Here is a 72,089-nt window from a genome sequence, read left to right on the forward strand (position 1 = left end):
TAAGGGCCTTTTTTATCCGTTTCGTCCTGGGCATTTGAATCCTCAGAACCGGCCCTGCATATGAGGAATCAATAAACCCTCTGCCAAAGCCATCCGAATGGGAGATCCCCGATGATATGATGATTGTTAAGCCACCAATAATGGATAAACGTCAACCAGGCAGGCCAAGAAACACAGACCGGATTCCATCCCAAGGCGAGGGTCCAATTATAAAAGAGTGTTCTACATGTGGTCAAATAGGACACACGATAAATAATTGTACTGGAAGGGTGTCCGGTAGTGGAGCACGTCACATAATTTCTACTGCAGAAATGGCATTTAATATTGGTGGTTCAGCGAGTTGCTCACAAACCTATAATTTTGATTTTGATATAAAACAACATTGAAATGAAGAGTAATGACGAGTTGTTAACTTATTATGTATTGTAATATTTTTATTAAATCTTACAACACATTGCTATGCTTTCATATTTTAGTTTAGTTTGTTGATTATAACAATTAATGAAGCCTTTATATTGTAAAATATAGTTTACAGATTTTTTTTTTAACAATTACAACTTGTTATTTAAAAAAAAACAACAAACGGTCCTTTTGCAACCTAATCTGTATTATGATAATATTACAACAATTTTGTAACTAATTTTGAAACTCAGGGAACTGAAATGGATACTTCTCTTTCTCCATTGTTATATAGTCATCCCTAATTCTCATTTTGTCTTCCAAACGATCCTTTTTTACCATAATGTGTATCAACCGCCCGAGCCTTTTAAGTTCACAATTGCTTTCATATTGATAAAACTAAAATCATCCTGCAAAAAAAAACACAAAAACAAATTAGAGAACTAAAAAATATTTTGTTTTTAAAATATATGATTATGAACTGCAATAAGTACATAAACAATAATAATTTTAGTAATGCAAATACAAATTCTTAATTAATAATTTATATATTTACGATAAAAAAACAATAACATACATATATATAAACTATTTTCCAAGTTATACAACAAATATATTTACAATAAAAAACAATATCATACATAATTATATAAAATTTTATTAAACAAATTTTCAACTTAAACGACAAATATATAAACAATTTTTATCTTTCTAATTATATAAACTAACATTTTATAACCATATAAACAAACAATTTTTCAAATAAAACGACAACCAAATTAACAATTTTGCAAGTTATACGACAAATATATACAAATTTTCAACTTATACAACAAATACAAACAATTTCTAACAATATATATACAACAAATTTTCAACTTATACAAATGTTATACTTATACGACAAATATATATACAAACGACTATTTTGCACATACTGTAATTTAATTATTTTTCACTTTATATAAACAATTATACGATAAGAATATACAAGTTTTCAAGTTATACACTAACTAAACAAACAACAAAAATAACAAATTGTAAACATTATTCTAACAATTTATTTAGCTAATAATTTAAAAAAAAAATAAGCATATTCTAAATTTAAACCACCAAATGCACAATCTACGCAGTCTCTATTTGTACATTCAAACAACCACTAACAAAATAGCATTTAAAGTTCAAGTATACTAAAGAAATATTAAAACTATCAAACACAACAAAATTACCCTTTCACAAACTTTATAATTTTTATTTTTTTACACTAAATAATACAATAAATGATAAAATAATAAAGAGTTAAAACATTAAAAGAGTTAAAATCTAACCATATTTGCGGGATTGTTGACATAATCCTCCATTTTCTTCAAAAACTAGCCAAAATCGCGAAAATAGCCCACAGATAGAGAGAGTTTTTGTGTAGAGAAGGGTGAAAAATTGAGGGAAAAAAACGTTTATATAGTGAAAAAAGGGGATTTCGCGCAGATGGGATAGGGATTTCGTAGATGGACCACTCCATCTGCGAATATACAAGCTGCTAAAGCACAGTTGTGCTTTAGCAGCTTGTACATTCGCAGATGGAATGGTCATTTCGCAGATGGGGCATGTCCATCTGCGAAATTGATAGCTATTTTTGCAATTTCGATTTTTTAGTTATTTTTGTAATGTAATTAGTATAATTGGCTATATTTTTCATTTTCTCTTATTATTATTATTATTATTATTATTATTATTATTATTATTATTATTTTAAGAATTATAATTTTTTGTGTGGGATCAAGAGCATACCCACATTATTTGAATTTTAAGTCCATAACCAACATTATTTTTATTTTTATTATTTTAAAATTTGTATATTGCACATTATAAAGTTTAGAGGTGAGCATGGTGCGGTTTTCAGATCAAACCAAACCACAAACCGCATGGTGCGGTTTTTGTATTCTTAAAAACGTTGGGTGCGGTTTTGCAATGGTTCGGTTTTTTGGTTTTTAAATGCGGTTTCAGTTTGTATCGGTGCGGTTTCGGTTTTAAACCGTGTTAAGAATTTGGTGCAGTTTTTTTTATGTTTTTTGGTGTGGTTTTTTAAAATTGTAAGAACTAAAAACCATGTGCATGTAAGCTTGTATTGTATTGTTTTTTTAAAACCATTCATTTTCAGTTCAAAAGAAAATTATATAATCAAAAATTGTAAGTCGCTTAAAATACAACTTGTCACTACTCTCACAAACTAATTAATAATTGAAGGTTTATTGATTTTGACTTAATTTGTTACAAGCTTATTACATGTAATCGATTAGTACGAGTTTGACTAACAATAGAACATTTCTTTTGCACCCCTTATAGTCTTACACAAACACAAAATAAACATATAATAAATATATTATCGTTTATAAGTATTTTAATAGCAGGTATATAATATACATTGATTGATTTATTACTATACACGCTTGCAGTGTGGTTCGGTTTTGGTGGACCGGTTTTTAGGATAGAAACTACACCGCACCGTTGACCTTCGGTTTTTACAAAAATTAAATCCACACCATTGGTTTTTGCATCGGTTTCGGTTTTTCGGTTGTTATTTATTGCGGTTTTGTCGATTTTACTTTAATCGGTTCGGTTTTTGCTCACCCCTAATAAAGTTACACATTAATTGTTGGGAAGAAGGAATCAATATCTTAATTTTTCAATACTATTTTTTTTTTAAATTACCGATCATTATTTTAAATTTAACAAACTTCATTTTAATCTTATATTGGATATCGAATGATTCATAAACAACAAACACCACCATTCTAGCAGAAGCCAAAAAAAAAAAAAAAAAAAAAAAAAAACTTATTTAGAATTCATCAATGCCGAATACGATTCTAAACAGTGAAGAAAAGAATAATTTCAACAAATACGTTATATAAACTTCAAGAGATATTAGATAAAGAAGCTTCGATCTCAACAAATAATCGATTTCTTCAGTAATTAAATTCTAGCACTAATCAATCGATCACTGGTAAGTTTTAAGAATGGCTCCACAGAAAGTACACATAATAGCTTTCCACGATTTCCAGTAGAACGGAACATAGCAGAACCTGGTGGCGGTCTTCATATCTGCGACGCTAGCTCCGCCGCCGCACCTTGAACAAAGCCCCGCCGCAGGCTTGCAGCGCCTCACTTGTCGAGTTTGGTCCACCAAAAAGCAGAAGCACACCATTTGCTAAATTGAATGGATCTCCGGTGAAATGTCGAGAGTGAGGCTTCCGACGCCGGTGACAGTGGAGAGATGGAAGGATTTTGGAAGTAGTTGGGAGTTTGAATATGTGGTGAAGAAGATTGCTTGTGATGTTGGGTATATATAGACAGGGATTAGAGGTCGACAAATATAAATATGTGGGCGCCTTCGTAATTCTGTTTGTGCAATAGTTTAAGCATGGCGTATAACTCATGGGTAGGTCACAAAAATCCAAAATATTGGTACTTCTTTACTTTTTTTTTTTTTTTTTTTTTTTTTTTTTTTAAAAATAAGAAAACGTTAGAAAAAATAAATATTGTTACTTCTTTAATCTAGGTTGAATTTGCTTGACTGATTTCGTTGGTATATGCCTCCTATCTTTAGCAATTTTTTGTAAGCTGTTAGAGCTTCTTGTTTTAGCGTGTTTTGTTTTGTTCAAATCATAACTTTTTGTTGTTCAAAAGAAATTATGTTTTATTTTACAACGTTAAATTTTGATTTAGATGTTCTTTGTTTTTCTAAAGCAAAAATTCATGAAGTTTGTAGACTATATCTGCAACCCTCTGCAGTAGAAAATGTAGACCAAACAGTTGCAGACTGTAATAAGAAGCGTATTTGTTTTTTTTAACATTTACATACTGCTGCAGATATTAAAAAATTAAAATAAATTGATTTTATAAACTGAAAATAATTTTTTAATACCAAAATTTTAATAATGTATGATATTTTGGCAATAATTTATGATATTTCAACAAAAAAAATAATGATAATTGAACAAAAAAAATAAATATATTTTAACAAAAATTAATGATATTTCATCAAGAAATTATCATTATTCAATATAAAAAACGAAAAAAAAAATTCAACATGAAAAAAAAATTGAAAGAGGTTGGAAGATGCAATACAAGTTCTGCGCCAAACAGAACACACAGATGTTTTTACTCTGAGAGCTTCTAAAAAACAAACAAATGCGAGATGAAAAGTATTGCGTGTGTGTTGCGTCGCGCAGAAATAAGATGACTGAAGAAGTTTTTTTTCCAAAAGATAAACAGCACCTTGGGGTTGCTTTAAACAAGTTTGAATAAAATTTATATATGTTTATTTTTTGAATTTTTATGCATTTTGAAAGCTTTATATATGATAAATATAATATAAAGTTATATTGTTGTAATAATAATCTAAATCTAGAAAAGCTTTGTATATAACTTAGGAGATTTATATGAATATAAATAGGTCATTGTACTTTTTTAACCGAAGATACTATAAAACCAAATAATACCATCTAAGCATAAGACCATATTCTTAACCATAGATTATATTTCATATGTAAGGATACGATGGTAACTAAACTTTGTTTCATATCATAACTGAACAATCACATCAATATTAAATCAAAATCCTGAAAAATAAGATGTGGTTTGTCGAAGGTGAACACATCGCTAGACTAAGATTTTCTATGAAATTGAATAAATCGATTATTCTCTCGAATTAAACATAAACGAACAAAGAAGCATAAGCATATTAACATTTGTTCATAAATGAGCATGAGCTTTAGAAAACCTGAAGAATGAACATAAACATGAGCAGATTAACAAATGTTCATAAATGAAATTGGATAAATGATCATATGTGCATTAATGAAGATGTGTTTCAAAATTAGATAAATAAACATATGTTTATACTAAAATGGAAAGGGATATTCTTTATGTAACACCTGGTTTAGGTGATGTTCTAATTTCGAGATGTCGAGTTGGAATTTGATAAAGTGATGGTTGTGGGCTTCAAAGGAATATGGTTTAGACCCTTTCGGATATTGGTAATGTTGGATTAAGTGGTTAAAGCCATCGATTTGTGCCTTGAAGCAAAGGGTGAACTTGGGAAGGTGATATCTCGGGCTTCTTGCATGAATTAAGGATTCTAGTTCAATATGTTTTTAGTCAAGAGTAACTAGATAAGAATGTGGGGCTGGTCGATACCTTTCCGTGCATATAAAGAACATTGAAAAAAAAGTTGAAAAGAAGAAGTTATGGTTGTTTAAAGTTGAATTGGAAGTTTGGGGTTTTTCTTGCTAAGTGTGGATCGAGTTTCTAATAGGCTACGCATGGCATAATCGCGGAAGATCAAAACCCTAATTTTTCGGTTTTGTGCCTTATTTAAGGGCTCTAACTATTGGGAAACCCTCCCATGATCAGCCTCCATCACCTAAGATTACTCCTTGAAAAACCCTAACCTCCTCTTACTTGTTTTGATCATTTGGCATCAATTATGAGCCTATTTCTCCATTAGAAGGTGGAACCTTGAAGAACAAGGTGGTGGCAAAGTGTATAGAAGAAGAGTTCAAGTATAGATCTAGCAAGGTTACTTCATTCCTAAACCATTATGAGTAAAAAGTTTCAAACTTGCTCTTTGGTTTTATAGATCTTGTTAATTCTCATAATTGTCACTTTTTTGTCCCTTAAGCACGTGTTTTAGGAGTTGAGGCAACTCCAACACCTTTTGAGCTATATGGAACACTCTTGGGACTTGTTGGACTTGGAAAGTTGTGCTTTGATGCTTGTTTATTAAGCCATTGGTGTGGTGTTAGCATTTTCGGTTATTTTAGTTCATAAAGTTTCGATCTTGCTTGATACGAGTGCCTTAATGGGTAAAGTTGGAAATTTTATCCATTAAGACACTGTAGAGGTCAATATTTGAAAGTTTGAAGGGTTGACTTTTTGTATTAAGAACTTAATGGAAATGTTTGACATCAAGCATTACACACGAAATAATCTAATTACACATGGTGCAGAGTTGTTACGCATGACGTAATCTGGTTGAATGTTGACTCTTGGCTTTTTGACCGTTAACTTTGACCAAGTTCGACTTTAGGTCAAATGCAGTAGTTTGAGTAGTATATTGAGGCGTTGGTCCATGTTTGTTGTATAGGTAACCTGTAGATCCAGTATTTTGGAGCAGTGATTATTTTAGCTATCTTCTAGACTTTGAGGTGAGTTTTCTCACTGTACTCATTGGTCGAAGGCACCAATATCGGCCCATTCGTTTTTGAGCTTTTCCGGCCTAGTTGTTGGAAAAATTTTAGAAAAATCATTTTAAGTCGAAATTGGATCCGTAAATTCTGGAAGTTTGGAAATTTTGTGTACTTTGTTCATAATTTTTCTAATAATTTTTAATGGCTTCTAACAAGTGTGAAATTGCTCACCTTCACAGGCTAGTCCGAAATTATTTCAAATCTGATAGGCAGTTTTGTAAAATTCGCCAAAATTGTAGAAAAATCGTATGAAAACGTGAGGGTAGTCATTTTAAAGGTATAAATCTGAAATTTATCAATGTACAATTTTTTTGAAAAATACTTCCATTAAGAGGGTCAAAACAGTTCGAGATTGGGCTAAAACTTTCTTGTCAAAAGCTGATTTTTTAGTATAAGTTATAGATCTTTGAGCACAACACTCATTTTTGTTATTTTAAGTGTATAATTCTCAGATCTACAAGTTTATATGTAATATATGTGATAAAACATACTTTTCTCAAGGTTCTTATGAAGATCCAAGTGATAAACTTCAAGTTCTTAACATATTTTTAGATTAATGAAGTAATCAACACATAATCACCAAATAATTCATGGAAAATACACATAGTCATGCATATAGACATAGATCTACACAGCAACTTGTATTCTCCCCCAAAATCATATGAAAACCGAAAACAAGGGGTATGAACTCACCTTTGTTTTGATGTTTCGGTTTTGAAGAAGAGATGAAGAGATTTTTGGTCCTAGCAACCTTTCTTGAGTAGATCTTGAACTTAGATGGTTCTAAGAACATGGTCCACAAACTATGGGTGTAAGAGGAGATTTTTTTGAAGAGATCAAAAAGTTATATCATAGATCTAAGTGAGAACTTACCAAAGATGATGATCTAGATGAAGATCCTCTTGAAACTACACACCAAAACTCGAAAATTTAGAGGAAGGAGGATAAGTTCTTGAGAGGTTTTTAGAGGTGTTTGAAAGGAAAAATGGAGGTGTGTGGTGGGGAATTTTGGCCTAGGGTATAAGAAGAGGGAAAAAGAGAAGAGATGGAGGTGATGTTTGCATGGATACCCACCATGCAAACATGAGGTGTCAAGGCTACACAATTCCTTCATTTCTCTTTTTTTTTTGTCTAATAATTTCTTTGGGAGAGAGAATTGGGCTATAAGGAATGAAAATGAATTGGTTTGGGCTCCTTTTTCTTGGCTTGCTCGAATTCATTAAGTGTAATAATATTTTTCGGCTCATTGGGCTCTTAAGTTGATTCACGGCCGAACATGGTAAAAAGGAATGAGTTTATGGCCCATTAAGATTAATTAAGTCGTTTATGGACCAACAAGACCCATTAGGGTTAGGATGAATCATTCTAGACCCAAATGGCCCAAAATGTTATAAATTTATGAATTAAGTCCAATAAGAGAGTCCTAGTCCATAAAGAACTTGAACCGGAATTTCTAGGATTTCCAATCCTTATTTGAACACATGAGATGTATTTGAATGAGCATAGAGCATGATATTCACTTAGATTACATGTCTTTCGATTTTTGAATGGTTACACGAGAATAGAATTTCCTAGCAAAAATGCTAGGTGTGACACAAAATGGTGCATAAAAATGCACCTAACAGTCCTTACCTTCCCTTATCAATATTATTGAGCTCTTATCTTGGGTGGATGTAGTTTATTTTCTATAATGAAAACAAAAGCCTTGGAGGTGATAGTATGGATGGTCATTCAAGGTTTCAGAATAACATCGTTTTCCAATCACATAACTTCCCGAAAGTTGCCATTTTTTAAAAAATTGTAATTGTCTGTCTTAATTGGTTTTTGAATAGGAATCATAAACTTGATATTAGTTGGACTTTATGGTTACAAACCTGCTCCTAAAAATTATTATGTAATTGGTTCTCTTCTCTAGCTCCTTGCTTGTTTGTTCATCGATGAAGTTTAGGTGTTCTGAATGGACATAAACATAACAAATGTTTATTGTAACATCCCGAGTCCAGGAGTGCAAGTTCGGGGTTCAAAGTGTAAATTTGAAGGGAAAATCGGCGAGTCCATGGGTGGACTCGCCGAGTAGGGTCGCGACTCAGGTCGCGTGTTAAGTGGCCAACTCAGCGATTCCAAAACTGGACTCGGAGAGTAGGCGCTGTGCGAAGAAAACCCTAATTTCAGGGAATGAGCCCTATATAAAGGACATTATACCCTCTCCCCAGCCTCCTTACCTTCCCTTGAAGTCCAGAAAACCGTAGAAACGTGATTGTGAAGGATTTGAGTGCATTTGAGCCTTGGAGAAGAAAGTTGGAGGAAGATCTTGGAGAGTTAGGAGGTTTGGAGCAAGGGGATTTGCTTAGATTCAGATTCCTTGCTGATTGGGGGCTTCTCTTTGAGGTATTATCTCATTTTGGGCTGCTATTCATGTAGATTCATCATTTTTGGGTTGTATGGAAAGTTTGGCTTGTGGTATTTAGAGTTTGAAGGTTAGATCTGAGGTTGCTACCTCAGATCTGGAATGGAGAAGGTCTAGAGTGCATTAAAGTCCCTGTTATTGAGTGTTTGGTGAAGCCATCTTGTCCCAAACCCTAACCCTAGAGTGTAAAATGCCTAAATCTCTTTGGATTCACGTAAAGTTTGGCACTTTACGTGATGGAAGGGTTGTAGAAGGGTAGATCTACGTTTTGGATCGATTGCATGGCCTGGAAGGCTTCTGTATGGGTTAAGAACAAGTGGTACTCGGCGAGTTGGTTGAAGATAGCCTTGGACTCTACGAGTCTGTTCTTGGACTCGGCGAGTCTAGTCTTGAGGTCTTAGCCATTCCTGGTTAAGCTAAGAATCGGTGAGTTAAGGGATGACTCAGTGAGTTGAAATGGGTCCTTTCAGTATTGGGCTGACTCAGCTAGTAGAGTCAGCCAGAAGGTTGATTTTGACTTTGACTTTGACCAAGAGTTGACCAGTTGACTTCCAGGGGTATTTTGGTAATTATTGGTATTTATTGAGTTCAGTCTTTTGGTATTATCAGTGGTGGAGTTCGTGTCGAAGGTTGGAGCAGCGTGATCAATCTTTTCAGTCAGCAGTTGCGAGGTGAGTTATCCTCACTATATCAACAGGGTCTAAGGCACCAAGGCCGGCCCTTTATCGGATTGTAATCCGGGTATTGTTGTTATGTTGTTGTTTTACTATGTTTGCATCCTGGTAGTTAGGATGGTATTCGTTAGAGACCTGGTTAAGGTCGGTATCCTGGTATATAGGGTGATGTTATGCTAGTGACCGGTTAGGTTGGTATCTTGCTTAGAGTATGTTGTGTTATGTGATCTGCTAGATCAGTTTGATTGAATGTAAATTGTTATATAATTGTATGTTTATGTGCACATGTTTGTTTGACTGGGGTTGGGTTGAGGCGGTACCTGCTTTGTGTTGTAGGCCAACATACCCAGGGCGGACCGGTTATTCCGAAGGCCCAACGAGCGGTTCGGATAGGCTGTAGGCCCCACGAGGGCGGACCAGGCGTGCTGACGCTCGGAGAGTGGACCAGGCCGACTGAAGGCCCGATGCGGGCGCACCAGTCGTACTGTAGACTCAGAGAGTAGACCAGGTGGGTTGAAGGCCCAGTGCGGGCACACCAACCATACTGCAGACTCGAGGGACACAACTAGACTCAGAGGGTGGACCAGGTGGACTGAAGGCCCGACACGGCGGACCAGTCACACAGTAGACCCGATATGCATGGTTGTTCTGTGATTCGATATGATATAGCATGTTATGTGTGTGGTATATGTGGTTGGTATTTTGGGGGTATCTCACTAAGCTTTCGGGCTTACAGTTGCGGTTTAATGTTTTTCAGGTTCTTCAGGAGACTGTGGCAAGGCAAAGGTGTGATCGTACCGCTCCTCGTGTTTATGTTTTATGATATGGACCTGGGAATACTCTGATAATAAATGTATTGAAAACCTTTTTGTAATAACTTAATGAATTGGGATGTTTTTGAAAAGTTTAAATTTTGTTGAAATTTTTGGTCGTTACAAGTTGGTATCAGAGCCTTGGTTTGAGTGAATTGTAGGAACATTCATGTGAATCCAGTCTCAAATCAGGGAGAGTTTTTAAAAGAGAATTTAAAATGGTTTTCAAATTAAGTAAAAGGAGGATGCGAAAGTACGATCAGCCGGAGCCAGTAAGTAACCCCAAAATACCATACATGATATTTGTTTTCGAGCTTTGATAGAACAGCATGCTAGTACTAGGCTAGGGATCTTCAGGATTTCATGATAATGTTGCCTGTTTTATGATGCTTGCTAGCTTAGGGTTTCCTTCTGTATGAGATTTTCAGTGTTCCTCTAGGAGTGAGGATTGAGCGCTTGCTATGCATATTTGTCACTAGGGTGTTGTGGTAGTACTTCATACAAATATGGGTAGGTGTGGAAGGTAGTATGGGCCCGTACTACTGAAAGCACAGGACCCATACGCGTATCAGGGAAACCATGACCTCTAGGGTTGGATTGGGAGTTGGTTCCCGGGTTAGTGGGAAGTATCTGAGATTTTGTGATGTTTTTCAGTATGGTGGTCACGAGGCATGCTGGGAGTGGATCCGGGTCGGGATCGGGAGCAGGAGAGGGAGGTCAGGGAGGCTCTGTACCGCCCGAGGTTATTGGTCAGATGAGCACAGGCGAGTTGGATGCTAGGATACGTGAGATCCTGCATGATGAGGTTACTGTGTTATTTTGGGCCGAACTGTCGGAACTATTTGGGTCGATCAAGACCGCCATGGTGGAGTATTTTGATGAGCATTATGCGGCTCTCGCAGAGACGGCTGCCGCGGCGGCTACAGCGGCTGTAGCAGCAGCAGGGGGAGGAGCTGGTAGAGGTTTCCAGTATCGGGACTTCGATAATACGAATCCCCTACCTTTGATAGAGTTCAGGACCCGATTGTTGCTATGAGATGGTTGTCAGACGTGGAGGGGTGTTTCTTCACATGTTCATGCCCTGCTGATCAGAGGGTGAGCTGTGCTCTGAACCTGTTGAGGCTTGGGGCGAAGGATTGGTGGAGATTGACCACGGGGTCATATTCGGATGCACAAAGGGCTGCAGTTTCATGGGACCAGTTCCGAGAGATGTTTAGCACTTGTTATGTTCCGCGGGTTGAGAGGGAGAGATTAGCTCAGGAGTTCCTTGAGCTGAAGCAGGATTTGGAGTCGGTGACGGAGATCACTAGAATGTTCACTGAGAGGGCAATGTTTTGCCCCGAGTTTCCTTCGAAGCAGGCTCAGATGTCCCGATATCTGAGTATGCTCATGAGGGATATCAGACAGTTCGTGTCTACGCAAAGTTGCGAGACCTTGTTAGAGTTACAGGAGGCCGCCAGGCAGTGTGAGTTGGAGCTTGAGTTGCAGTTGCGAGAGCAGAGGCAGGCTCCGGTGCAGTCGCAGCCGGCGCCGAAACGGTCTAAGAGCGTTGATTCTAGATTGGGAGATCAGAGCAGCCACACTTGTGGGAAGTGTGGGAGGGGTCACACCGGAGTTTGTCGATCCGATGGTGTATGCTGCAAGTGCGGAAGGGATGGGCACTATGCGAGGGATTGTCGGCAGGCAGTCCTAAGTCAGGATTTGAGGATCTGTTATCATTGTCATCAGGTTGGGCACTTGAGAGTCAACTATCCCCAGCTTGCTGCAGGACCGGTGTAGGCTCCATCACCGGCCACGTTGAGGATCACGGGTGGAGGTCAGGGTGGAGTGGAGCCCCCAAGGGCTCAGGGCCGTGTTTTTCAGCTTACAGCGGAGGAGGTCAGGGCAGTGCCGGATGCAGCTGCGGGTATGTTTCTTCTTGTTGTCTTATTATTTATGATTATTGTGGAGTATCGTTTATCTTCTAGTATCGTTGCATGGTTTTCGGTATTGTATTCTTTGATTTTGAGGGTTATGGCATGGTTATGGGCTTAGTGTTAGAAATTTCGTTGGTTATCATTCATGAGGGTTGTTCGTGGGAATCGGGTGTTGGTCTGGATATCGGGTAGCATCTGCAGTCGGAGGAGTGGTTAGCTGAAGATCGAGTTTCTTTCAAAGTCCGGGATGATCAGTGTTGATGTGTGATTTGTGAAGATTGCTCGTGTTAGTGGGAATCAGTTCGTGTGTAAGTGTTTGTGTCGGGAAGGTCTGTTGAGGAAGGTCGGCAATGGCGACCGGTGGTTGATAGTCAGTGCTCTAAGTGGGGGATAATTAGGGAATTCTGCGGAAAAAAAATCGATGAGTATGAAAGGTCGTTTAGCTGCATGGGATTCAGTAGTGTCTCGGTCAGCCAAAGGCGTAGGCTGGTATGAGTAAATGGCAGGCGTGCAGGGCGGGATACAGACCATTAGCGATTGATTATGGAAGGCCTAGGATTGGGCCGAGACTGAGTATATGGGATGAAGGTAGAGTTCGGAACCCTGGAGGGCTAGAACAGTATGCATGGGAGGAGTTTCCCGAAGGAGTAACTCGGAATGTTGATTGTTAGTTGAGCGGTCCGGATAGACTGAAGGCCAGTAGGCGTACTAGGCAGGCCGAAGGCTCGGAGGACGGTCCAGCCAGACTAAAGGCCCTGGAGGGCGGTCCAGGTCTGCTGAAGGTTATGAGAGTGGTCCAGTTTGGCTGAAGGCCTGGTAAGGCGGTCCAGTCATGCTGAAGACTCTGCACGTGTTGTTAGATCGGTGCGAGGAAATGGATTGAGTATGTCGCGATATGTTAGCGTTGTAAGGTCTGGCCCCGGATATTGATCACGATTAGTGGAGGTAGTACATGGACTTGAGAGCTTTCGCGAGTTGATTCAGAGTATGTATGGTGCATGGGATAGCGGTTATGCCATAAGGAAATGGTTTAGTGTTGGGTGAGCATCATGGCACTTGTGGTAGTGTCAAGGCAGCCAAGTGGATCTCCTTGCTAAGGAAAAAGGGAAGGAATGTAGCTCCGAAAGGGAGTGTAAGTTCACGGAAGTGAAATCAATAGTGAGAAGTTATGACTGAAGTGTTTCTATTATGGTTGTTGCGCAGTGTGTGCGACGGTGATATGGAGTCACATCCGGTTTGGATGTCTGCCGAGGTCACGGAAGGAAATTCCGAGGGTGTAAAGTCAAGAGGCTCGTAAGGGATGCAGAGATGGAGTCTTGGATTCCCAGCTCGATTTCGGTTAAGGAGTTGTGTATGTAGTGGTAATTCATCTTGGGGGATGTTTGGAGGAATTGTTAGGATATCGGGTTTTCCCAACCCGAGGATGCTAGAGCTAGTTCTGCATGGGTATGAGATTGCGGAGGGGAACTCATGAGAGTTGCTATGAGATTGAGGGATGCGTCATCCTATCAGCATGGAGTGGGTAAAGTGATTTCATACCGGGATTCTGGTGGTTCAGGGATTATTTTTAGCTCTCATGAGTCAAATGATTGTTGTGAATTGGAGTGAGCGAAGTATCAGGGAGTGGTACTCGGTGGTTAGATGTGGTTATCAAAGGATGAGGCCGGTGGCCGGCTTGAAGCAGTGGTCAGGACACCGCAAGAGGGAAAGTTGGGTTTTGGGTTCCGATGGCTGTGTTTTGAAGAATCTGGTCTGGTTAATGCCAGCAGGTGCATTGCAAGAGTAGTTCTGAAGTTGTGTTGCCATAGGCTTCTAGGACGAAGCCTAATTTAAGTGGGGGAGAATTGTAACATCCCGAGTCCAGGAGTGCAAGTTCGGGGTTCAGAGTGTAAATTTGAAGGGCAACTCGACGAGTCCATGGGTGGACTCGGCGAGTAGGGTCGCGACTCAGGTCGTGTGTTAAGTGGCCAACTCGGCGAGTCCAAAGCTGGACTCGGCGAGTAGGCGCTGTGCGAAGAAAACCCTAATTTCGGGTAATGAGCCCTATATATAGGACATTATACCCTCTCCCCAGCCTCCTTACCTTCCCTTGAAGTCCAGAAAACCCTAGAAACGTGATGGTGAAGAATTTGAGTGCATTTGAGCCTTGGAGAAGAAAGTTAGAGGAAGATCTTGGAGAGTTAGGAGGTTTGGAGCAAGGAGATTTGCTTAGATTCGGATTCCTTGCTGATTGGGGGCTTCTCTTTGAGGTATTATCTCGTTTTGGGCTACTATTCATGTAGATTCATCATTTTTTGGTTGTATGGAAAGTTTGGCTTGTGGTATTTAGAGTTTGAAGGTTAGATATGAGGTTGTTACCTCAGATCTGGAATGGAGAAGGTCTAGAGTGCATTAAAGTCCCTGTTATTGAGTGTTTGGTGAAGCCATCTTGTCCCAAACCCTAGCCCAAGAGTGTAAAATGCCTAGATCTCTTTGGATTCACGTAAAGTTTGCCATTTTACGTGATGGAAGGGTTGTAGAAGGGTAGATCCACGTTTTGGATCGATTGCATGGCCTGGAAGGCTTCTGTATGGGTTAAGAACAAGTGGTACTCGGCGAATCACAAGGGTGTACTCGGCGAGTTGCTTGCAGGCAGGCAAGAACTCGACGAGTTTGAAGAACAACTCAGTGAGTTGGTTGAAGATAGCCTTGGACTCTGCGAGTCTGTTCTTGGACTCGACGAGTCTAGTCTTAAGGTCTTAGCCTTTCCTGGTTAAGCTAAGAATCGGTGAGTCAAGGGATGACTCAGTGAGTTGAAATGGGTCCTTTCAGTATTAGGGGACTCGGCGAGTAGAGTCAGCCAGAAGGTTGATTTTGACTTTGACTTTGACCAAGAGTTGACCAGTTGACTTCCAGGGGTATTTTGGTAATTATTGGTATTTATTGAGTTCAGTCTTTTAGTATTATCAGTGGTGGAGTTCGTGTCGGAGGTTGGAGCTCGTGATCTATCTTTTCAGTCAGCAGTTGCGAGGTGAGTTATCCTCACTAAATCAATAGGATCTAAGGCACCAAGGTCGGCCCTTTATCGGATTGTAATCCGGGTATTGTTGTTATGTTGCTGTTTTACTATGTTTGCATCCTGGTAGTTAGGATGGTATTCGTTAGAGACCTGGTTAAGGTCGGTATCCTGGTATATAGGGTGATGTTATGCTAGTGACCGGTTAGGTTGGTATCCTGCTTAGAGTATGTTGTGTTACGTGATCTGCTAGATCGGTTTGATTGAATGTAAATTATTATATGATTGTATGTTTATGTGAACATGTTTGTTTGACTGGGGTTGGGTTGAGGCGGGACCTGCTTTGTGCTGTAAGCCAACATACCCAGGGCGGACCGGTTATTCCGAAGGCCCAGCGAGCGGTCCGGATAGGCTGTAGGCCCCACGAGGGCGGACCAGGCATGCTGACGCTCGGAGAGTGGACCAGGCCGACTGAAGGCCCGATGTGGGCGGACCAGTCGTACTGTAGACTCAGAGAGTGGACCAGGTGGGTTGAAGGCCTGGTGCGGGCGGACCAACCATACTGCAGACTCGAGGGACACAACTAGACTCGGAGGGTGGACCAGGTGGACTGAAGGCCCGACACGGTGGACCAGTCACACAGTAGACCCGATATGCATGGTTGTTCTGTGATTCGATATGATATAGCATGTTATGTGTGTGGTATATGTGGTTGGTATTTTGGGGGTATCTCACTAAGCTTTCGGGCTTACAGTTGTGGTTTAATGTTTTTCAGGTTCTTCAGGAGACTGTGGCAAGGCAAAGGCGTTATCGTACCGCTCCTCGTGTTTATGTTTTATGATATGGACTTAGGAATACTCTGATAATAAATGTATTGAAAACCTCTTTATAATAACTTAATGAATTGGGATGTTTTTGAAAAGTTTAAATTTTGTTGAAATTTTTGGTCGTTACATTTATAAATGAACATATGTTCATAAATGAATATGAGCTTCAAATTTAAATAAATGAATATATGTTCATAAATGAACATGTGAAAATCCTTTGCTTGATGCTAAAAAAACCCAAAATATTATTGGAGAAGGAAGGTAGAAATTGAGAAATGTTTGTTATGAACATGAACTTCAAAACCAAAATTAAAATCGAGAAATTTATTGTACATTTTGGAAACCATTTGAACAAATCTTTTGAAACCCTAATTACAATGCTCAGACTCACTATAAACGAATATTGATGCTTATTGTATACCCCGTATAGTCGATATTCAAATACCTTGAAGTTCATGGTGATCGATGCTCTTGCAAACCCGTTATCTTTCCTTAATTTGAGAAATGGCAACAATGTAGCAAGATGGGTAAAAACCACAACATACCCTCAATCATATGAGGTATTGTATTAAATTGGTTACATATTACCATAATGTTATCCTACTATTTCTAGCTATTAGTTTTTTGATCTAATGGTTGAAAAGATGATTATATAGGTCGGATGTTATTATTTGGTTTTGTATTGAACCTACATATCTAAGGAGATGTTTGGCCAAAAAAAATTATTGTTTATTACCTTATAAGTTAAAGTTAAAGTGAGGTAACTTGTAAAAAAATAGCTTATTATTGGCGATTTCCCACCACTATAAGCTATTTTTTTTATCCTAACATTTTTTAACTTATAGTGGTGTGGAACCGTTAATAAACTAATAAGCTCCTTAAGAGCATATGGTATGTACAACTTGAAGTGGTGTTATAACAAGAAGCAACAAGATGAGAGGGTGGTGTTCATGGTATTATAACACCACGTTAAGAGGAGAGAGATAGAGAGAGATAATTTGGCAGCCAATAGGTGATCACGTTTCTTCTTGTCATGAAGACAACAAGAAGCACCACAACAAGATGCAACAAGGAGAGGGGGCGGTGTTTTTGATGTTATAACAGCCTTATGGGCTGCCAACTCAGCCACAACAAGAAGCAACATGATCCACACCTTATGCTCTAAAAAAAACTTAGTCAAATGCCCCTTAAATTGATATTCATGGATGAATGAGTCAATTTTATCGCATCTAGATAAAATCAATATAAATATAAATTGTACCTTTTAATGTTTAATAAAAGTTAAAATACATAGATTTAGGGGGTGTTTGAGATTGCTTTTGAACATCAAAAGTTCTTTTGGTAGAAGGATTTTATGTATTTAAAATATGTTTGGATTTAATAAAATGACTTTTGTTTAGCTTTTATATGTAAAGTCACAAAATGTGGCTTTTTGAAACCTTTTTTTTTCTTCTTTAAAAAAATCATTTTAAAATATTTTTTTTATTATCCAAACAACTTTTGTTTTTTTGTTAACTTTTTAAAAAAATTAAAAATTAAAAAGTTATTCTAAAAACAATCCTAAACATCCTCTAGATTGAAATTAGCACTTATTTTTGGACAAAAAGTAGAAGTGGCACTTCAATTTATTTACCACTAAAAGACTCATTGATATTTTCTATCATATTATCTAAAAATGATACTATTATTTTAGTACTCTGTTTTGTAATCATATTTAAGATTTTAATAATTAACAAAATAAAAAATAAAATTTTTGAGTTTATTATTGCCAAATTATAGTATTTTTTTTCTATAATTTCATAAAAACAAACTCATTTTTCTAGTAAAATCAAACTTGATAAACTCAAACTTTGACTAAACTTCTTGAAGTTTGAGCACTAACTCTAAGAAGTTGACTTTGGAAGATATGGTTTGTCATAAATATGACCGATTTACAACTTAATTTCCATCTGTTTCGGATATGAAAAGTCAACCGATCATGAGCATACACGTGGCAGAAGCATGGGTGTATGATTTTAGCATTTACTTCTCCAATTTATGTTCCTCTGTAATAATGGAATGGCAGTATGGGCCAATTCGGCTGTTAATTCCACCTTCACCACTCCATTCTCTCAGCCTCATAACCCCTCCTCCAACAAAAAACCAACACCTGTTTCTAAAAATCTTTAGTGATAGATATAATTTAATATTAAATTACATAGTTTAATAAAATATTTTCATGTCTTAAGTATCAAAAGTTGACCTTTTGATTTAATAAAAATATAATTTCATATAATTCAGATATGTTCGGGTACAACTGATACTATTAAGTATTAACTATGGAAGAGATAATTCAACTAACTAATTTGCCTTAAATGAGGCAAATATGTGAAATAAATTGTAACCAAATTCATAACTAAAACTAAAACTTAGGGACAAATATGTTAAATTTTTTTGGCTAAATAAGAGTTAACTTGTAAACTTACTATAGCAGTTGTAACAACTTTTTCATTAAAATGCAAAAAATAGGGTTTTTTTTGGTACATTGAAAATAATTGATTGGTCATACGCAACTTTATCGCATTCTATAAAATTTAAAAAAAAAAAAAAAAAAAAAATCCTTTTAGCAATCCAACTGACAACAATACTTAAGTTGGTCCACACTGCTGAGTTCATCATGTAAGACGTAAATCAGACATACATTTTATTAAGTTTTTATAACTCACAAATTTAGGTTTCGTTTCCTATAAGGTTATATAGTTTTTTTAATGTATAAGTCGGAAAGAAACAATCATATATAACAAACCAAATTAAGTTAAAGTAAAAATATAAAAAATAAAAATAAAACATTGCATTACTCATTTTCCTATGAGTTCCATGACACTCGAACATACAATTATATAAGCATTTGTTATCCCAATTGTGCAAAAAATATATTTAATAAGAAAAAAACTAGCTGTTAGCTGTAAAAGCTTGTTAACAGTGTCAGAATGCTGACATCATAGTCGATTTTGCTGCCTCACGTTTCATCTCTGCGGCTTTCCCACTGCCCCGGAAATACATGTAAACTTGCTGCACATCCACAGATCAAACATCATGTGAAAACATAGAAATAAATGTAAAAAATTAAAAAATATATATATAATAATAATAATAATAAAAAGTTGGTTGGTATTTCTTTTTTTTTTTAACCCTAAAAGAAAACATTTATATTTTATAGGACCTGAATGACCCAAATGCTCATCACTGATTCAAGAGCAAAGAATGCAAATCCAATCAAGTAGAAGATCTGCAAGTAAAACAAGAAAACAGGTTATTAAAATAAATGTAAAATTATATAACTGATTCTAGTTTTTTTAATCATTTTTGAAAATGAATATAAAAAGTGTTGTTGAAAACTTACCCCAACAAAAGCATTAGAAGTTAACACATCAAGAGCTGGTAAAATCCCACTGTAATGTAAAAAAGTAAAAACATAATTAAGAGCTTAATGAAAAATTCATTAATAAGGAATTATTGAAAGGAAGAAACGAATGGAACTTACGTGAGAGATTTTCCCTTGAAAATAATAGGAGGGGCAACAGCAGCAAATACACAAAAGGCAATGTGAAACTGCATTTAAAAAAAAATAATTTAAATATATTAATTATGCTTGAATATTTAATATTTTCAAAAATGCAAAAATTATTTTGAGAAAGAAGGTTTACCATGTATGCCAAGAAAAACCATCCAAACTTTAGAGCACTATCAGTTCTGTATAAGAAAAAAGAAAATTAAATTATAATTATAATTATATATATATATATATATATCCCAAAAAGATAAATTCAACATTTGCCTTTTTGGTGAAGACTAAAACTGATGTAAATGAGATAAAAATTGCAACTTTTGTGCCAAAAATGGTGGAACAGGGCTTCATGTGTGAAAAAGACGTAAATGCCCTCATTGTAAACGAGGGCAAATATGTAAAAAAAGTTAAAACCTTATATTTTTCCTGGCTACCTCACAAATGTTGTTTAAAGTTTAAACCTCTTTTATTCAGGCAACACTTAATGGGAAAAAACAGGGTTTTGAAAAGCTCCTCAGTGATTTGAGGGTTAGTTTAGTAATTTCACAGTATTATTTATACCTTGTAGCACGGTATAAAGGACGATACCACATGACATAAGCCCCAGGCACTCCTGCTATTAAATAGATAATAGCAAGAAACCAAATTGTTGGACCTGTAAAAAAAAAAAAAAGGAAATGTTGTGTAATAATGAACAAAATGAGAAGATGTGAAATTACTAAACTAACCTTCCCCTTTAATCCAGGCCAAGGTCACTGCTACAAGATTCCATACTAGGCACAGCACAATACCTGTGCAAAGTATTTTTCATAATCATTATTAAATATTCAAAGTCTCATGTCATGCCTCCTTCAATTTAGTTCATCTAAATAATAATCTTAATGAAGACATGACTTTTACAAATTTCTCCCTTGTTTATTCTTTTTGTGGTTAATCTCATAAAACACCTTATATTTTGTTTTTTGTTTTTTGGATTAAACCTTAACTTTATTTTTTTTTCCTGAAAAAGACCTTGTATTTTTTCATTTTTTCGAAAAAAAACCCTCAACTTTGTCTTTTCTTTTCCGAAAAAACCCTTAACCTTTTAACTGTTGCTCAAAAAAACCTCAACTTTTTTAATTTTTTTCTGAAAAAACCCTCGCATTTTTCAAGTTTTTTTTTCTAAAAAGGGTTAATCTCATAAAAGACCTTATATTTTGTGTTTTTTTCCGGATTAAACCTCAATTTATTTTGTGCCTGAAAAAGACATTGTGTTTTTTAATTTTTTCCAAAAAATCCCTCAACTTTGTAGTTGTTTCCGAAAAAAACCCTCAACCTTCTAATGCTTCCAAATAAACCCTCAACTTTTTTAGTTTTTCTCAAAAAAAAACCTCACATTTTACAACTTTTTTGGAAAAAAAAAATGACTAAAAGAGCCAGATCGGAAAAAATAAAAAAATACAAAGTCTTTTTCTGAAAAAAAAATAAAGTCAAGGTTTAATCCAAAAATCAAAACACAAAATATAAGGTCTTTTACGAGATTAACCCTTTATTTTTTTTCCTTCCATATATCCAAACATCACTCAAGTAAAGATCATATTCTTTATTATGATTATTATTATTCATTAAGTCCTGAATGGATAAATGTGTCTGTATGTATGAACGAGAGCATCAGAAAATGACCATTTTACCCTTGCATCTAAACATATTGCTTAATAAAATAAAAAATACTTGAAGAAGAAACACATACCTAGAAAAGTTGAGAATGCAACATACTGTATTTTTTGTAGATGAACAGGAATTTCATTTGGAATGTCATGATGAATAATAGGCAAAAATGGAGGCCAGTTTTTTTCCTCAAGAACAATTCCAGCTGCAAAAAAATATGTTTTATTACATATGCTACAAAATTACAGAAATAAACAAAATAAAAAAATATATATATTTTTATAAATTAAAAACACTACTTCTTGCAATAGCATCCTCCTTCCTCTTTAACTCCTGCATGAAGACAAATAAATGTAAACACAACATAAAACTTTTAAAAGTACAATGACTCTGTATTTACCAAAAAAAAAAACTTTTAAACAGATATAATCTTTATTAGCTAATATATAAATTATAATAATAGATATGAATTCTCAAAAGGATTTAAAAAAAAAGCACCTGTTCTCTTCTTTTCAGTTCAGCCTCTTTAGCTTTCAGTTCCTTCTCCTTACTTCTGAAATCCTGCATCCACCAAAAGTAAAATAAAAAAAAAAAAAAATCAAAATACTCTTATTTAATATTTACAATCAATTAAAAAAAAATAAAAATTCAAAAATCTTACCTGATCAAGAGGGATATTAATGGTGGCACCTCGGTCATAGCCAGCTGGCTCTGGTGGAAGTGGTGATAGTCTTGAGGTTGCAGGTGGAACACTTCCAGCAGCCTAATAATTTCATTATTAATAAATAAATAAATAAAAGTTTTAATAAATGCATAATTGAAAAAAAGAAAAAAAAAAGTAAATACTGTTATGTTTAATGCAAATAAGTTATCAGGAAACTTTCCCATGGCTTCATATTCCATATGATAAAAGATCAAAATAATAACAATAAATAAGTGAATGTATAAAAAAAAACAAACAACAAGCATTTAAAAGTTTCCTATTGAGAAATATAATCAATGTGCTTTCATTTCTTTCTATTATAAGATTGGTTTCCTTTATTAAGAAATAGTAGTTCCAAATTTTTTCTTACTAGAACATTATACTTTATTGTGTTATCTTTAATAAATGATGTTTATTTTATTTTATTATTATCGAATTCCATATTTTTTTTTACTAAATCCAAATTAAAAATGAGTTAAGAATCTTACTGGCATATAAAATGCACCTCCAGCATAATTTGATTGAGCAGATGCACTCCCTTGAGGGCTTTGATTCTGGAAGAATTATATAAAAACAGAAAAATACATTAAATGTCATAATCAGAGGAAGGATTTACTACATTAATGAACACATCAATTGTATCAAATCCTTGAACTACATGTTTGATGTAGTAGTTCATAAATTACATAATTTAATGGATTGAAATGAATACAAACTATCAAATGAACCCAATGTACATACGCTTAAACGTGAAAAACAATGGATTGATTTGGTGTGTTAAGGGAGAAAGATGGAGGTATCATTTATTAGGAATCAAGAAGAAAAGTTCGCATTAGCATGATTGAAACAGGTATCCCTGTTATGAGTAATATAATTAACTTTCTAATGAACTATAGCTATAAATTAGGGGGGTTTTCAATGTGCATCTAGAATGCGATTATTTGACTATAGTGTTTGGGTGACCCTCTCCTCTTGATTATTTGATGATTTAGGGGTCAAATGATCAATTTGATCATAACTTTAACAAAATCGATCATCAAGGGTACTGCATTGTAACAGAAAGCAAATCCAACGAGACAATTGGCAATTTCGCATTGAAAAATCTAAGTAACGATTTCAGATGAAGAACACCGACAATCGAATACCCTCAATCTCAAGTCAAAACCGCGAAGACAGGATTAACATATTTAATGACACAGATCTGACAGCAATTGAACAAAGAATCCATAAACCCATCATGATACACTTCGAATTTTCACATCATCCAGAAGAAGCAGAAGAAGAAAAGCAAACAGAAAAACGCCCAATTGCTGATAAATCAAATAAAATAGATAGACAGATGTATGGACATTACCGCAAATGGGTTGAGTTCTTCTTCCTCGAACGGATTGGGATCGTAACGACTACCCATCAGACTGAAACAAGTAGAAAATACTAGAATTGAATGTGTGTAGATCTGGGAATTTTGAGGCTGAAGAAATAGTTGAAGAATATGGGGTGTTTGAATCTTATAGGGTATCGAATATCGATCTGGATTCTTCGTTTGCGTATAGAAGAATATGAGAACAGCAAAAGGTTTTGGCGGGGGAGGTTTACAGTGGGATGATACTATTACTTGGGATTTCACTGTTAGTGTTAGCCCAATTTCACCCCAAGCTGTTTGGTGATCGGATTTGTTGAAGTTATAAATATTAATTTATTAAAGGTATAAATGGCTTTTTTTGTAATCATAGATGTTGCATGAAGTTTATATGTAAAATGTTTTTCTCATATCTTATAAATTTTTTTAGAAAAGATTAAACAAGTTAAATATTTTTTTGTCACATTACAAATTTACAATGTTTATATAAGATTGTATAATTGTTTGATCTTTCTCATTCCCAATGTTAATAGGAAATTTGATACAAGAATGTTTATCCTCTAAGAGAGGACTTTGTTGTGAGATTTGGATTTGGGGTTTTGGGCATTTCGTTGAATTGCATACATCGAGTTTCTATATCGTTTTTTACTTATTGTTGTGTATATAATTTGGTTTATATTATGTATTTCCCCAAATTGAGTTTTGATGACTTATTTGTATTTGTTTTTTATGAGGTATGAGTTTGTATATTTATATTACATTTGTCCCAAGGGAAATGTTATACGTACTTCCAATTTTATAGTGTTATCTCTTCCATCATTGATTTATTGGTGGTATAATATTTATTTGTTACAGTTTTTTTATTTTTTAGCGAATGATTCAAAGTTGTTACTTTCAAGACATCGATACATGTGATGTTGTACTTCTCCTCTCCCCGCTATCTACTTATTTTCAATTATTATTTTAAATATTAGTTTTATATTTTGAAATTAGATTTCACATATCAAAGTAAATAAAATATTAATATTCAATACGACTTTTATTTTTGATAGTTAGAGCATCCACATCAGTGGTGCTTGCAAATCAATCGTAAATACCACATGTGTATAATGTTTGGTAGAAATGTTAATATGCTGATTAAAAAACTAATATATATCAAGTGGATGAAAAGTTAATATATTGATTAAAAATAGCTTGCATGTGTATTCCTCTCACATCATCCATATTGGTTGATTAAAAAATTAATAAACTATATTTGCAAGGCTTGCACAGGTTGAAAGATTAAGGGCCTATTTGATTTCAACTTACCGGATCCGGTCAGTGCTGACTGTTGACTCGGTCAGCAGTCAGTTGTTTGATAATTACAAAATATAGTTGATTCGGTCAGCCATTCCAATTACCCTCAGTCAGCCATTCCACTTACCCGGTAAGAAAAAAAAAAAAAAAAAAAAAAAAAAAAACTCCTGACTAAAAATAAGAAGCGTATGCGTTTTTTTGTCCTTGCTCGCCTCCAGCCTCCTTCGTCGTTACCCTAGACAAAAGCCGATCCCCAACACCTGCTGCTGCTGATCGCCTCCATCGCCAACAACTTCTACCATGAGTTCACCTCCTGCGCCATCTTCTCCGGCAATGATTACACAACGCCGGTGACTCCTCTACACCGGCGACGACCACACATCTCTACTGCAGGTAACGTTTTCTAGACAAAAGCCGATCCCCAACACTTGCTGCTGCTGATCGCCTCCATCGCCAACAACTTCTACCATGAGTTCACCTCCTGCGCCATCTTCTCCGGCAATGATTACACAACGCGGGTGACTCCTCTGCACCGGCGACGACCACACATCTCTACTGCAGGTAACGTTTTCTGCAAAAAAAAAATTATGAATTTACCCAAGTGCTCTTAATCTACTGGTTTTGAAGATATCGAAGCTTGATTTGATTCCATTATCTTGTTTCAAATGGTCTTGAATCTGCATCTGTTTGTAAATCTATTTTTGAAGCAATGGCACTCTAAAATCTGCTAGAAAAGGGAGGAGATAAGTTGTGCACACAACGTGTTTGACAAAATCCCAAGAAAAATTTAATACTAATAGGTTACACCCAAATCTTGGACTAAAAAGTTTTAATACTAAGGCAGGTTGACTCGACGAGTCTGTGTTGTGGACAGAAACCATAAATCCACGGGCTTGTGCCCTATTTAAGGGGTCTTATGGCCCTCATTTGCGGCCACCTTCACCCTTGAGAGCACCAGAGAAACCTGAGAGCATTGTGAGTGAGAAAAGAAGCCATTTTCATCATTTCTAGTGTGATTTTGCAAGAAAGAAGGAAGGAGAGCAAGCTAGGCAGATTGTGGAGCGCAGATCTTCCACCATTTGATCAGAAGCGGTTGTTAGAGGTATAAATCTATGCTCATTCTTGTGTATATGGTGATCTACTTGAATCTAGGGTTTTCTTATGCTTTCTTTAGCTTGGATTCGAAGCATATGAGGTCCCAAGGTGGAATTCTTCTTAGATCTAAACCTTAAGAGGTCCAGAGAGTCCTATATATCCTGCTTTATGATATTCCTTTGGATATATGAACCTAGGTTGCCATTTTAGAAGCTATTTCACCAAAAGAAGCCCTTTGAAGTGTTGCATGAGTGTAAAGGTTGGACCTTTACGTGATTATTGTGTACTGGGAGGTCAGATCTATAGGTTAGAAAAGCAGATCTGACCTCAGAAGGTCTTTGGAGCGTTGCCATGGAGGGAACTCGCCGAGTCCATAAGGGGACTCGACGAGTCGAGTCGGGTTGCCTCGTGATTCGTGACCAATGGTAACCCCGTCGAGTAAAAGGTTAACTCAACGAGTCGAGTGAGGATTTATGAGGATTAAGAGGACACACATGGACTAGCCGAGTCACAATAGTGCACTCGACAAGTTTGGTCAAAGTTTGACCATTGATTAGAGTTGACTTCAGTTGACCTTAGGGTTTTGGTCAAGCTGGTTCAAGAGAGGTCAGGGAAGGGTATAATGGTCTTCTACCCATTCTTTAGGAATGAGGACAATAGAAAGTATTGATTAGAGATGTTATTATGTTGATAGGAGGAGGCTATGTTGGGTTATCAAGCACAAGAGGTTATCCGACATCGTACGAGGTGAGTCTTCTCACTATACGTTACCTAGAGTGGTAATTATGTGTGACTAGAAGGTCTTATGTGCTATGATGAGTATGTGTTGCATGCTGTTATATGATATGTATGTGTTATGTTATGTTATGAGTATTATGACATGAACCGGAAGGTCAAGATGATATGGACCGGAAGGTCAGAGAAGTGGGATTGGAAGATCTACCAGGACTATGGGACAAAAGTCTCATGAGACACATTAACCGGAAGGTCTTGTGGAGTTGTAGCCTTAAGTGGCGTATGTGTTGTATGTGGTATTTTGGGGAACTCACTAAGCATTTATGCATATTGTTTATGTGATATGTGTTTCAGGTACCAGCGATGATCGTGGGAAGACGCCGGCATGATCTGTACACATTGATGGAGTTTTATGTATTTGAGATCTTAGGAATTGTTTTATTTGGATGACATGTGTTACAATGAGTTTTGATATGTTATATGAGTGAAATTATGTTTTTTTAAAATGAAAAATTGTTTTGGAAATTCATGTTGTTACAATATGGTAATTTGTGTTTTTATAATTTTTTTATCCAGCACAAGAGGCAACACAAGGGTAATATGGTCATTTTTTCATTCAGCACAACCAATTAAATAAATAATTAAACAGCATAAACTCAGTCAGATATGAACTCAGTCAGCATTTCTAACCTAGTCAGCAACTATCAAACGACCCCTAAATCCTATATGGCATGAAATATTGTTTGGTGGCATTGCAAAAGAATTTTGAAAGACTACGATGTGGATGCTCTTATGATGATTTGTGGTTAGTTCTTTGGTGATATATATTAATTTATATCACTTTATCAAATAAACAAAATTTTATTATATTTACCATATAATTAATATTTATATCTTATAACTACTATTTGTATTGCACTTAAAAAAAATACTATTTGTATTATTGTTTTATACGTTTGACACCAACAATAAATAAAAGTTTCTACCTAGTTTTTTTATGTATTTTTTATATTAAATTTTAAAAATATTTGGTTTTACATATTTATTATTTTTTTAGTTGTGTAGTATTCTTATTATTTGTTTATTGTATTTTGTAAAATACACACATAAATTACATAAAAAATTATAACATTCTTATATAATATAAATTTAATAAATTAAATATTAAAAATATAAGAAAATTAAGCTATATTTTTTAATTAAATAAAAATATTTATGTATTTTATAAAAGTAGTATTAATAAAGAATCTATAAATAAACTAAATATTATTTTAGTAAATATATTTATTGTTTAATAGATTACATAGATTTTAAAATAGAAACATATATTTTCTTTAACAAAAACATCAAATTTTATACATGTTTTTTTAATATTATTTGCACTTGTAAATAACAACCATTATATGTTGGTGTTTTTAATCTTGGATACATATGAACCATTAAATGTGGATATATCTAAACTTTTTTATTATTTTTTTACGTCCAAATATTAATTTATTATTGTTGTGTCATATTTTTTTAATTTAGTAAAAATATTTATTTATATTTTATAAAAATAGTATTAATAAATTATCTATAATAAACTAAATAATATTCTAAGAAGTAGATTTATTCTTGAATTAAAAAAATATTTATCATAACTTAATTATTAAACTACCAATGATTAGTAAAATTATGTAATTATTAAATTAATTAGTAAAAACAATGATTAGAACAATAATTAGAGGGTATGGATAAGTGAAGATGGTGTAGGAATAAAAGAAGCCTTATCATAATTCAAATATTTTTTTATTATACTTATCATCATCTAAAAATGATAGGAGAATAGATAAGAGAAAAAAAATAAGAGGATATTTAATTTGTCGTTTATATATAATAGTTATATGCTGTGATATCTCCAAATTCACGGTCATTTAAAAAAAATTATTTATGTTTTTTAAAAATTAGAGTATTCATTTAAAAGAATAATATTGCGGAATTTGTTCCCAGAAAAAAATGATAAAGATATTACCGAAGTGTTTCCGAAGAAATGTATTTTGTTTATATTAAAACTTTGGGATGTTATCGTCAATACAAAAACATATGCATAAACAAACCTTATATTCATTTACACTAAAATTTACATCTCCTTTAATCTCTCAGCAAAATGTATATTCGTATCGATATATGTGATACAAATAAACTTATATATATATATATATATATATATATATATATATATATATATATATATATATATATATATATTGGAATTCACAATATATACAATTTCACCTCATATAGCTAATTTTACCCCACCCCGTCGATTCTCACAACGACACGATCTATACTTTTGGATCTAAAATTAACCTCTTTACCTAATCATACTCCCGGATCAGGTATGTCTAATCCATACTCTCGGATCAATAACTATGTTCATTCCATACTCTCAGACTAAAGACAATTTACTGTGTCTAAACCATGCTCCCGGATTAATGACAAATAACTATGTCCTCTCTATACTCTCAGACTAAGGACCAATGACTATGTGTAATCCATGCTCTCGGATCAATGACAAGTTTTAAAGTTATACCCTACGTGTATATCTCACTCGTACTCATATGGAGATAATACCCAACATTCCTCTTAATTAATTTAGGTTTACTTTGTATCCTAAATCATCATATATTATCAAATATGCTTTTAACATGTATTTCAGACAATATCAAATATTTCACACACAAACATATATTTAATACTTTAATCAATACTTGTATTAAAATCATATTAATGAAAGGGACTATGCACTCACTTGTTAAAGTGATGACTCGAAATTTGGACAACGTTTCGCTTCTAACAATCGTCTTTTCCTTCGACAAAACCTAGTATTATTATCACTATATTTTAGTCTAATATTTATTGCGACTAATTATTAATCTAGATTTACGAGCGATATTGTTTTATAAGTGTTAAAAAATACTTTTCAACCACTATGTACAAACATGGGCCAAATAGCAATATGGGGGAAGTTCCCATCAGGCAGAAATGAAACACCAGAGGGCAGGACTATTTTGACATTTAAACTGTTCTGAAATCCAACAACCCTATGCGGCCCTTCAAACCAAATTCCCCGTACCGCAAGTAGTTAAAATATATTATAATAACAATGTCACACCCCGCAAACCGAAGGCGGAAACATTTCCGGGGTTGACTCCACGTAGAGTATCAAATCCAATGCATATAGTAAGTAAAGTAAATCAACCATTACATTACATATATGAAAGTTTTACATTTGTTTCAAAAGCATAAGTTATACAAGTGATACATAGTATATATGAACAATACAAAATGAGTCTTCTGAGAACTCCGTCTTCACACAAAAGGATCTTCGGGTACCTGTCTAACATGGACCTGAGAATACAAGCGGTTTGAAAATCAGCATAAAGCTGGTGAGTTCATAAGCGGTTAGTTTTTCTGAAAATGTACGAGTTCCTTTGTTTTCCTGAAAAGTGGTTATCCAAGAAAATCCCATATTTTCTTATGTAAAGTCAGTTTCCAAATTCGAAGGTAAAGTAAACGATGTTTAATTAAAACATGATTGTTCTTATGAAATGTAATTCAATTGTTTAACTTATTACACTTCTCTAATTTCGTACTACTATTACTCAGGAAGAACCCCATGTTCTCCTGACTGTGTGTGTGTGAACTGTTACTAGTTCTGATTATGTTCGATGTCCTTCCCAGGAAAACCCCATGTTTCCCTGACTGTGTGTGTGCATCTTTACTGGTTCTGGTTTTGTTCAGTGTTCTCCCCAGGAAAACCACATATTTCCCTGACTGTGTGTGTGTGTCTTTACTGGTTCTGGTTATGTTCAGTGTTCTCCCCATGAAAACCCCATGTTTCCCTGACTGTGTGTGTGTGTCTTTACTGGCTCTGGTTATGTTCAGTATTCTCCCCAGGAAAACCCCATGTTTCCCTGACTGTGTGTGTGTGTCTTTACTGGTTCTGGTTATGTTCAGTGTTCTCCCCAGGAAAACCCCATGTTTCCCTAACTGTGTGTGTGCATCTGTCATCCCTAGATGTACATTAGCTTTACTACGTACATAAAGCTAGTAAATGAGTCTAAAATGTTAATAATCTAGATTGTGAGTCCTTAACCATACTTAGACTGGATATGACTCGGACCATGGTCAGTATCCTATTTATGACTTTTGTCACCCTTGAACCATTTGGTTCGGCTGTAGCTAGCAGCCAGGTGTGGGATTATCAGTCCCGTATAAATCTATACACTCAAGCCACGCTCTCCTACGAACGGAGATTCTGGTTATAGGGTTAGTCCTCCACTGTCTCGTGCCATGGAAGTGTTACAAGGATGTGTCTCCAATCATTAAGATTACTCTTTACTTTTCGACTAGGAAAGTAGTATTTATGACTGACTATACTCTACGTACCTGTCCTTTACACTCGAGCCTAGGTGTTTTATTAAGGACATTACACTCGAGCCTAGGTGTCATTTAATGATAGTTGTCCTTTTACACTCGACCCTAGGTGTATTATTAAGGACATTACACTCGAACCTAGGTGTCGTTTAATGATTATAGACCTTTACACTCGTTCCTAGGTGTATTGTTAAGGACATATAGATGTTTTATGTTTTCTAATGGAGTCTGTCTTTTACACTCGAACCTTAGTGTTTTGTTACAGACATTACAGTGGTTTATGTATTCTATCAGTTTAAATGTGAACAATCAATTACAAAGTACACAATATAACAGTGTATAATAAGAATTGAAAATCGGGTTAAAAACAAACAACTCTGCAAGTTAAAACAGTTTGTTTAAAAGGTTTTCAATTCTTAAAGTGTACAATTATGAAACCATTTAATTGAAATCATGTGATTGAGTACAAGATATTCTTGTACTTTTGCTTGTATTCCCCCCTGAAAACATTGAAAAACTATTGAAAAAGGGTAGGGGTATGAACTCACCGGACGCGGAAATGTGTTGATTTCGGATGCTAAACGTCGAATCAAGGCCTGATAGCACGCGAGATTCCTATGTAAAATGAAATGGCATACAAATATATCTAATTAGATTTACAATCTCTAATTAGATATGAAGATACACTCCAACGAACGAAAACACCTCAAAACGGGTGTTTGGAGTGACCCGGGTGACATCTACGGACGGGAATTGAAGCGTGGGACTTGGGATTTGAGTTTACTCCCCAATAGTAAACTTCCTAATTGAGTTTATGGCCTAAACACCCATTCCCCATGAGTTTACGGCCGTAAACTCATAGAGGGGTGGTTTATGGTGTTTAATGAGTCACATAGGGTCAATACCACTTGGAAATGTTTGGATTAATTTTACCTAAGGCTTGGGATGGATTAAATTCACCAAATGCAACACTTAAAGGAGTTTACGGCCTAGGCATGGGTTCTATGGCCGTAAACTCTCATATCTCTTAGAATAAGTGTTGTTAAGGTCCCAAAATTAATCACATGTGATTCTAAAAATTCTAACAAGCCTAGAAATCAATTTTGGGCACCATTTGACATCCATTTAGGAGTTTACGGCCATGGGGCATGTTCTATGGCCGTAAACTCTCAAATGTGGGATTTTGATGCGTTTAAAGCCCTTAAACTATTTTTGGTTGGTTCTATGATTTATTCCAAGGCTTTTGGTGGTGTTGGATGGCTTTCTAACACCTTAGAATTGATTTTATACCCCTTTTTGAGGATTTTACGGCCCAAGCACATGCCTTGGCCGTAAACTCATATAAACCTCTCAAAATTTATGTTTGAAGTGTTCTAAGTCCAATTCCAATATTCTAAAAATCATATCTAAGTCTTGTTTGTGTTTTGGAAGGGTTAAATGGCTTAAAAACCCTCATAATATGTGTTTACGGCCATGGCACCTTCCAAGGCCGTAAACTCATATACAAAGCTTCAAATCTTGGTTTGAGGTATTCTAATTCCATTTCATAAAGTCCTCTAGCCATATACAAGGTCCAATTGAGGTTTGGAAGGGTTTTGTTGCTCCAAAAACCCTCTTTATGTGAGTTTACGGCCTAGGACTGTTCTAGGGCCGTAAACTCATGAAAATGGTCCTATCCCATGGTTTGAACTCGAATTTGAGGGCTAAAGATGTTGCATAACAAATTAGGGAAGGTACCTTGGTGATTTGAAGCCTTAAACTTGAGATTTTGACCCTTAAATCTAGTTTGAGGAGAGAGGTTGGAGTATAGTTGTAAAATGGAGCAAAAGCTTCAAAATGGAGACTTGAGTCACTTTAAATAGTGTCCAAGTTCGGGACACGGTAGAATTCTACCCGATACTGGCGTTAGACGGGGCTTTTGGTCGCACCCGGCCAATTTGCCGTAACCCGATATGGTTGGTTCTAAAAATGTTCCGATCATTAATATGAGACGTTAGAATGAGTTCTAAGGGTATTAAGACACTTATTAAGTCATAAAATAAAATTCACATTAACGACTTAATAAAAGGTCGGAAATGGAAACGAAATCGGAAACGGCGATTGGATGATCGGAACGAGTCGCAAAATGGGTTACAATTAAGGATATGAATTTCGGGTTGCTACAAACAATTTGTATATTATATTTTATAATACATATATCATTTATAAGTTCATAATAACGATAATAAACTTAAACATAATATATATTTAAAGTAGGGTAAGCATAACTCACTTAGAAGAGGGTTTAGTGAGAAACCGAGATCTACGGGGGCAGAACTTCTGAAGCGAAAGATCTTCTTCTCGGGGCCTTCCGATGCTCCGAAACTCGCCTCTAACACTTAGGAAGTGCTAAGGGAGGGGAGGGATATGTTTGGAGTATTGAGAGAGAAAGAAGGGTTGAGGTGTGAAGAAAATGGATGATTTGCACCTCTATTTATAAGTTGTCTTGGGGCGATTCACGTCGTGATCTTGAGTAGGCACCAAGACTTCGTCTGGTATGTGGCGTTGGACGCAAATAAAACAGTCAATCTTTAAAAAAATTATAATTTTCGCATACGAGCTCCGTTTTTGACGTTATTTATATCCACGCGTATGTATTGACAGGATCTACAACTTTTCTTTTGACCCCATTGGCTAATTCTTGACCAATTTTAAATTTAAAATTTTGAGAAGATTACACTGTTAACAACCGTATCAAATTTATAACTTCTACATATGTACTTCGTTTTCGGCTGTCTTTTTATAGTTTAACTCCTATTAATGAGATCTTCAGTTCTCATTTAGATCAATTTGGCTAAAATTTGACTAATCTAAAATTTGATTTCTGAGTTGTATACTGCTATGTCAAATCTTAGAAAAATCATAATTTCCTCATACCATGTCAGATTTGGACGTTCTTTTATGTAAGTTCTTGGTTTAACATATACTACGAATTTTATTTAGATCCTAAGGCTAAAAGGTAATTTATCAAAAATTCATTTTTTTTACGCTACGCAGTGTCGTGTCGGTTTAGCCGTGAAATTTCAACGGGTCATAACTTCTTCGTTATAACTCGGATTTCAACATTCTTTATATGTACGGAACCCTTGTGACATATACTATAACTTCGTTAAGATTATTTATTCTAAATAATCATCTATCAAAAAGTCTTTTTTGACGCTTATTGTCTCTAAATTGACTAACCCGAATCTACGGTCATTACATATACAGTTAGTATAATGTCTGGCATGTAAGTTTGTACTCACTGCACTCCTCGTAACCTAACTCTCCATGTTAATTTTTGTAGGTAAGTGGTGGTTGTTAGAAGCATTGAAGACTGAGGTTTAAGCATGTTTAGAACACTTATACGTAAGTGGTAGTTGTTAGAAGTAAGGATGAAAGTGGGTCTAAACTTGGCCACGATGGACCCGGAAAACCCTGAACCGATTAACGGAATTTTGTAAGACCGAAAATGATAAATTTTTAGTCTAATATTATGTACAAACTTTAAACTATATGTTTGGAAAAAAAATCATGTCAATTTGACTTAAACGAATGATATATATATATGTTAATTTTTTTTTATAGAAACCGGTTCCGGTTCTTAAAACCAGGTTTACCCGAACCCAATGGACCCAAACCTTGATTACCCAGAACCTGTACAAAGTCATTCTTTAAACCCGGAATCGAGACCAATTGTATATGCTTCGATTCTATCAGTTCCGGTTTTGGTCTGGTTTTCCAGTTTTAAATGCCATCCCTAGTTAGAAGCATCGAAAACTATGAGGCTTATGCATGTTTTGAACACTTATGTTATTGCTAAGATTATATTCATCTTTAAACCATTGTTTTGATGCATATGATGCACTCTCCATGATTTACTAAACCACCTTTTGGAATTAACGTTTGGACCCATATTCTGCACTCCCTTTGAAATTTTATATACTATTGATGTTTCTTTATGACCATTTTCCACAAATTAAAACTCTAAAAAGTTATTTAAATAGTCCATGCTACAAAATGCTTGTCTATGACCAATATAATAAAAAGGGAAAGTACAAAATAACCACCAAAGAAAATGAAATTTGAATAATCACAAACAATACATTGTCAATATATGAAATTCAACAATTACATTTGAATAATCAAATGGGAGTTGTAAATTTACCATTTTGACCATAAGAATTGGGATATAACCAAACCAACCACCAAATGCCAAAATGGTTGTTCAATCTTGAAACAAAATAACCATCAAATTTGGCTTTGTCCTATAGACATATTTCATAATTCCCCTTTTGTACAAGAATAGACTGTGTTAGCCTAGCCATGTGCATTCAAAATTTCACAAGAATTATAATCTTGGCACATTGACCTTGACCTTGACTTTGACTTTGACCATCTTTGACTTCTCATCACAAGCTATTCCTAATATTATTATTATTATCATTAACAATCAATCCCCATCTGATCTATTAGAAGACTCTCTCCTGATCATATTTATCAGATCCTGCACCACTTCCGACATTGGTGGCCTAAACTCCGGCTCCGCCTGCAGATAGAATAAAATCACTTTCCAAGTCAGCAATTTTTATCAAGTGGCATCTGCCACGTCAGCAACTTACAAGTAACACCATGTTTTAATTGCTAGTAACAAGATTTTGTTTGTAAAAACCTAAATTACTCTAAATTTAACCTAGTACTTTTCAAATTCAAATATGAAAAAAAAAAAAAAAAAAAAACTTTTATTTTTAATATCCAATAAGATTAAATTTATCAAATTTTCTATACAAAAAAAGAAAAAGCATTTTGAAGTTATAAGGATAAAATATCAAAGAAATATTTGGAAAATATACAAAAAAAAAAGGATACTTTCACAATTTTATCAATTCATCTAGGGTTAATCTAAAAAAAGACCTTATATTTTGTGTTTTTTCCAGATTAAACCTCAAATTTATTTTTTTCCTGAAAAAGACATTGTATTTTTTTCGTTTTTTCCGATAAAGCCCTCAACTTTGTATTTTTTTTCCGAAAAAACCCTCAACTTTTTTAGTTTTCTCAAAAAAAACCTCGCATTTTACAATTGTTTTTGGAAAAAAAAAATTGACTAAAAGGGCCATATCGGAAAAAATGAAAAAAAAAAAAAATACAATGTCTTTTTCAGGCGAAAAACAAATCTGAGGTTTAATCCTGAAAAAAAAAACACAAAATATAAGGTCTTTTTTTAGATTAACCCATTTATCTACTTAAACCATTTTACCAAATAATTAAACTATTTTTCTCAGTAACTTGATTTAGCTATTCAACCAATACTCTTTTTCATAATTATTATCACACAACAATATCAACAAAACGGTGAAAGTACATTATGCTTTACTAATTTATTTTTTTTATAAATTTTTCGTATATGTTTTTTTATCGGTTAAAAAAATTATAATGGTTTAATCACTATAGAAAATAAAGTACAGTCCCTTAATTAAGAAGAAATGTTTTATAATAACAAACCTGAACACAACGTGATATAATATCTGCAAAATGTGATAATGATTTTGGTGGATATTGACCATTAAGAGAAGGGTCAACCATTCTTGACAATGCATCAATATCATGAAGTTGACCTACTGCCCATCTCACCAACAACTGCTCCCCACGATGTCGTGCACTATAAACAGTTTTTTTTTTTAAATTAGTACATGAAATAGCAACGTACTTTCATGTTTTTGTTTATTATATTTATAGCATTTTTACTATAACACATCAAATAAATGAAAGTATGATGCTATTACAACATTGCACTTACAATTTTTTTTTACTATAAAACATCAAATAAGGGTTATTCTCATAAAAGACCTTATATTTTGTGTTTTTTCTGAATTAAACAACAATTTTATTTTTTTGCCTGAAAAAGACCTTGTATTTTTTCATTTTTCTGATTTGGCCCTTTTAGTCAACTTTCTCCAAAAAAAAAATTGTAAACTGTGAGGATTTTTCGAGAAAAACTAAAAAAGTTGTGGGTTTATTTGGAAGCAGTTAGAAGGCTAAGGTTTTTTTTTTTTTTCTCAGAAAAAATGAAAAACTACAAGGTCTTTTTCAGGCAAAAAAATAAAATTGAGGTTTAATTCAGAAAAAACACAAAATATAAGGTCTTTTATGAGTTATAACATGGAAAAATTGCTTTGTATTTGGTAGAATTTTATAAATCCAATATTGTAATAATAAGAAACAAAAGTAGGATGCTATAAATTATAATAAATAATTAAATACAACATTTAACATAATTATATTATCTACCTGTCATAAGATTTTCTGCCTGTTAAAAGTTCTAACATCACCACCCCAAAACTGTACACATCACTCATAGATGTATAGATTCCTAACTCGAATTCAGGGGCACCATAACTGAAGGCTGACTGAATGTTTCCTGACAACTGTAAGTGGATAAAAACATAATTTTTTTATTTATATTATTATTATTATAATTAAAATATTAACTATTATTACCTGATTAACTGAGCCTGGGGTTATTAAAGGAGCCAAACCACAATCAGAGACACGTACAGAAAGATCATCATCTAGAAGAACATTGGCTGACTTGAAGTTTCTATGAATGACAGGTGGATCACAGAATTCGTGTAGATACCTAAACCATTATTTAAAAATAAAAATTATTTTTTCTAGATAAATAAATACATAAGACTGAAGTAATCTAGAAAACTTTTTATCTAGTTGTCAACTTTCAACCATACATACTATGTGGTATTTGCTTTCACTGTTTTATGAATTTAGCCACTTGATTATTAAAAAACACCCTTTATCCTGGTTTCTAATTTTGATAAAAGGTAAAATATAATCGCCATTTTTAGAGTTAATCTCAAAAAAGACGTTATATGTTGTGCTTTTTTCCGGATTAAACCTCGGAATTTATTTTTTTTGCCTGAAAAAGACCTTGTATTTTTTCCGATCTGGCCCTTTTAGTCTTTTTTTTTTTCCAAAAACAATTGTCAAATGTGAGGGTTTTTTTGAGAAAAACTGAAAAAGTTGAGGGTTTTTTCGGAAAAAAGTACAAAGTTGAGGGCTTTTCCGGAAAAAATGAAAAAATAAAAGTTAAAAAATAAATTTGAGGTTTAATCTAGAAAAAACATAAAATATAACGTCTTTTTGGAGATTAAACCCCATTTTTATTGATTTAGCTGCCGAACTGTTTTTTTATTTTATGATTATTATGATAATAGTTTTAGGGCTAAATCGAAAAGAAATAATAATAATAATAAACAAAAAATAGTTCAATGAGTAAACCAACGAAATGGTGAAAATATGTTATTGGGAAAAATTGTTCTTTTATAAGGTCAAAAAAAAGTGTAATGTTTTTAATCAATAAAAAAATATGGAAGTGTCTAAATCCAGAAAACGGTGAATGTACGTTTTCACCCCCCAAAATATTAACACATATAAAATACATATGTATTCATTGTTCAATGAATCACTATATAAAATAATAAACAGTCAAGCAGCTAAACTGATAAAAAATGATGAAATTGTTAAAACTGTGTGTTTGACTTACTCTAAGGCTCTTGCAGCTCCAAGTGCCATTCGAATGCGTGTTTTCCATGAAAATTTTCTTTTGTAATCATCATCAGAGTGTAGAGCATCTTGAAGGGTCCCACTACTACAATATTCATAAATTAATAGCCTTTGACCATGCTCTGAACAATAACCCATCAGTTCAACAACATTTGCATGACGAATTTTGTCAATATTATTAACAAGCTCAATGAAATCCTCCTCTTTTTGCTGATTGATAACCTTTTTGTCCAATTTCTTCACAGCAAGAAACTAAATAATAAACATTTTCAAAAGTACATAAGATGTTGAGATTTTAGAAGATAGGGTTAAATGTATGAAATAGTAATGTAGTTTTGTATCTTTTTATTACAAGATTTGTAGTTTCAAAAAAAATACCTAATCATAAGTTCATTACAACTTTATACAACCACAAAAAAAAGGAAGACTAGATTTGAGTTGAAGTATGATATGCTATAAAAGTGATTTTTTAAACAAATAGTTCTCATTTGTAATGAGAAATAGGCAATACACATCTTGAAACTTTCTATAAAGGGTTAAATGTGGGGTTAATCTCATAAAAGACTTTATATTTTGTGTTTTTTTCTGGATTAAACCTCAAATTTATTTTTTCGCCTGATAAAGACCTTGTAGTTTTTCATTTTTTCTGAAAAAGCCCTCAACTTTGTATCTTTTTTTTCCGAAAAAAACCCTAAACCTTCTAAATGCTTCCAAATAAACCCTTGAACTTTTTTATTTTTCTCAAAAAAACCCTCACATTTTACAATTTTTTTTGTAAAAAAAATGACTAAAAGGGCCAGATCGGGAATAAATGAAAAAGTACAAGGTCTTTTTCAGTCAAAAAATAAATTTCGAGGTATAATCCTGAAAAACACACGCACACACACACACACACATCAAAATATAAGGTCTTTTATGAGATTAACCCTTGAATGCACATTTAACAAAGTTTCGAATTTCCTTCCCCAATTTATGCAACAAAATGACTTTTTAAACAAAATATTTCATTTTAGGACCAAAAGATGTAAATATTTTACCAATTGAAACACAGTTGCATAATTCATGTCAGTTTTATAAGTTTGTAAAACAAAAAACATTTTTGCATAAACTGGTAAAAACTAAAAGGAAAAGTGAAACATTGTTGCATAAATAAGTATATATATGGAATAAAACACTGCATATTCTGTATAAAAAACTACTTTATTGCATATTAATGATTGAATATATTATATACATGTAAAATGTAGAATTCATACCTTTCCATCAGGAAGCTGTGCCCTATAAACACTCCCCAACATTCCTCCACCAATAAGATTATCCTGAGAAAAACTGTTTGTGTATTGCTGAAGAGATGCAATTGTATAAGATCTCACATACGTCTGAGGCACAACAGGTTTGGTGGAAGTTCTTGCTGATGTGGCGGCAGAGGCGGCGGCAGCCACCGCTATAGGCTCCACAATAACCTTCTCGAAAGGTAGATGAATTGGTTCTGATGATGAAACTGGTGGTGGTGGAGGAGGTGGTGGTGGTGGTGGTGGAGGTGGAGGTGGTGGTCGCATGGAATCTATATCAAATCTGGTGAAATCTATCTCCTGACTGTCTTGCTTTGGTAAGGCGGTGAATCTTTGCATTGGAACTGTTCTTCGTGGTGGTGGTGGTGGTGGTGGTGGTGAAAGCAGTTGTTGTTGCTCCTCCTTTGGTGGTGGAATTGCCGCCTTCTTTGGGGGTGCTGAAAGAACAAGTGAGAATAATATTATTAAAGGTTAAATTTCAAGAATTAGTAACATACTTCCATTTCTTCATATCAGAAAAGTGATTATTGGGAAACTTTTAAATTATAATGTCTTAATATGAAAAAAAGAAAAATGAAAGTACAATGTCATGATAGAAAAAAGTAGAGTATGATGCTATAATACAATGATAAATAAAACTAAATTGCTATTTCTTGAATTTAGCTATATTATTAACAAACAACAGCAATGTACTTTTATTGCTTTCTTTTTTATTGCATCCTACTTTCATTTCTTCCTATCACAACATTATCTAAATACTGAGCAAATTTCACTTTTATAAAGGGTTAATCTCATCAAAAGACCTTATATTTTGTGTTTTTTATGGATTAAACCTCAAACTTTTGTCTTTTTTTCCGAAAAAACCCATCAACCTTGTAATTGCTTCCAAATAAACCCTCAACTGTTTGGGTTAATCTTAAAAAAGAGCTTATTATGTGTTTTTTTTTTCCGGATTAAACCTCAAATTTATTTTTTGCCTAAAAAAGACCTTGTATTTTTTTATTTTTTCCGAAAAAACCCTCAACTTTGTATTTTTTTTTTCCAAATAAACCCTCAACCTTTTTAGTTTTTCTCGAAAAAACCCTCACATTTTACAATTTTTTTGGAAAAAATGACTAAAAGGAGCAGATCGAAAAAAAATTTAAAAATACAATGTCTTTTTCAAGAAAAAAATAAATTTGAGGTTTAATCCGGAAAAAAAAAAAAGCAAAATATAAGGTCTTTTACGAGATTAACCCTTTATAATCCGGTAGACTTTTAAAAGTATAAATGAGAATACAATGCTTTAACAAGAAAAAAAAAACAAAAGCAAAAAGCTATGATAGAAAGAAATGAAAGTATGATGCTATAACATATCTAAAAAAAGTACATTGCTATTTCTCACATTCTTAGTTTCTTACCTTTATCAACCTGATTAGGTGGTTGAGCCAAAGGCCCATTCTCCATATGACTCTCGCGGTTATACGGAGCGATCTCATGTCGCTTGTTCATCAAACCGGGAAGTCGTTTTCTTCTAAAGCAAGGTGGTATAAATAGCAGACAGAGTAATCCCAAAACTATAAAACCAAATATCGATGCAATTGACACCCAAACTTTCTTTTTAGAACTCCATGACTTATTTGTGGAGCTAGATTTCGACCCTTCATTTGACGATGGACCATCCGCTTGTTGTGATGGTGTTTGTTTGCCAGGTGGCGATTGTTTCCCGGGTGTCTGTCGAGGTGACGGGAAAAAAGGCGTTCCGGTGGTGCCTGGGGGCGTGAGTGGGATTGGGGATGTAGGTGGAGATAGTGGAGCTGCACTTGTGGTATTGAATAAGTTCCCGTCTTTTCTGGTATCCAACAGGATTTTTAAGTTAGCAAGTGGAAGTCTGGTTGGGTAAAAACATATTGGGCCTTCTAGGCCCGTTTCTTATGCTAGTGTTGGACATGACTTTTTTGTTTACACGAGCTTTCTAGGGCTATTTTTGTCTTTTTTTAACGATGTAGATGAGGAGGGCGTTTATGTCTTTTGCACTGAGCTTGGCATGCATTGGACTATGATTTGGATTCATGTCAAAACAAAAATCGTAATCTTTTGTCCCTTCCAAAAAGGTGGGACATGGACTCCCTCTCAATCTCTCATCCATGTAAAAGGACAAGAATACCCTTCTCGTCATTATCGTCAAAAACTAGCCCTAGAAAGTTTAAACAGTACAATCGTTACTTGTCTCGTGTAACAAACGCAGCCTTCGGCTGCGTTTGTTACACAAGACAAGGTCGAATGTGACAAGACAAGCTTTCTAGGGCTAATTTTGATAATAATGACGAGAAGGGCATTCTTGTCTTTTTACACGGACGAGAGATCAAGAGGGAGTCCATGTCCCACCTTTTTGGAAGGGACAAAAGATTACGATTTTTGTTTTGACATGAATCCAAATCATAGTCCAATGCATGCCAAGCTCAGTGCAAAAGACATAAACGCCCTCCTCATCTACATCGTTAAAAAAAAAACGACAAAAATAACCCTAGAAAGCTCGTGTAACAAACACAGACACAAAAAAGTCATGTTCAAGACTAGTATATTCAAATGAGCCCAAAGTTTATGAGCATAACTACTTATGCACCTGAAAATAGGAATGGCTAGTAACTTTTCAGGTATAGGTCCATTGAACATGTTATTCTCTACATTCCTGAAAGTATGAAAAAGAACAAATCAATAGAAGATAAAAAAATAAATAAATAAATAAACAAACTAGGGGAAACCTGGTGGATGATATCAATAACCTAATCAATAGTTTTAATGATCACAAAGGATAAAAAGGTAATTTTTACTTAAAAGTTTGCCAATAGCAACTTATTTTCATCCATTGAACATGTTATTCTCTTCATTGTTATAATTGAGAAGCTTACAGATCAGTCAATGGAAGATCTTGTAGAACATCTAGAGTCCCAGAGAGTTGATTGTTCTGCAAATGACTGCCCATGAACATGTCAGCTTTCACTCGTGTAAATAAATGTCATAAAACTTTTGTAATTAATAAAAAATGATTACTCACAAAGTAGTTAGAAAAGATAAATGTTGTAAAGAGGAAGGTAATTCTCCACTCAAATCATTACTAGACAAATCACTACAAAAAAGGAAAATTAAAAAAGGTTATTAGTATTACTCCAAGTTCCAACAACCCCTGAGCTGGCCCACACTGTAAATCAAGTACACAGTGGCCCATGGCCCACTAGTTGCTGACATAAGAGCCTAATCCACATTGGAACTAAAATAATAAAGAGGAAAAAAAGTGATATTTTTAAGATAATGGACCCTACAGATTAACCAAACCCGTAAGGCCTTCAAAGGAATCCGGTATTTCTCCTGATAAATTGTTATCATTTAGAGACCTAAAATGCAAGACACATAACATATTAGTATTATATTAACAACTCCAATAAACATTTAAGCAAATAAAAACATGGGCTAAATGCTATAAATAGCAAAGTACTTTCATTTATTTGTGTATTAAAGCATCTTGCTTTCATTTCTTTCTATAATGTTGTAATATGGAGGGTCAATCTCAAAAATGACCTTATATTTTGTGTTTTTTTTTCTGGATTAAACCTCAAATTTATTTTTTGCCAGAAAAAAACCTTGTATTTTTTTTTCATTCTTTCCAAAAAAGCCCTCAACTTTGTATTGTTTTCCAAAAAAAAACCCAACCTTTTAAATGCTCCCAAATAAACCCTCAACTTTTTTAGTTTTTATCGAGAAAACCATCACATTTTACAATTTTTTTTGGAAAAAAATGACTAAAAGGGCCAGATCGGGAAAAATGAAAAAAAAAAATTGAGGTTTAATCTGGAAAAAAAAAACACAAAATATAAGGTCGTTTTTTAGATTAACCCTAATATGAAAAAATGAAAGTAGGATTCTAAAATAAACAAATAAATGAAAGTATGTTGCTATTTCTTACATTTAACCGAATACACAGTAATAAAAAAAAAATTAATTACAAGGCTGTTAATTGTGTTAGAGAGGTTAGAAAAACCGGAATGCTTCCCGTGAAATTGTTATCTGCAAGAAAACTGCCAAAGGTAAAGACCATCACATGTTTAGCCATCAGAGAAAAAGGTTAAAATAGTCATTTTAATTTTTATGTCAAGTGTTACTTTTTATAAAAAACTTCTTGTTATTTTTTTTATCAAATAAGGAAGGAGCTTCTACAAAAGCATTAAATGCAAATCAGATAGCCCACACTGACTCACCCTAAAAGCATTAAATGCAAATCAGATACACAGTGGCCCACATAACAGTACAACTTAATCCACAATTCCACATTGGAATTGAAACTCCCACACTGCTTAAACCATGCGTGTCAAGAATAATAGGAAAAGTTAAAAACTTACATATTCATAATGGTAACAGGAAATTCAGTTGGAATGGAACCCCCAATATGATTATTGCTCAAATCTCTATAATCAAATAAGACAAGTTATATTAGTCAAACATCAAGAAATCTTTTTTTTTATATATAATTTATTTACACAACAACCCTTTATCCAAACAACATATAAAAAAGAAGTGGGATCTTAGTATATCTTACATGCTTTGAAGTGAAGTAAAAGATCCTAGGCTCTCACCAAGTTCTCCTACTATATTTGCACCAATAACAGTTCTGTAATAATAATAATAATAATAACAACAAAAATATTATAAGAGATAATTAATTAATTAAAAAAAAAGGAGAAAAATGAGTTACATACATTGATAAGATGTTTGTATTAGTAGGGTCACATGCAACACCCTGCCAACCCTCGATACACGGGTCTCCAGCACTAGCTGTCCATCCAGGGAGTAGTGGAGATCCCAATGCAACATACAGTTTATTTATCGCACTGACTGTGTGGATAAAAAAACAATATCAGTATCAATACCAGTAACAGTATCAAACATTTAATTTTTTAACGACAAAAAGATAAAGACGATAAAAAGAAGGACAAAACATCATTGTTCCTTTTATAACTTTATATCAATTCCAAATGGGTATTATCACATAAAGAAAAAAAAAAAAGAAAAAGAGAAGTTGTAAAGACAGGTGGATTTGAAATTTTTCAAGAACTTAAAAGGTAATTATCTTTGCCCTATTCATATGAAAGTAATATGTAAACTTCCACAAACAAGACACAAGGAGTCAATGACTATGAACTACTTATTTCCATGTTTCAAAATGTTAGTTTCAAAAGGTTTTGTCATCCTAATTTTTGAAGTTAAATTGCCAACGGCTTTAAGTGTAAATTTTTATGGAATCTTATTGAACTATTCGTTTTCTTAAGTTATGCAAAATATTAAGGTTATTAAAGATAAAAACGGATTTATAGCTACTTAGAACTTAAATATGAGGTTTTCGATTTTCATCAGTTTCGATCAAGATTAATAGGAAGAAGTCAAGATTGGGTGCACTTCCGTTCATCGGAAATAGTGTTTATTAGGCAGATCTAGTTCAGTCTTTTTCACACGGAAACACACACATACACACATCTTTTTTTCTAATAAAGAATAATAGAGAGAAGACCTTAATTTAGTCTACGAGAAGACTTACCATCTGCAGGATTGGTAGCAAGAGAAATTGGGCCCACGAAGATCAATACAAACCCTAAGAACAGCAACAAGTAAATTATAGATCTCTTGACACCCATTGATCCAAAAAGTGCTATTTCTTCGGATAATTTAACCTCTGCATATCCAATTCAACCTACAAGAAGATTTAACAAACAAACGATCAGGAGTCGATTGATTTAAAGCAAATATTGAAGTAAAAAACATAGTGATTGAAGCTGAATGCTAAGCATCTTATGAGGAAATAATGGCATTGGATGACGAAATAACACAACATGCTCATGTGAGTGTTGACTAGATTTGAGTGTAGGTGAAGTAAAACACTCACAAAGAGGTAAAGATTCTTTGGGGCATTTAATCGAACACATAGCAGATGCTGCAGAGAATTAAGATTATGAAATCTAGATAGTATAAAAAAATCGATCACCTTGAAGAGGTGAAGAACAGAGGAAAGGTGAGAGAAATGTTGGAAAGTTGCAGAGATGACAGACAGAAAAAGTTTAATTCTCTCTCTACTTTCTCTCTCTGGAAAGGAAATGAATGGATGCTCGGTGATTGTGTGTGTATGGAAGTCATACATATCTGCTAATGAACAAGTTTGCTTAAAGAAAAGTGAAACTGTTATGCCCACGCGCAGTGAGAGAGCGCGTGGTAGTCTTCTCACCAATTACCAGTCGCACTTTAAGAAAATAAATTCCATTTATATCATTATATGTATGGGAGGGTGTTAATAATTCGATCTATTATGAGCTTGATGTAGATTGGCTCGAATTTAATGTCATTTTATATCACATTACTCGCATGTCTTAATCAATAAAGAACTTAATGTCTTTATGAACTCAAGAGTGTAAATATGAAAACACCTTTAAATCATTTTCTCAAGTCTCATTGATCAATATTCAATAAGTATTCCCTAAAATATAATTAACACATCATAACAACCCTAATTTCATTTCTAGTTCATGATTCCATTCCAACAAATATGATTCAAGCTCATTAATGGGACTTAGAAGCTTAAAATCATTTTAGAGTTTGTAAGCTTAATCGGTCCTTTTGTTACCTTGAAAACTCGTAGACGTTACATACATAGTTATAAAATGTTTGCTTTCATTCAAACATTTCCCAAACCATTTTAAATAAGTTTAATTCCAAAAACTTCATTATTCCATTTCAATGTTGAATCACCATTAGAATCATCAATTTCTTTTAAAAACATCTAAAGGACATATGAAATCATATCTAGAATCCAATCATTAACCAAATGACATAAATAGCTAATTTAGATCACATGGATTTGATCTCATAATCATAACTAGAAGTTAATATACAAGTATTTCGTTCTAGAGTACAACATCATCGCCAACTAAAGTTTCAGTTTGTGATTATGGTAAATCTTATCACCAAAATAGGTGGGATACGTATATATATGTAACAATGAATAACAATAATAGTACTTGAAAAATGAGATCAATACAATATATACACAAAGTATCATTTTAGTCTAACATCCCCCCTCAAGCGAAACGGTGGTTGTCCGCTTTCGCCTTCTAACACGAAAACTTCCCAGGGGGTCACTCATCCATGGATTGCTCTCGCCCAGGCACGCTTAATTATAGAGTTCTTATGAGATCTGCTGCACTCATGGCTTTAAAACGCTTTGTGTTAGGGAAGGTATCCACACCCCTGATAAGGAATGCTTAGTTCTCCTTCCCAACTGATGTGGGATCAAGTGCAACCCACCTTCACCCCCGATTATAGGTTCCGACGTCCCCGTCAAACACATTGACCCATGCCCTAGCTCAGATACTATTTGTAACATCCCCCTCTGGTACGTATCACAATATTGTCCGTTTTAGGCTCCCGAAACAAAAACTTCCTAGGGGTCACCCAACCCTGGATTGGTCTTGCCCGGGCACGCTTAATTGTAGAGTTCTTATGGGATCTGCTGCCCTCACGACTTTAAAACGTGTTGGGTTAGGGAAGGTATACACACCCTTTATAAGGAATGTTTAGTTCTCCTTCCTAGCTGATGTGGGATCAAGTGCAACCCACCTTCTGTCACACCCCCAAACCGTAACAGCGGAAACATCTGGGGGTGGATGATTTCATGTATAGTATCGTAATAAATGAATAATAGTGATCAAGCCATACAACCATCATATTGATAATTAAGTAGTATACATTGTACACAAAACATTGTTTACTTGATATTAAATACATATGTCAAAAGTAAATAATGTGACACGGCGAGCCCCATCCTCATAACCTTTTTGGTTAACTGTTTACTGACTTCCTGAGAATACAAGCGGTTTTGAAAAAGTGTCAACTATTAAGTTGGTGAGTTCATAAGAGTTTTGTATGAGAAGAATTGGTAACTTTTCCTTGTAAAAATGATAGATTGCACTTTGAGAAAATCCAATATTTTCTTTAAAAATGAGCTATGAGTCTTAATTCCAAAGACCAAAAATGTAAGTAGTACTGTACTGGAAGATAGTGTTATGAAGTTTTATCATTATATTAAACTAATTGAATGTACCTTAGCCCCGTAAACCAAATGTATTGTTAATATCTCATGTGAGTTATCATAACCATGCTAGTGACTAGTGGCCTGCTACGACGTTCTTCAGGCGTCGGAATGTTAGACATTTTTCACCCTAGACCTACCGGTCTAACTAAAGCTAACAGCTTAGGTGCAGGGTTGTCAGTCTCGTATAGATCTATACATAAGTGTCACGCTCTTTTACCGAGACTCTGGTTATAATTCAAGACTTTAGTGTGTACTCTGGTAGGTTTACATATTTTGCTATACGATTCCCAATGTTTCGACCAACATCATCGTAATGTACTTATGGTAGTAAGTAGTGGTTGGTATTTTATAAATGTTAAGTTACCAAAATAGAACATAGATGTCAAAACATTAAACTGATTCGGGTTACATTGGTTTTGGAGGGTGTACCTCGCTTGATTTACTGCTACTAGTTGTGATGAAAGATGCAATAAACCTAACACATATTGTGAGTGGTGTAGTCACTAACTCACTAGGCTATACTAGTCTATCATATACCAAAATGACGCACAAGGTTCCCTGACATCCCACACAACTCGCAAGTGGCCTCCTCCGCTCTTTGTTCCGCTACGACTGTCATAGTTTTAGCTGTAAGGATTTGTTGTCCCATGGCAACCATCTCTCCTTTAAGGAGTCTAGGTGGTCCGTAATGTTCTCTCGATCCACTTGTTGGTTCAATATGGTACCCGTATGATGTTCTTGTTCCTCGTGGATGCGTCGAATTTGCATTGTCACGTTCCGGGATTTCGCCACTGATCTCCATTACCTCGTGGTGCAAAGCCTGAACCTGAGTGTCTAAATGGTCCACTTATGGTACAATAAAGGTAGTGCTTGATCTGTGAGGGTGTTGGGGCCCAAAGCATGGTGTAGTGGGTGCATGCCGAATGTGGATTGCCAGTCGTCTTCTCTAGCCCATGCATCCAGCTGGGTTGCCCATTGTGGGGGCGCATCCTGGAATGAGAGAGGTGGAAGGGGATTATGCCTGCTCCTGATAGGGTAAGGTTCATTAACGATCTCCCTAGCGCCTTCCTCATAGTCTAACACTTCATCAAAATCCTCCTCCTCGTAATCCAACTCTTGATACTCTTCAGGCTCTTCTTCTTAATTCTCCTCATGAACCTCGTCTGGCTCCCCCTCGATCCATCCATTGGACGCCATATCAAGGTAGTAGGGGTCTTCGTGGCGAAATCTAGCCATGTCATCTGTGTGAGAATAGAGGTAAAAGAAACACATAAATAATATAGCTATATGGTTTTATGGTATCATAAAATACTCCTATAGTATTTATAACTTTGTGTTTGGTTCTAAGTTTTATTTATATGGGATGCTGGTAAGTTTTAGACTTGTTGTTCACCATGACTATTTCCCGACGTATGCTAGTCACATCTTGGATAAATATAGTTGATCAGACTATATTTATCCCATATCTGATTACATACCCCAAGGCCTAATCATAGTGTTAAACTTATCTAATACTTTTATATGGTTCTTGTTATGACACAGTCCTAGTATATATGTATATATCTATACTTTTAAATAAATATCCTTATATTTTAAAAGTATACTTTTAGTCAAAGTGTTTTAGCCCCATTGCATTTATAGTTGTATATCTTACATGGTTTGATATACTTAGTTCACTATAAACAATGCTCTGATACCAATATGTCACACCCCCAAACCAGAACGTCGGAAACGTCTTCATGTATAATATTATAACAAATGAATAATAGTGATCAAGCCATACAACCATCGTATTTATAATTAAGCAGTATACATTGTACGCAAAACATTATTTACTTGATATTAAATACATATGTCAAAAGTAAATATCGTGAAGCAGCGACACCCCATCCTCATAACCTTTTTGGTTACATGTCTACTGATTTCCTGAGAATACAAGTGGTTTTAAAAAGTGTCAACAATTAATTTGGTGAGTTCATAAAAGTTTTGTATGAGAATAATTGGTAACTTTTCCTTGTAAAAGTGATATATTGCACTTTGAGAAAATCCAATATTTTCTTTAAAAATAAGTTGTGAGTCTTAAGTCCAAAGACCAAAAATGTAAGTAGTGTTGCATTGGAAGATAGTGTTATGAAGTTTTATCTTTATATAAAACAAATTGAATGTATGTCAGCCCGGTAAACCAAATTTATTGTTAATACCCCATGTGAGTTATCATAACCATACTAGTGGCCTGCTACGACGTTCTTCAGACGTTAGAATGTTAGACATTTGTCACCCTAGACCTGTCGGTCTAACTGTAGCTAACAACTTAGGTGTGGGGTTGTCTGTCCCGTATAGATCTATACACAAGTGTCACACTCTCTTAACGAGACTTTGGTTATAAGTCAGGACTTTAGTGTGTACTCTGGTAGGTATGGTGAAGCCAAATGTCTCACAAAAATTGTATCAACCAGTTTACGTCTAGTGTAATGAAAACCCTTTTCTTCTTGTTAGTGAAAGTATTACTCTTCCATAGTGGTTACATAGTGTAAAACTAATTATACATTTAAATAATTATATGTTTCGTCCGGAATGATAAAGTAGTTGTGGTGACACCCAAACTTTACCAATTATAGTTTATTATGATTGTTTTGTTAAATCCATTTATATAATCATTTATATAAATATGTAATAGTTATCTTGTCTAGATGCTTTTAAAAGATTATATCATAAAGACTTACATCTAACAAAAGTATGATAAGTTGGTATGAGAAAGCCCATTTGTAGCTTCCCTCCCCCCCCCCCCCCCTGCTTTGTTTAACGATATTTACAGGTAACTAGGAAAATATAAACTTGATAAAACTTGTTTCTAATCTTTTCGGGATTTTAACTCAAAATAGCTTCATATGTTTTTAAACCATATATTTTTAGTTAAAACTCACAAAATGATGTCATAATCTTGTTATGTCCATTTTTGTTTAAAAATCCATTTTTACATAAAATGATAAATTCTTGTGTTCTTTTTTTTTTGGAAAACTAACTCCTTGATATTTTGTCAAGTTTCTAATTGTATGACCAAAACAACATATTTTGGGTTTTATCCCACAAAAATGGTATAATAACTACGTTATAACCAATTTTGATATATCTTGTCCATAAAAATCTTAGTCTTTGTAGTTTTATAAATATAACTTCTTCTTATGAACATATATCATAGTTTAAGTTTGTTTTTCTTAATTTTGTATGATTAACCAACATGACACAAATAAATGTTCTAAAAACTAGTAATAACCGTATCCCACGCATATGATGCTTTATATTCAACATAGAAATGAAACATGTAAACATTTATGTAAATATTCCAAATATTTCTTGTATCCCCCCCCCCCCTAAAACATGGAAAACTCGAAAATATGAGGGTATGAACTCACCTTGAGTGTGTTTGTGGTTGGATAAAGAGATGAAGATGGAGATCCTCAAGCTTTGAATACTTGAAGGTGGTTTGAAGAACACTTGAAGATGGTATTACCCTATCAATTTTAAGACATGATAATGTGTGTAAATGAGATGAAACTAGTATGAAAGTGTGTAGAAACACTAGATTATGAAGAAAACACTTACCAAAATGTTAAGAACACTTCGAATAACTTGCCTAATGAGGAGGAGCTTTTGTTCTTGAGAGAATATGGAGTAGTTGAAGAAAAATGGAGATGGTGGGGGGGGGGGGGGTTTAGGGAGTTTTCAGCCGAATTAAAGAGAGGGAGGGTGAAGTGAATAATAGCTTTGATACCTACTTAATAATATTTATTGTTGGGAATAGATGCATCAATCATGTTGCCAATATTAACTGAGATCCCATGGTGATTTCGGTCCAAGTGTCAACCGAGATCCCATGGTGATTTTGGTCCAAGTGTCAACCGAGATCCCATGATGATTTCGGTCCATGTATCAACCGAAATCATAGTGTTTTTGGTCCTAAGCCAAGAACCCTAAAAGCAAAGTATAAATCTCGATATATGTGACATCCCCATTTTTACGACCAGAAAATATCGATTTCGTTTATGCTTTTATAATAAAATCAGAGTAATCTTTCAAAGAAAAGTGTTGTGGAATTTGTTCCCAAAACAATATATGATAAAATTTTATCAAAGCATTTCTTAAAGAAATGTATTTTCATTACATTACAAAACTCGGGATGTCATCGTCAATACAGATCAAAAGGATAAACAAAACATCATAAACCAAAAAACAAAATTGGCCTCAAAACAATATAGGCCTTACAAAATACTATTTATTTTAGACTGGCCTATAAATCCATAATCTATCGTCAGATCATCCAACTATGCTTTTGCCATTACATGTAATACAAGAAACTGTGTGGGTCAGGCTGGGGAGCCTGGTGAGCATATAGGGTTTTCAACCCACAATAATAAGTTCATTATTTATTTTCATTAAATCATTAACCGGATTACCCATTCCCGTTATCCTCACTTTACGTCCCTAAAGCATCTATTCTAAGGGACCTAGCCTAAGGATTTTTCTTCAGGGTGACAACACTGCTTAGGGGATTCCTCAGCAATAACTGTCAAATAAGACAACCATGGGGGGATGGAGTACATCTGGTGAACACTTAGTTCAAAAATACCTACAGGTTGCGAGCCTGGTAGCGTTCCACTAGACTGCCTAGAATAGTCTGTGGTTTTCATCTATACTCTGCTAGATGACTAGATCATCGTAAACATCGAGACCTCTCATCATTTTATTTCATCACACACCAACTATTTCATCTACCTATTTTTTACCCAACATATTTGTAGATATAAAATGCATATACAGTTCAGATATGAAAACGAAGTTTAAATCTTTCATACATCATAGATCTCAAGTATAAATTATTAATATATAAGGGTTAGATTTGAAAAGTTTAGATCTGAAGTGAGAAGGTCTAGATCTAAAGGAAAAAGTTCAGATCTGGAAGAAAAAGTTTAGATTTGAAGGAAAAACTTTAGATCCGAAAGAAAAACTTTAGATCTGAAGGAAAAAGTTTAGATTTGAAAAGAAAGAGGTTCAAATCTTTCATCCACCATAGATCTCAAGTAAACAGACAATATATATATATATATATACACACACACACACACATAGCACGTAATTTATATAAAATACTTCATATCTATGTGTAAGATGAAAGTGACTATACGCTCACCTGATAAGGGGGTGATTCGGACAACACTTTGCTTCTTAAAATAATCTTCTTTGATGAAACCAGGAGGTTTGGTTGAAAATCGGACTCTACACGCGCAGAGTTTCAAACCGAAAAACTCTTTTTCTTGGAGCCTTCAGGTGCTCCGGAACTTACTTCTAGCACTTAGTATGTACTAGGGAATGGAAGAGAGGTTATAGGGGTAATGGGAGAGAAAGAGTATGAAAGGTGTGAGTTTTGGGGGTGATTTATGCCTCTATTTATAGGCTGTCTGGTTTGATTCATGTCGTGAAAAGGGTTCTCAAGCCGTGAGCCTTGCGTAGACTCCAATGCAAAGTCTGGTGCTGACACGTGGTGTCGGACGCAGGTAAAACAACCAATCTTTAAAAATTCATAACTTTCGTATACAAACTCCGTTTTTGACGTTCTTTATATCTACACGTAGGTAAAGACAAGATCTACAACTTTTCTTTTGACCTTGTCGGCTAATTCTCGGTTGGTTTTAAATTTAACAGTGTTAGAAGATTATACTGTTAAATGACTGCGTAAAATTCATAACTTCTACATACATACTCCGTTTTCGTCTGTCTTTTTATTGTTGAGCTCCTATTCATGAGATATTCAATTCCATTTAGGTTACGTTGTCCAACAACCGATCGATCTAAAATTCGAATTCCGGGCTGTGTACTGTTATGCCAAATCTTAGAAAAATCATAATTTCCTCATACGAAGTCAGATTTGGGCCTTCTTTTTATGAACGCTCTCGGTTTAACGTAGAACACAAATTTCATTTATATTGATAAGGATAAAAAGTATTCTATCGTAAATTCACTATTTATGTCATGCACTGTCATGCCGGTTTTGTCGCGAAACTTCGACGGGTGTAACTTCTTCGTTATAACTCAAATTTCGGCGTTATTTATATCTCTGGAATCCTTGTCATGACCACTACAACTTTCTTCATAGATATCGAGTTTATATAATATTTTGTTTTTGCTGCTTATTTTTGTTATATCTTTACAAACAAGTATATAATCACATAACTAACATAATATTCAAGTAATTCATCTTTATTACTTTAAAATAGGTTACAACGGTTGACTTAGACTATTACATCATCGCATCAATGATTAGCCTCGAAACACAGAAGTTACAATTTATGTCTTAATCAATTGACTTTCATCGACTTGTTTGACTTTTTTTGACTTGTTGACTTTGATTGACCCAGAACTGCCAGTTGTCACATTATCCCCCCGTTAGAGGGTGTCACACCCCAAAACCAAGAATGGAGGAAACGTTCTGGGGCGGAGGACGTCATGTAAAGTATCACAACACAGTATAACAGTAAATAAGCAAACAACATCATCCATTGCATTAAATATATAATTTTAATACAAGTGTGTTTCGTACAGTTATAGACACCAAAAAGTAAATCAAAATAATAAGATGAGTCTTGAATGCGCTCCATCTTCTCAAAAGCTGGCCTCGATACCTGTCTACTGACGACCTGAGAATACAAGTTATTTTGAAAGCGAGTATCAGCATTAAGCTGGTGAGTTCATAAGTATTTTAGTGTCGGTGTTTGTGTCAAAACATTTGAACGTAGTTATAAATACGAGTTTGTAAACATTTGTGATATAAGTAGGTGAATGTTTGTAAGTGTTTGTAAAAGTTTGAATCTCTTAGAAAAACCTATATTTTCTATTAAAAGTAGCCTTCTACCAAGACGTAACTGTTTTGTATGTTCGTTTACTGTACAAGTGTGTAATTTTCCCAAGTGTAACTATCATTGTCAAAATATAGTTTGTATATTAATGTTTAAGTGAAAAGATCACTAAATATGTAAAGGGTAAATTAATGTAGTACTGTAGTGTTGTATTATAGGAACTACTATTGTACTAACTACCTTAAACCGGATTTATATTAAGGTATCATGTGATAAATTGTACCATACTATCGACTAGGTAACAACGACAAATGTAGGTCGTAAAAAGGTATGAAGTTTGGCACCCGCAGACCTGCAGGTCCGGCTGTAGATAGCAGCAAGGTGTAGGATAGTCAATCCAGTATAGATCTATATGCAAACTCACGCTCTCCATTCAAGAGATTTTGGCTACAAATCGGGCCATGACATTGAAGGCATGCTCCGATACAGTGGATCACAATTTGTTAACGTATTCATGTATATGTAATGTAATGTTACTCGTTCTAGTATCGTTGTATATGTTCTCTTTCTAGTATAGTTGTATATGTTCTTCTTCTAGTATAGTTATATATGTTCTTCTTCTAGTATAGTTGTATATGTTCTTCTTCTAGTATAGTTGTATATGTTCTTCTTCTAGTATAGTTGTATATGTTCTCATAGTAATAAGTACTGACTCATTGATCTAGCAATTGTATAAGTATTATCCCGTGCTACCCATATGGTAACACACTAATGAAGTAACTGGTACGAAAGAATCCGGAAGAACTTTTATGACTATATATGTACACATGATATATAATTAATATTGAAATGACCTTCGGACGGCTACCCGATATCCCACCAGACCACATCTCAAGCGCGAAAAGGAAATAGGGAGGACGGCCTTCCTAAGCATTTTAAACATTTCTTATATAACTATACATATACGGGCATGCAATTTATAATAAGTATAACAAAGTTTAACTAAAAGTATTTGATAAGTAAAAGAGTTTGTAAAACAGTTTCAAGTAAAACAGCTTTGATAAACAGTTTGAACAGTAGTAAAATCATTCGTTTTGTAGTTATTAATCACATGTGATTGATGTAATAACTATAAGTATTCAACTTGTATTCCCCCCATAAAAGCATTTAAAACATTTAAAAGTATTTCAATGGTTAGTTAAAGGGATATGAACTCACTTGTGGTGAGTGGATTGGATTGAAGTGTCGGGTACGATGCTAGGTGACAAATGAAGACTTGTACACACACACGAGCCTAGTTATCATATAATGAACATATATATATATATATATATATATATATATATATATATATATATATAACTAGCCAATTTATAACTAATAAATTAAGTTGGGACACTCTAGAACATGAAAACACTTTGTTTCAAGTGTTAAAGATCACAAGGATTGCTCCAAGTGTTGGTAGGGCAAAGCTAGGGTGTTTGGAGTTCAAGGGTAAACTCCTTTGGAGTTTACGGTTTTGATGGTCATAACCTAAGGAGTTTACGGCAGTAAACTCTAGGGTTTACGGTCGTAAACTCTACTCCTATTGATCATGTGTTGTTTTGTGGTTTATCAAGCCTTTTGAAGAATTTCTACAATGTGATTTGCCCTTTGGAAGGGACTAGGGCTACAAAAACACTCCTTGGAGGAGTTTACGGCCTCATGGTCATTTCCCTTTGGGTTTACTACTGTAAACCCTTATGGAAAAGGGTATTTCCATGTTTTCAAGTCCTTATCACAACAAGGTAATTGTCTAAGTTGGTTTTTAAGTCTAAGGAAGGATTTTGACCCATTTATACATACTTTAGGGTGTTTACGGTTTTGGGAGCTCCCCAAACTGTAAACACCTAAAAAGGGTGATCTTTGGTGTTTTGTCAAGGCTTGAACACATCCATGAAAGGTTTAAACATGTCAAGGTGAGTCTTAAACATCAAACTAGGGCTAAACAAGGGACTTAGGCTCACTTTGGTGCCATTTATGGTGTTCACGGCCCAAGAACCTTCTTGGACCATGAACACCTCTAACCTTGTGTTCTTGGCATAATTTCTTGATGTTTAAATGTAATACTAGCTTAATAACACTCAAGGATGGAAGTACTTACTATTAGAAGGCTTGATTTGAGCTAAAAGGCCAATAACACTTAGTGTGTGTTCTTGGTGTTTTTGGAAATCTAGACAAAATACATAAATGAATGGATGAATAGATGTACTAACACTAGATTAAGTGTTTTACCAACTTGAAATGGTTAGAACACTTACAAGTTTTAAGATCTTGAATTGTTTCTAGTTTGCTACTTGAGAGGATTTCTTGAGTTTACTCTTTTGGGGTGAAAAGTGAAAAGTGAATAACTTGGGGGAGTAAACTCATGTGTATACATGAGTTTACGATTTTTGGAAGTTTTCCTGACCCAAACTTAAAAGTTTGGCCGTGAACTTCTAAGACACGAGGTGTTTGCGGTTTTTAAATTTCAAAACCCGAGACGACACTTTCTTTCACCCGTTTGCTTAAAAATAATATTAAAATAATCAAACGAACTTTAAATTTCTTAAAAATAAGAAATAATGACATTAACTTATGATAAGGAAGGGTTGAATTTTAGGGTTTGACCAAATGGAAATTTTGGGTTGTTACAGAGGGGATCTCGTCTGGAAATTAGTTCTATATTAGGTACTCATGAGCTAGGGAAAAGATGTGGGTACTTCTGTTTCATTGATCTTCTCGTTCCTAGGTGAATTCAGGCCCTCGCTTGGTATTCCAACGGACCTTTACTATGGGTATGCGGCTTTGTTTCATCCTTTTGACCTCCCTATCCATCATTTCCACAAGTTCCTCCATAAAGTGTAGACTCTCATTTACCTCGATTTCATCGAGTGATATTACAAGAGTCTTGCCGGACAGACACTTCTTCAGGTTGGACATGCGGAAGGTGGGATGTATGTTACTCAGTTTTTGTGGTAGTCGAAGTTTGTAAGCCACCGAGCCAATTCTAAAAAGGATCTCGAAAGGACCGAGTATTTTTTCGACTTAGGGCGTCGGCTACTACGTTGGCCTTGTTTGGATGATAATGAATTGCGCATTCGTAGTCATTTAGCAGTCCCACCCAGCATTATGGTCTCACATTGAGTTCTTTTTTATTGAGAATGTGTTGGAGACTCTTATGGTCAGTGGAGATTGTGCACTTTGTACCATCAAGGTAGTGCCTCTATATTTTTAAGGGAAACATTATTTCCCCAAAATCAAGGTTGTGTGTGATGTAGTTGACCTTGTGAGTCTTAAGTTGTCTCGGGGGTATCTTCCTCCGGAACTCTGAGTCGATGGTATCCCAACCTTAGATCAAATTTCTTAGAAGTAGCTCGTTCCTTGAAGTTGGTTGAATAGATCGTCGGTTCGGGGTAGGGGGTATTGGTCCTTGATGGTGAGTTTGTTCTCTCTTGACAGTCAACACACATACGGAATGATCATCCTTTTTCTTATAAACAAGACTGGCGCTCCCCAAGGTGAGAAGCTCGATCTAATAAATCCTTCACTCATTAGTTCGTTCAATTGACTGGACCATTCCTACATTTCCTTCGGTGATAATCGACATGGGGATTTGGCTATGGGAGTGATCCCAGAGGATCAAGTCAATTCTGAACGCGACTTGGTGCCCGGGTGGTATTCTCGGAAGGTCTTCTGGGAATACATCGGGAAAGTTACAGACTTTTGGAATATCCTGGATGTCTTTCACTTCCTGATTCTCATTCCTATTGTGGTTAAGTAAGGCATGGTACTTCTTGCATAGGTACTTCTGAGCCTTGATTCAAGGGACGATTTGGAGATTTGTGTCGGGTTTGTCATCATGGATGACATGGGTTTCTTTATTTGGTAAGTTAAGTTGAATGGCCTTTTCGTAATACATGATATTTGTTTGGTGAGGACTTACCCAAAGTATGCAAATGATCATGTCTAAGTTTCCTATCGTCACCGGTATTAGATTGATTTGGAAGGAATGATTGTTTAGAGTTTGGGTGCATCCTAGGTATGTGTCGTTGGTGGTTTTGGTTCTTCCCCTAGCCATCTCTAATATGAATATTTTAGTGAATGTTTAAGGTTTTTGTTTGAGTATGTATTTATACTTCGTGACTCACAGGCCTCCTCTCTGCACCCTTATTGTAAAGTACACATGCATATGAGTTATTTGAGGGGGAAAACGTATCGGTAATCACAACGGGGTTCCTCATCGCTTCCTCATGTCCCGTTGTCGAAAATCTCCTGATGCCTTTGACATTTTTGTTTCTAGTCTTTGGGAACTTCCTTTAGAAATGCCTCGCCTCCCCACATCTTTAGCAGGCCTAACCCACCCGAGCATTAACGCCTTGGGTGGTTTACTGTGCTGGCACCTTACAGAAATGGGCGGTATACCCCTTCTTGTTGCAATTATTGCAATGCATCTCTCGGTAGGCTCCATAGTGATGGGAGTTGCACTTGTTGCATTTCAGAAGAGTCCCATCAAATTGCTTGGCTGGTGCAGGGGCGGTAGGGGCATTGACGGCATGGACGACCACAATTTGTTGTTTCTTGGCAGGATCTTGAGTGGGTTGGCCCTTTTTCTTATTCCAGAACTTTCGTTTCTTGGGCAACATTCCTCCATTGTCATGGGAGTTCTTAGGTTTATAATTTGGGGTTTCTTTGCAGGAGCAACTCGTTGGTTTCCTTAGTTGTCACCATGATTGGGACTGTTGGCACCGTTCCCGTTTCTGTTTGTGTTGTTAGCGCTAAGTTGTGCCATAACGGCTACCACGATGGCTGCTACAATGGCTTGGAATGTAGCGGGGTCCATTTATAGAACTGGTGTTGTGTCGGTATGCTGGCTACTTTCGTGTGGTGGCATGATTCTATTGGATGCTATGAAACGAGTTCGTAAGTAACTATAGTCGTTGCTAGTTGTATCCCGTCTATATTTATGTTTATATATACATAAGTTTACATGTTTTGTTGTACGATTCCCAATGTTTCGACCAAAATGATCATAATGTACTTATGGTAGTAAGTAATGGTAGGTATTGTACAAATGTTAAGTTACCAAAGTAGAACATAGATGTCAAATTATATTGGTTTTGGAGGGTGTACCTCGCTTGATTTACTGCTACTAGTTGTGATGAAATATGCAACAAACATAACACATATTGTGAGTAGTGTAGTCACTAACATACTAGGCTATACTAGTCTATCATATACCAAAATAACGCACAAGGTGCCCTGCCATCTCACACATCTCGCAAGTGGCCTCCTCTGCTCTTTGTTCTGCTATGAATTCCCTAGTTTCAGCTGCAAGGATTTGTTGTCTCATGGTGGCCATCTCTTCCTATAAGGAGTGTAGGCGGTCGATAATGTTCTTATGCTCCGCTTGCTGGTTCATTATGGCACCCGTATGGTGCTCTTGTTTCTCGTGGGTGTGTCGAATTCGCATTGTCGCATTCTGGGCTTCGCCACTGTCCATTACCTTATGGTGGAAAGTGTTGGATTAGTGTCTAAGTCCATAACTATTTTGGTATGTACTTGACCCGATGGTGCATGGTCCTTTTGGGTTGCCTTCACCAAAGCAACTTGATTGGAGAAATAAATAAAGAGAGAGAGGTTATTATGATTTATTAATATGTTATAAGAATAATATATTTAAGGAGAAATCATATTTGCTTAATTAATATTGGTCAATAATTAATTAGGAATTAATTTTGTGATCAAGTGTAATTAATTAAACTAGAAGGGCTGAATTGTAATTATGTGATAGTTACAAAATATGGTAATGGTTATCCTAAATATGGGTTGAACGAATTCAAGGAGATAAGGATCCTTGAAATCGTCCAAAGGATAAAGGATAAGGGTTTTCAAGGCTTATCTTATGGTTGCTTTGTGGATAAGCAACTAGATAAGGATAATGACTGAAACCCTATCTCTACACCTATATAAAGACCCCAAGGCTTATGAATTCGGGTATCCCTTCCCAAGGAGTCCTAAGGACGAATTCTAACCTCTCTCCTCTCTCTTTATACCTTCTCCATTTGCTCTTGGTGTTTGTAAGCCATTAGAGGAGTGACACTTGTGACTCTAAGCATTCCAAAGTCAAATCAAGGAGATTTGGGATTGTTATTGCTACATAACAATCAAGGTAATATCTTAAACCTAATTATATGTTAATATCAATTTCCATATACTAGAATTAGGGTTTATAGTCTTGGATTCAAAGCATGTACAATAAAGAAACCTAGATCCAAGCATTAGGGTTTGTATGAGCACATAGGATGTCTTATGACCAAAACCCATCAGAAAGCCTGAACCCGAGTGTCTAAACAGGCCACTTGTGGTACAATAAGAGGTAGTGCTTGATCTGTGAGGGTGCTGGGGCCCGTAGCATGGTGTAGTGGGTGCATGCCGAATGTGGATTGTCAGCCGTCTTCTCTAGCCCATGAATACAGTCGGGTTGCTCATTGTGGAGGCACATCTTGGAAGTAGGGAGGTGGAAGGGGCTCATGCCTACTCCTGATAGGGTAAGGTTTATTAACGATCTCCCTAGCGCCTTCCTCCTTGTCTGATCCTTCATCAGAATCCTCGTCCTCGTAATCCAACTCTTGGTACTCCTCGGGCTCTTCTTTTGAATTCTCCTCATGAACCTCGTCTGGCTCTTCCTCGATCCATCCGTAGGCTGCCAAAGCAGGGTAATAGGGGTATTCCTGGCGAAATCTAGCCATGTCGATTGTGCAAGAATTGAGTTATAAGAGACACATAAAGAATCTAGGTGTATGGTTCTATGGTATCATAAAATACTCCTATAGTATTTTTAAACTTTGTGTTTGGTTCTAATCTTTATTTGTATGGGATGTTGGTAAGTTATAGACTTGTTGTTCACCATGACTATTCCCCGGCCTATGCTAGTCACATCTTGGATAAATATAGTTGATCAGACTATATTTATCCCAGATCTGATTACATACCCCAAGGCCTACACGTAGTGTTAAACTTATCATAATACTTTTATATGGTTCTTGTTATGACACAGTCCTAGTATATATGTATATACCTATACTTTTATATAAATATCATTATACTTTAAAAGTATACTTTTAGTCGGAGTGTTTTAGCCCATTGCAATTATAGTTGTATATCTTACATGGTTTAATATACTTAGTTCACTATAAATAATGCTTTGATACCAATCTGTCACACCCCCAAACCAAAACGGCGGAAAAATTTGGGGTGGATGACTTCATGTACAATATCATAACAAATGAATAATAGTGATCAAGCCATACAACCATCATATTGATAATTAATTAGTATACATTATACACAAAACATTGTGTGCTTGATATTAAATACATATGTCAAAAGTAAATATTGTGACGTGGCGATGCTCCATCCTCATAACCTTTTTGGTTACATGTCTACTGATTTCCTGAGAACACAAGTGGTTTTGAAAAAGTGTCAACAATTGGTAACTTTTCCTAGTAAAAATGAGAATAATTGGTAACTTTTCCTAGTAAAAATGATAGATTGCACTTTGAGAAAATCCAAGATTTTCTTTAAAAATGAGCTGTGAGTCTTAAGTACAAAGACCAAAAATGTAAGTAGTGTTGTACTGGATGATAGTGTTATGAAGTTTTATCATTATATAAAACTAATTGAATGTATGTTAGCCCTGTAAACCAAATTTATTGTTAATACCCCATGTAAGTAATCATAACAATGCTAGCGACTAGTAGCTTGCTACGACGTTCTTCATGCGTCAGAATGTTAGACATTTGTCACCCTAGTACTATTGGTCTAACTGTAGCTAACAACTTAGGTGCAGGGTTTCCAGTAATGTATAGATCTATACATATTGTTATGCTCTCTTACCGAGACTCTGGTTATAATTCAGGACTTTAGTGTGTTCTTTGGTAGGTACGGTGAAGCCAAATGTCTCATAAAATTTGTATCAACCGGTTTACGTCTAGTGTAATGAAAACCTTTTTTCCTTGTTGGTGAAAGTATTACTCTTCTGTAACACCGTAAATTTTCAAACAAAATTTTTCATTTTAACATCACATGAATCTCATCAAAACATTTCACAAAATCCCCAAAATGTCAATTTATCAAAAACACTTATTCTTAATTTTAAAAACAAAATCCAGTATCCTCAAACTTAACTCTATCTCGTGTGTACAATCAAGTCGGTGCCTTCCCATGATCCTGAGAAGTACCTAAAACACATAACACATAACACAGTAAGCACGAAGCTTAGTGAGTTCCCCAAAACACGACACACATCTCATTAGCCTCTCATGGCTATACTCAAATAAGACCCTCCAGTCAATGTGTCTCAGTGGAACGCTCCGGTCCCACAGCTCGGGTGGACCCTCCGGTCCTAACTCAGTAAGCTCAGAATAATACAGAGCATAGATCACAAAAATATAATTCAGGATATCACAATAGTCAATATAAACATACAGGACCCTCCGGTCTCAAAAGTTACCACTCATGGTAAGTATAGTGAGAAGACTTACCTCTTAAGCAAGCAAATTAACCTCGTACACGAACCACCGGTCTAGCCTCCGCCTAACACATACGTTAGTTATCTATAATTAATAAATGAGCCTCAAAGAAACTAGGCTAAACCCTCTATAAATTCACAGAAGGATAAAAGACCATTTTACCCCTTTCATGTTCTCTATAGTCTATAATTGACCAAACCCTAAAAGTCAACAAAAGTCAAACGCAGTGCGTACGCTAGGCATACAACCCCTCTACACTGGGCGCACTGCCTCGCCATGCATCGAGGATCCTCAACCCTACGTTGCGCGTACTAGGATTCTGCTTGGCGTACGTCACAGACTTTGTCTTCCCATTCTCTTGGTATTAATCTGTTAAGACCATAGCTCTACTCTCAGATCTGGGCTCCCTAAAGGCTCATACTCCATAAAGTTCGTGACTTTAAGCCTTTGCATGGCTGAGAAAATCCCCAACCCTAAATCTCACACTCTTTTCTCCCAAAAATGCTCATATCTCATGCATTGGGTGGTTTGACGTCTAATACTCCATTTTTATGAATCCACTCCATTAAAAACACTCAAATGGACAGATATTAGGCCATGGAGTTCAACAAATCATAAAGCTTCAAGCTTTGGGACCAAAAACCCTAAAATGGACCATGTTATGCACAAATCAAAAAGGATGGGAAAGCTTTGAGCTTTATACCTTCAACTGATGCTCCAACCACAGAAAAGCTCAGATCCAAAGACTGGACTCTAACTCTATTCTCTTCAATGCTCCTTCTTCACTCCAAGGATGCCACAAGAACACTAAGAAGGTCACAAATGGAAACTCAATCTCAAGGGACGAAAATTAGGGTTTTGAGAGGGTTGAGGCTGGAAATGGTGCAGAAATGAGGCCATCATGTTCCTTAAATAGGGACACACCCCTCAATTAGGGTTTTCACTCTGAGCCTAGTACGCCTAGCGTACTAGGTTGCTTCCGCGTCCAAATCACGCACATGAGTACACTGAGCGTACACATGCATACGCCCCGCGTACTCAACTGTCACCTTTTCTTAAATAAAGGGCTAAATTTGTCAATTACAATAAAACAAGGGTTTATAAGCTATACCTGGTATTGGGATGTTACATCTTCCATAGTGGTTACATAGTATAACATTAACTATACATTTAAATAATTATATGTTTCGTCCGAAATGATAAAGTAGTAGTGGTGACTCCTAAACTATACCAATTATAGTTTATTAGGATTGTTTTGTTAAATCCATTTATATAATCATTTATATAAATAAGTAATAGTTATCTTGTTTAGATGTTTTTAAAAGATTATATCATAAAGACTTACATCTAACACAAGTATGAGAAGTTGGTATGAAAAAAGTCAATTTCTAACTCCCCCCCCCCCTCCCCCCTTTTTTTTAACGATATTTACCGGTAACTAGGAAAATATAAACTTGATAAAACTTGTTTCTAATCTTTTTGAGATTTTAACTTAAAATAGCTTCATATGTTTTTAAACCATATGTTTTTAGTAAAAACTCACAAAATGATGTCATAAGCTTGTTATGTCCATTTTTGTTTAAAAATCCATTTTTACATAAAATGATTTTTGTGTGTGTGTGTGTGTGTGTTTAAAGCTAACTCCTTAATATTTTGTCAAGTTTCTAAATATATGACCAAAACAACATATTTTGGGTTTTATCCCACAAAAATGATATAATAACTAGGTTATAATCATTTTTGCTATATCTTGTCCATAAAAATCTTAGTCTTTGTAGTTTTATAAATATAACTTCTTCTTATGAACATATATCATAGTTTAAGTTTTGTTTTTCTTAGTTTTGTATGATTAACCAACATGACACAAATAAATGTTCTAAAAACTAGTAATAACCGTATCCCACGCATATGATGCTTTATATTCAGCGTAGAAATGAAACATATAAACATTTATGTAAATATTCCACATATTTCTTGTATCCCCCCCCCCCCCCCCCCCCAAAAAAAAAAACATTGGAAAACTCGAAAATATGGGGGTATGAACTCACATTGAGTGTGTTTGTGGTTGGATAAAGAGATGAAGATGGAGATCCTCAAGCTTAGAATACTTGAAGGTGGTTTGAAGAACACTTGAAGATGGTATTATCCTATGAATTTTAACACATGATAATGTGTGTAAATGAGATGAAACTAGTATGAAAGTGTGTAGAAACACTAGATTATGAAGAAAACACTTACCCAAATGTCAAAATCACTTAGAATAATTGTCTAATGAGGAGGAGCTTTTGTTCTTGAGAGAATATGGAGTAGTTGAAGAAAAATGGAGATGGTGGGGGGTTTGGGGAGTTCTCGGCCGAAATAAAGAGTGGGAGGGTGAAGTGATGTTTGCATTGTTATTTGATGGATAATAGCTTTGATACCTGCTGAATAATATTTTTCGTTGAGAATAGATGCATCAATCACGTCGCTAGTATCAACTGAGATCCCATGGTGATTTCGGTCCAAGTGTCAATCGAGACCCCATGGTTCATAAATCTTAATTAAACTCAACAATAAATAGAGAAGTGGCTATCATAAACATAGAGACGTTCTTTAACAAGCTAACATAACAAATAATTAACTTAGCATAATCCAAACCATAAAATCAACACATAGTCAAGCAAGTACTATAGTCTAAACGAAGGGTATTTAGCCCATAACTTCAGCAAACAAACATGTAAAAATGAAATTCAACTTGTAATCCATGATCAAACACAAGAAGAATAAGTAAATATAAGAAGTATTTCCTCAAAATCTTCCAAAATCGAGCTTTTAATCAATATCTACACTTCAAAGCTTCTTAATAACGCCCTTAGTCTTCAAAAGTTGACTAAAGCTCCCAACACAAGTTAGGTTTTTGGAGAAATCTGCATTCTATTTACAATTTTTCGAAGTTGGTTCACCATGTCGTGGTAATTCTCACCACATCGTAGTCTTTGGGTTTATCGCGTAACCAGTAAGTCTTCAAAGTTCATCAAGATTTTTCATAACGCCACGTCGTGGTGGATGTCATCGCGACGTGGTAACAAAACTTTTCTTCTTCTTTTTGGCCTTGATCCAAGTTCCTTGCTTCCGGCTTCCAAATTCCTTCCTTTTCATTCCCGAGCATGTCTTTTGCTTCTACAACACAATATATTAGGGGTGAGCAAAAACCGCACCTCAACTAAAATGAACCGCAAAAACCGCAAGTGATAAACCACAACCGCAATAAAAACCGATGGTGAGGTTTTCTGTTTTTCAAAAAACGCAAATTTGCGGTGCGGTGCGGTTATTAGTTTTCAAAAACCGCACTGCACCGCATATATTATATACAAATTTTTTTATTAATTATTTATAAATTAAATTTTAAAAATAAGACAAATTTCATGGATGAAATATGCATAAAATATTAGAAGACAAAAATATTGGTTTTTTGTTATGTTTAACTTTGAAAATTTGTGAAATTAGACAATTTTAAGATATTTATTGTTAATTACTATTGATTTTATGTTTTTAAGATATTAGTTATTTGTGATTTAAGTTAATTGTCTTATACCTTATGGTTTTTTATTTATTTATTTATTTATTTATTTATTTTTTTTATTTTTTTATCATTACAGGTAATATGTTTGAACTTTTAAAACCCTTCGAGTTCTATAACCGCACCAAATCCATGCGGTTAATAACCGCAACACAAAAACCAAAAAAAAAAAAAAACAAAACCGTACCGCAAAAATAACCGTCTAACCGTACCAAACGGTTTTGAAAATGAATTAACCGCATTTGCGGTTAGTGGTGAGGTTTTGGCTAATAATCACACCGAACCGCACCGCGCTCACCCCTACAATATATAATAGATTAAGTATCTTTTGTCCTATAATGAGCATAAATATAGCTAAAAATATTAAGATATGATGTGAAAGATATATGTAGATATGCACATATCACCCACGACATTTTCTTAGCCTATTATTATTAGGTCAAAATCTGTATAAATAGTCTCATTTACTGTAACACTAATGTGATTGTACAAAAAATCCTTTTACAACATGAAATAATAAACATACATCTCTCTCTCTCTCTTGTGTTCGCCATGGACGTTGTCGATCATCATGATCGTGTGAACCACGTAAATTTATTGTGTCTTGTTCATTTGATTTTGAATTAATTACTCTGGTGAAATCGTTTATCGTTTATCAAAGTGTTATTTTAACCTGACATTTTCGTGTTATGCCCCCCTTTGCAAATATGATATGCATATGTACTTTCGATATGAGTTATATTGTTTGGTTCTAGGTTGTTGTGTAGTGAGCATATATGTGTGGTATTAATTATCAATTAAGTGTTTGTGTATTGGTGTTGGGCTTCTTTTGTATATACACATTGGTTAATTTGTCCTACATGTACGGATCATAAACATCATATATATCTTGGGACTTTCACTACATGGATTTTTGATATAATTTATATGTTTTCGATTGCTTCAAAAATTTTGTTGCTACCGGGATGATTTAGTATGCCCATGTTAAGTTATGACTGTTGTTATTGCTCCACGGGCCACAAACCAATATAGGAATCTTGGTATTTAATGTCGTTGGTTTCTCAGGTTTACACCACCATCATGCCCTATGATTCAGTTTTGTGATTTTGATACTAACTTTTGGATTGGTTGTTGTTCATATAGGTTTCTAAGTGTTGTGGTGTTTTATATTGCTTGTTTGTTATACCTCTAGTACAAATCGTGAAGTCTTGAAGTCTTCATCTCTCGGGTACTATCTCGGGTGTATGGAGATGCTTACTTTGTTGCGCCACCTATAGTTGTTATTTTGGTATCCAAGTTACGCCTTTTACCTTGCCATAGTCATGGAAGTGCTACTTAGTACTTTGCCTTCTCCAATTTGGCAAATTCGTTTGTGTATTGGTGTTGGTATTTGTTATTTTTCGGTTCTTTTGTTTCATTTCTTATACTTTTTTCTGCAATCTATTGACTTTTGTTTTAATAATCTATTGTCCTTCACTCCTTCTAAGCAAAAAGTAAGATTTTGTATCAAGATTCATATATCTTTGTATACTTGAATTTGTTGACAAATCTTTATGTATTTCATGTTAAAAGAAAACAAAATTTTAGTAAAATAACATGTATAAGCCTACAATCCCATCCGACCCAGGTATAGCTCACATAAAGCATGGGTACAACCCCATTGAAGCCTGTCACACCTTTGAAAAATTTGTCAGTTAAAATCTCGCATCTGTCTTATGCACCCACTGTCAGTTTAAAATCTCGCATCTGTCTTATGCACCCATTGAACATGTCGAGTCGGACCAACCTAGCTGGCCCGGGCATTTTATGGACCACTAATTGTTTCTCAATATAGTGTACTTGACTACTTTCAAATAAAACTCCCCGTTTTGATATTTATGTGAGCTTTTTTCGACCTCGCAATTGTATTCAAGTTTAAAACTTAAGTTAAATTCAACTTTTATATAAAAACATGGGCTGGTGGTATGGCGCGTGGAAAGGCAGCAAATGAAAATGATACTTATTTTGGTTCAGACTTGAGGATTATGCTTCCTTTTCCGTGATTGAATCCGATTCCTTGCGCTTTCCTTGAAATTTATTTCACTTTCCTTGTAATTTCATAATAAATTAATATTTCTATTGTTTTAATAAATATATATTACATATAAAAAGGTATATTAATATCAGTTGTTGTTTTAAACAACGTAGTTTTAGATGTTGATTTTATTAGAATATACTTTATAAAATAGAAATTATCTGAAAATTCATTTTTACACCCAATTTTATGCATTTTGTTTTTTACAGGCTACAAACTTGATTATTATTACTTAAAGTCATAATAGTTAACTTTTTCTAATGTAGAATTTAACTTTTGTGAAATAAACTTTTATGCAATAAAATTTACTTTAAAAAAATATATATATATGTAAAAGTTACATGGTATATTCATCACTTTAATCACTTTATCATAACCAATAATTTCATTATAATTCTTAAATGCTCTCACAGTATTTTTAATGTTGTAAAATCGGTTTATGCTTCTAGCAATTAAATTAACTAAAATATTAGAAACAACAAAACAGTTTATGTAACACAATTGATTTTTAAAGTCAAATAAATCATTTGAATATTCCAAAATTTAATTGATTCGTATATCAAAACTTAGTTTTGATTTGTTCACATTGCAATAAAAAAAGGTATATTCAATTAATATTCATTAATGATGTTTGACAAACACAAATATAACATTTTTTAAAGACCATATTAGATCTTTACGTCTTGGTTAACACATTGACTGCATGACTAAACCTAATACATTAGCATTAACGATAACCTCACAATCCTAATCAGATATAATTATTACAAAATAATCTTATCCTAATCGTATGCAATGTTGTCTTGTTTTATTTTATATGTCAAATCAAACCGACTAGGTTTTTTTTTTTGGTCAAAGAGTATCATCAATCTCTGTTTGATTATAGACCGATATGTACGAACGTTATTTTAATTTTGCAAGTTAAATATTTCGTGACAGGATAAATACGAGATTTTGTCTTACATATAATTATGAAATAAAGGGGTATTTTAAAAATAACTTTTAAATTTCTTATCAAGAATGGTGCATCAAGTAATTGAAATGATATTTAAAGAAATCTTCTAATTTATAAAATATCATTTTGTTTTTATCAAACCCTCTAAAAAAATTATAATTATTAATCATACATTCCCAAACAATTATCGTTATACATAATTTGATGTTTTATCTCTAAATCTATCATCGATCATTGCAATACATTTATTTTTATTTTTACCAATAATAATAAAATATCTATCTTATATTTGGAATAACAACCCAAAAACAATCGGATGTTGTGCATATCCCAATTTCTAAAAGTTATTTTAAGAGCAATCTTCCTATTTTATAGATTCGTTATAAACTAAAAGTTAATTATTTATCATCCTAAAAAGTTAGTAATCGAGAATCATAAAAAATAAGTGTTTTTTTATTGCATTTCTTACCAAATCTATACTAATAAACAATGGGTCATTAGATAGAATCTGGAAACATTTAGCAACTAGAAATATTTCTCACAAATTCTACCATATTTATAAGGGTTTAGGTTATTTTTGGTCACTTAACTTTTGGTTTTGTGCTCATTTGGTCACTTAACTCTTTTTAAGTTTTAAAATGTTATCAAACTTTTAGCTTTGTGCTCATTTAGTCACTTAACTTTTGGCTTGATCACATTTAATCACCTAACTTTTAAAATTGTGCTCATTTAGTCACTAAACGTTTAAATTTTTTCAAAAGTTTAGTGACTAAATGAACACAATTTTAAAAGTTAGGTGACTAAATGAGCATAATTCAAAAAGTTAAGTGACCAAAACAAAAGTTAAGTGACTAAATTAGCACAAAATCAAAAGTTTGATGACCTTTTAAAACTTAAAAAGAGTTAAGTGACCAAATGAGCAAAAAACTAAAAGTTAAGTGACCAAAAATGACCTAAACCATATTTATAAATAATTTGTGTTTTTGAATAACAGTTATTTAGATTCAACGATTTATTGTTGAAAACTAATGACAATTTTTTCTATAAGAGGTTGTGGTTCTTGATCTATTTCAAGTTTCATGTCTCTCAATTGCTTTGTCCATTAAATAAAGATCTTATCTTAGTGGGATAGAAGTAATAGTATAAACAATCTTTAAGATATCCTATAAATATGTACTTAGTAGATCTTAGGTCTAGAAGCTTCTTGTCTTACATAAGCTTCACATCCCCAAAATATTAATTAAGATAAGGATGAAACATTTTTATGTTAAATCTCACAAAGTGTTTTATCTACTTCTTAATTGGAGTTGTATTCAAAATACGAGTGATAATGATTAAGACATAATCATAAAATGATAAAGTAAGAATATTTCTGCTCATTAGAAATTAAATGATATCTAAAAAGGTTTGGTTCATTATTTATTATTGCCAAGGCCTTTGATGATCCTATTGAACGATTTTTCAACTTCATATTGAAACAACTTTGAACATTTTAAAAGTTTCACATTTATGTTTTATCATATAAAATATAATTACAACAACTATAGTTGTTAATGAAGTTCATGAGGTATCTTGCTTTGTATATGGACATTCTTTTTGTAAGAGCGCAATACATCACTATGTATTATTCCTAACAAAATTCTTTTTTTTTTTTACTATTTATAGAAAATAATATTAGTAATCTTTCATATATAAATAAGATTCTTATATGTCAAATACAATATTTGTTTTCCTTCAAAAATCCATTTTTTGATGTTGGAATATGCGTATCTTGTTTGTATAATTAATATAACAAAGTTATAGATAAGTTTGATTTAAATCATATTTGATTATAAGGTTTTTGCATATAGAACTATTGTTTAGAGAAACATTCATATTTACTTTATAGTTTTATTAAGAGATGTGATTCTTGAAATAAGAATAATCAATTCCAGAATATGGATGCTATCGTTTTGAAAAACGATTAAGTAACTTATCAATCATCTACCCATATAACTTAGATATATATTTAGTCAAC

The 72,089-nt window shown here is 34.4% G+C and overlaps 3 protein-coding genes across 5 annotated transcripts; all 3 read right to left on the bottom strand.

Moving 5' to 3' along the window:
• Positions 1-3,271: 3,271 nt before the first annotated feature.
• LOC145011927 (uncharacterized) lies at positions 3,272-3,725 on the bottom strand. Its single transcript, XM_078970671.1, has one exon. The coding sequence runs from the start codon at positions 3,599-3,601 to the stop codon at positions 3,395-3,397; it is 207 nt and encodes a 68-aa protein (XP_078826797.1). The 5' UTR covers positions 3,602-3,725; the 3' UTR covers positions 3,272-3,394.
• A 15,361-nt stretch (positions 3,726-19,086) lies between these two features.
• On the bottom strand, positions 19,087-23,839 carry LOC145012329 (secretory carrier-associated membrane protein 1-like). Its single transcript, XM_078971123.1, has 13 exons — positions 23,530-23,839; positions 22,664-22,729; positions 22,134-22,235; positions 21,971-22,033; positions 21,772-21,805; positions 21,555-21,677; positions 20,554-20,616; positions 20,387-20,480; positions 19,965-20,010; positions 19,802-19,869; positions 19,661-19,709; positions 19,481-19,546; positions 19,087-19,329 (listed from the first exon to the last, which is right to left on the bottom strand). Exons 1-13 carry the CDS (start codon positions 23,584-23,586, stop codon positions 19,243-19,245), a joined length of 918 nt encoding a protein of 305 aa, XP_078827249.1. The 5' UTR covers positions 23,587-23,839; the 3' UTR covers positions 19,087-19,242.
• An 11,322-nt stretch (positions 23,840-35,161) lies between these two features.
• Positions 35,162-46,136, bottom strand: LOC145008122 (protein STRUBBELIG-RECEPTOR FAMILY 3-like). Of its 3 annotated transcripts, none has more exons than XM_078966738.1 (17): positions 45,982-46,136; positions 45,538-45,690; positions 44,702-44,837; positions 44,542-44,613; positions 44,345-44,410; positions 43,952-44,023; positions 43,271-43,342; positions 43,006-43,077; positions 42,860-42,925; positions 42,574-42,639; positions 41,369-41,799; positions 39,933-40,405; positions 38,657-38,928; positions 37,597-37,735; positions 37,387-37,523; positions 36,601-36,757; positions 35,162-35,647 (listed from the first exon to the last, which is right to left on the bottom strand). In XM_078966738.1, exons 2-17 carry the CDS (start codon positions 45,632-45,634, stop codon positions 35,552-35,554), a joined length of 2,424 nt encoding a protein of 807 aa, XP_078822864.1. In that variant the 5' UTR covers positions 45,635-45,690; positions 45,982-46,136; the 3' UTR covers positions 35,162-35,551. The 3 variants fall into 3 exon arrangements, with proteins under 3 accessions (XP_078822864.1, XP_078822865.1, XP_078822866.1); XM_078966739.1 differs by having other exon boundaries at positions 45,883-46,124; XM_078966740.1 differs by lacking the exon at positions 43,952-44,023.
• Between the last annotated feature and the right edge of the window lie 25,953 nt (positions 46,137-72,089).

Source organism: Lactuca saligna, chromosome 8 (genome assembly GCF_052625555.1).
Source record: "Lactuca saligna cultivar CGN05327 chromosome 8, ASM5262555v1, whole genome shotgun sequence".
Lineage (NCBI taxonomy): Eukaryota > Viridiplantae > Streptophyta > Magnoliopsida > Asterales > Asteraceae > Lactuca > Lactuca saligna.

Coding starts and splice junctions, on each gene's coding strand:
- LOC145008122 (XM_078966738.1), bottom strand. CDS start 45,634: ATGGGTGTCAAGAGATCTATAATTTACTTGTTGCTGTTCTTAGGGTTT. Junction 37,736..38,656: donor GGAGCTGCAAGAGCCTTAGA/GTAAGTCAAACA, acceptor ATAATGGTTTAG/GTATCTACACGAATTCTGTG. Junction 36,758..37,386: donor GGCAGAAAATCTTATGACAG/GTAGATAATATA, acceptor AACTGTTTATAG/TGCACGACATCGTGGGGAGC.
- LOC145011927 (XM_078970671.1), bottom strand. CDS start 3,601: ATGGTGTGCTTCTGCTTTTTGGTGGACCAAACTCGACAAGTGAGGCGC.
- LOC145012329 (XM_078971123.1), bottom strand. CDS start 23,586: ATGGGTAGTCGTTACGATCCCAATCCGTTCGAGGAAGAAGAACTCAAC. Junction 21,678..21,771: donor GGAGGATGCTATTGCAAGAA/GTAGTGTTTTTA, acceptor ATTTTTTTGCAG/CTGGAATTGTTCTTGAGGAA. Junction 20,481..20,553: donor GGCCTGGATTAAAGGGGAAG/GTTAGTTTAGTA, acceptor TTTTTTTTACAG/GTCCAACAATTTGGTTTCTT.